This window comes from Cicer arietinum, chromosome 3 (genome assembly GCF_000331145.2).
Source record: "Cicer arietinum cultivar CDC Frontier isolate Library 1 chromosome 3, Cicar.CDCFrontier_v2.0, whole genome shotgun sequence".
Lineage (NCBI taxonomy): Eukaryota > Viridiplantae > Streptophyta > Magnoliopsida > Fabales > Fabaceae > Cicer > Cicer arietinum.
This window is the reverse complement of record NC_021162.2, coordinates 66,889,070-66,959,708: the sequence shown is the minus strand read 5'-3', so window position 1 is coordinate 66,959,708 and position 70,639 is coordinate 66,889,070. Positions and strand designations below refer to the sequence as shown.

The following is a 70,639-nucleotide window of genomic DNA, read 5'->3' as shown; positions in this document are numbered from 1 at the left end:
CTTTTTGTTTATATTTTGTTAGAGTGGAGTAATTATCAGATGTTTGTACAAGTAAATTAATTGTCTTATAAATGTTTAAGTCATTAGGTAAACTATCGTCCACAATTTTTTTTATATGATGCTCGGGCTGAACTGAACATGGCCCAAATTTGCATTTAATTATATTTGGTTGAGACATTGTTGTTACAGAATTTCACCATGTATATATATTTTTTAATCTAAAACTAGCTGGATTAGCTATTAGAAGACTATTGCAATGAGCCAGTTCTCCACAATGATGCGATTTGAAGTCTTGCTAGTGATATGGAAACAGTTAGTGTTCAATGACTTCTCAAATAAGATTACCTCCAAAGGAAGAGATCTATAGATAAAAAAAGGAAATTTTTATTATCTACCATCATTTTTCTAAGTTTTTCGGTAAATAAATTATATTCCGAAAAACTTTTTCCAAGTTTTCCGATAAGATAGTTACATTACAGAAAAACTTTTTTTAAATTTTTTGAAAAAGAAGTTATTTAAAAAAAAAATTAGTGTGTATTAGAAACCTTCTTCACAAGTTTTCCAGTATAGAAGGGGTTTATCGAAAAAGTTTTTTTAATTTTTTTTGAGTTGATAATATAGTTAAAAAAAATCAAAAATATATTTGACATTTTAAAAAAACTATGGGAGTATAGGTACAAATATAGAGTACACTATTTTGCTTCGTCGTGGCTTGATCAAACTCGAAGACACACTGGTTTCTAGTGACTTGGTATAGAAGGATAAAACAAAAAGCCCATAGAGAAAAATAGGAATGTGGGCAAAAGGTGAAACTTATAAGTCAAGATATATTCACCCGATAGGCTAGTCTTTTGGGTTGAGTTCTCTTAATAAGTTTATGCTCTTAACATTAGTGCTTTCATTGACGGTTGATTTATTAGAAATGCTTACTCACGCGAAGGGTTTTATCGGTGGGGTTCTCTCATTCGGTTGTATGTAGTTAATATCAAAACTATGAATATAGCTGTAATTCTGTAGCAAGCAAATAAGCTTTCCCACCAAATTTCATATAGTATATAATCCACTCTTTGCCAAGGAATCTAATCCAATAACCACACTAGCAGCTCTTTCCTGACCTACCTCCAAAACGACCTGGCTAAATTAACTTACAACCTTATTTCAATTCACAGAAAAATAAGAAGCTATATCTCCCATGTTCTATAGGCTAACATAAACTTTGATTACCGTATCATGCAGTGCTGGCAGATTGCTTCAATTTTTTAGGTGGGGGGTTTCCTCCGGAGACAAGCACATATAAATAAAAGCAGAGCATTGCAGAACTGCAAACAAAAATTTCACGCATACACAATGGAGTCAGACCAAATATAGAACAGGCTTGAAGCCAACAGGCTAAACGAAAGAACAATTAGCAATTTCAAACAGAAATAATTAACAGTTTAAAAGCCACAGATTGAGATACCTTATAATGGCACTGATGCCGGTTGGGAATATTTTCTTTGCCTGCATGCAGAAAAACAAATGAGTATAACAATTAAATATGGTATGACATAAGGACAGTCTTCGAGAAAATAGATTTAGTACCAGGGAGTAGCTCTGAAAGTTCTTCCAGATAAGGATCCCTGACAATGCTGCAAAATAAAGAAACAAGAGATTAAAGAACAATTATCCAAATAAATAAATGCTTCAGCATTTTATGTTTCTTTGTTTTTAACTCCAAGACCAATGGAATCTTAATGTTGATGAAATCTTATACCTGCTTGTCCTAGAATAAATGGTAAACTCGATTTTCCTTGCCTCCAAACCTTCATGCTAAGGGTGCTGAGGAATAGTAATGCACCACCAAAGAGCACACCACTGGTCAGTGTTGCAGGACTCCGTGAAAAAAGGAATCCAATAATGCCTCCGGTTAAAACAAATCCACCTACAACAAAAGACAAAGATCACATGATTGAAGAGGCAGTAAATTGCATAACAGGCCATAAATTTTCTTTTTGTATTAATATAATAAACTACCATTTCCTATGGACTGTCGTTACAATCAAGAGGTCACCCCAAATTCTATACCCTGTTCAACATAATCTTACTCTTAAACTACCAGGCATGTAGAAAGATTGATACTTTGATAGCCATAATCTATATAACATTTGCCTTCAAAACACCATTCTTTAGGTAAATTAATTCACTTTATGTTCAAGATCTTTCACTAAATTTACAACACACATTGAACAGAGTATACTTATTTTCTTTTTCCCTTTCACTTACACTTATTTTTAATATCTTGTGGTAACTTGATAGGAATGGGCTGGGCCCCACAAGTGATGAGGGGGATCTCTTAGTAAATAGAGATGAGGTGGGGCCTAAGCAATGGCAAGTATATGTGAGAAAGAATAAGAAAGGGGATGCAGAAAAATAATGATTGCCTAGCTGGCATAGGGAGTTAATATTCCACTAATAAATAGGAATTAATATTCCACTAATAAAGGGGAGTGTGTGCAGAGATAGCTGGATGGTTTTTTCATTTTTCAGTTACACCTTATAGGTTGGGCAGTAAGAGAATTGTTTTCTCTAACTGAGGAGCATTAGCTCTGGAATCATTTTCTGTTTTCTTATCAATTAATACAATAATTATTTTCATCTAATTCTATCTTATCTCTGCTCTATCAATTGATCCGACCTGCTACGTTCATGCAAACCAGAATGGACGCAAGAATCACCGGAGTGGAGGAGCGTTTGGGACGTGTGGAGGACAGCATTGAGTCTTTACGTGACTTCATTGGTTCTGAAATTCAGAGGGCTTTGACGGCGGTTCAAGACAATATTACAGCGGTTCCCTCGCCGTTAGATGAGTTCCGTTTAGCTGCGAAGAAGGTGGAATTGCCGGCGTTTACCGGTGATGATCCAGTGGCTTGGATCACTCGAGCAGAAACGTATTTCGACGTACAACGCATTTCGGCAGACGTGAGAATTCAATTGACGAAGCTCAGTATGGAAGGTCCTACGATTCATTGGTTCAATTTATGGCACGATTCTACGGAGGATCTGTCTTGGGAGAGTTTGACGGAGGCGTTGATCGTTCGTTTTGGTGGTGGTCGTTTGGAGAACCCCTTTGAAGAATTAAAGGAATTAAAACAATCTGGATCTGTTGAGGATTACATTGCTGAATTCGAATTGTATTCTTCACAGTGTGGCCGTTTACCAGAACAACAGTTTCTTGGTTATTTCATTGGTGGTTTACGTCATGACATTCGTTCTCGTGTGCGTACCTTCAGGCCTCGTAATCGTTACTTAGCGATGCAATTGGCTACAAACCGGGTCAAGGTTCTTGGGCCCGATTTCAAAAACCTAATTGGGCCAATCGCGAAGGGGAAGGGAACAGATTTGCAAACCCTAACCAGACTAGTAACAATGTGGGTAAAATGCGTACCGGGCTGGGTCCTCCTCCCAATTCTACTCCTCCTTCACGTCTTAACTCTAGTGACGTTTCACGCCGTCACTCACGCGGCGTTCGCCATTTACCAAGCGCAGAGGTTAATGAGCGTCGCGCGAAGGGACTCTGTTTTCGTTGCAATGAACGATGGGATCCCCTCCATCAATGCGCAACGAAGCAGTTACGATTGATTATCTTGGGGGACGATGAAGTGGTCAACGATGAAGGAGAGATTGTGGTGCTGGAGGCCAAGTCGGAAGAAGAGATTGCACAAGAGGAGTTAGAATGTAAAGGGATGGGAGTTTTCGGTGTATCCACCACTCCAAACCAGGTTCGAACAATGAAAATAGAGGGCTGTTTGCAAGGTGCGCCTATTTTGGTTCTTATTGACAGTGGAGCCACGCATAATTTCATATCTCCTAAGGTGGTTGAAGCTCTAGGGCTGCCTATGGTACCTTCTACTCCCTTGGGCGTCAAGTTAGGAGATGGTCATCGTGTCCTAACTATGGGTAGGTGTAAGGGAATTCAGATGGATGTGGGAACGGTGCAGATTTGTTTTGATGCTTATGTGTTGGAGTTAGGGGGTGTGGATCTGATTTTGGGAGTTGTTTGGCTGGAAACTTTGGGGAAGGTGACCATGGATTGGAAAGAAATGTCTATGGTGTTCAACCATAAGGGCAGTATGGTGAAACTCCTTGGCCAAGCCTTAGATGAGAAGATGGCTACTTTCCAAAGCATCATCACTTCTTCCCGGCTGATAACAGACTGCGAATGGCCTACCTTGATGGAGGTGGTAGGTTCACAAGTGCCTCGTGTCTCAGATCAACAGACTAAGGAGTTGCAAAAGTTGTTAGATCAGTTTGCTATTGTATTTAAAGAAATCCAGGGTCTTCCTCCTACAAGAAACATTAGCCATTCCATTGAACTTCTGCAGGGTGCTGGTCCGGTAAGTGTGAGGCCTTACAAATATCCTCATTTACACAAGGATGAAATTGAAAAACAGATTCAGATCCTTATGCAGCAGGGGGTGATTCGAAACAGCACTAGTGCTTTCTCTAGCCCCGTTATTTTGGTCAAGAAGAAGGATCAATCTTGGCGCATGTGTGTAGATTACCGTGCACTTAACAAGGTTACAATTCAAGATAAGTATCCTATCCCTGTGGTAGATGAATTGTTAGATGAGTTACATGGCTCGGGTTATTTCTCTAAGATTGATCTTAAATCTGGTTATCATCAAATTCGTATGAAGGAAGAGGATATTCATAAAACTGCATTTCGTACTCATGAGGGTCACTATGAGTTTATGGTGATGCCATTTGGCCTTACCAATGCCCCTGCAACCTTTCAATCAGTGATGAATGATATTTTTAAGCCTTTTTTAAGGAAGTTTGTATTGGTTTTTTTTGATGACATACTAGTGTACAGCGATAGTTGGACTGCTCATTTGCAGCACTTGGAGATGGTTCTAAACATTTTGAAACAACATCAGTTTGTGGCTAACGGAAAGAAGTGTGCTTTTGGTAAACACCAAGTTGAATACTTGGGTCATGTCATTTCCAAAGCAGGGGTTGCTGTGGATCCTGCCAAGGTTAGCAGTGTGTTACAATGGCCAGTCCCTAAGAACGTCAAGGGGGTGAGGGGTTTTTTGGGATTAACAGGTTACTATAGAAAATTTATAGCTAACTATGGGAATATTGCTAAACCCTTGACCGAGTTGACAAAGAAGGATGGTTTTAGATGGAATGTTGCGGCTGCCGAAGCTTTTGAGAAATTAAAAGTAGCTGTTACAACTGCCCCAGTTTTAGCTATGCCTAATTTCAAATTCCCTTTTGAAATTGAATGTGATGCCTCTGGAAAAGGGGTTGGTGCTGTGTTGTTGCAATCTAAACATCCCATTGCGTATTTTAGCAAGGCTTTTGAATCATCTAGGCTATCTAAATCGGCCTATGATAAGGAGTTAATGGCTTTGGTGTTAGCTATTCAACATTGGAGACATTATTTGTTAGGAAGGCGGTTTGTGGTTTATTCTGATCAAAAGAGCCTAAAACACTTGTTACAGCAACGCATTACCACAGTAAATCAACAGGAATGGATGGCTAAGTTGTTGGGTTTTGACTTTGAGGTGGTGTATAAGGTGGGAGTGGAAAATAAGGTGGCTGATGCTTTATCTAGACAACATGAGGATGCTGAAATTCATGCTCTTAAATCCTATCCTATTTGGCAGCAGAGCAGCCAATTGCAACAAGAGGTATCGAAGGATCCCTGGCTTAAAAGCATTGTGGAGGCTATTCAAAAGGATGTTACTGCCAAACCTGGGTTTTCCTTAAAAGGTGGCATCTTATTCTACAAAAATAGGTTAGTTATACCGGCTAACTCACCACTTATTGAAGATCTACTTAAGGATTTTCATTCTTCCCCTAGTGGGGGTCACTCCGGCTACCTACGCACTTATAGGAGAATGGCAGGCACTTTATATTGGCAAGGGATGATGAAAAGGGTGCAAGATTTTGTGAAAGCTTGTGACACTTGTCAACGTCAAAAATATGCCGCGACTACGCCTAGTGGGTTACTACAGCCGCTACCTATTCCAGTTTTGGTGTGGAGTGAGATATCTATGGATTTCATTACTTGTTTGCCCAAAAGTAATGGATTTGAAGCTATTTTGGTGGTGGTGGATCGTCTCTCCAAGTATAGTCATTTCATTCCTCTTAAACATCCATTTACTGCTCGCTCCATTGCTGCTATTTTTGTGAAGGAGGTGGTTAGACTGCATGGAATTCCGGAGTCAATTCTTAGTGATCGTGATCCCTTGTTTGTGAGTATTTTTTGGAAAGAGTTGTTCAAGCTAGTAGGTACGGTGCTTAAAATGTCTTCGGCATACCATCCCCAAACTGATGGCCAAACAGAAGTGATTAATCGCTGTTTAGAGGCCTATCTACGTTGTTTTATTGCAGATCAACCTAAGTCATGGGCACATTGGATTCCTTGGGCAGAACTATGGTACAATACCACATTCCATGTTTCCACAGGGTTTACCCCTTTTGAGGTGGTGTATGGCAGGAGACCTCCAGTATTGGTGCATTTTTTGGAGGGAGAAACCAGAGTAGAAGCTGTAGCCCAGGAGTTAAGAGACAGGGATGAAGCTTTGCGTCAATTGAAAGCTAATTTACTCAAAGCTCAAGAGTACATGAAATACCAAGCTGATAAAAAACGCAAGGCAGTTCAATTTGAGATTGGTGATTGGGTTTTCCTCAAATTACGTCCCCATCGACAGCAATCGGTGGTGCATAGAATTCATCAAAAATTGGCTCCCAGATTTTTTGGTCCTTATCAAGTCATTAAGAAGATAGGGCAGGTTGCTTACAAGCTACAGTTACCAGCAACATCTAAAATACATCCTACTTTTCATGTTTCTCTATTGAAGAAAGCTGTAGGCAATTATACTGCTACAACTCAATTACCTAGCAGTTTGGAGTCTGACACTGGGGATATTATTCCTGCTAAGGTTTTGTCATGGAGGGATAAGTTTGATGGTGGGCAGCATAAGCGAGAATGGTTGATTCAATGGGAAGGCATGGATGTCGGAGATGCTACCTGGGAAGAGGAATTGCTGCTGAAGAGTCAATTCCCTGATTTGCGCCTTGAGGACAAGGCTACTGTTGAAGGTGGGGGTGATGATAGGAATGGGCTGGGCCCCACAAGTGATGAGGGGGATCTCTTAGTAAATAGAGATGAGGTGGGGCCTAAGCAATGGCAAGTATATGTGAGAAAGAATAAGAAAGGGGATGCAGAAAAATAATGATTGCCTAGCTGGCATAGGGAGTTAATATTCCACTAATAAATAGGAATTAATATTCCACTAATAAAGGGGAGTGTGTGCAGAGATAGCTGGATGGTTTTTTCATTTTTCAGTTACACCTTATAGGTTGGGCAGTAAGAGAATTGTTTTCTCTAACTGAGGAGCATTAGCTCTTGAATCATTTTCTGTTTTCTTATCAATTAATACAATAATTATTTTCATCTAATTCTATCTTATCTCTGCTCTATCATAACTAGAATCTCATATTGAAACCCCCCAAGCAATAGGACAGAGAAGTTTATAGAGAATAAAAAATCCCCCGCGAGTATAAACCAGATCCAACTTATCAATAATGTCCAAAAGAGTTTAGTTATTCCTTCTGGATTGACAAGTAGAAGGACTATATGATAAACCATTAAGAAGAAAGATTTAAATAATCTGTTGCTAGACATGATTTATGATAAAATACTATGCATCATTTAATCCATGCAACTAACCCTACCCGGTGGGAGATCCTTTGGTTGATATTGCTGAAAAATAGAGAGACCAAGAATACAACTAACTCAAACTTTTATCAGCAACACCAAAGTGAATAATATTACGACTTTAATAGTGAAGTCATCTAACTTACAAATTATCTTACTGACAACACTTACCAAACGGAATGCCTAAACAAAAATCATGAATTTTTGCAGTCCTTTTCTGCTGATCAACATCTTCCTGGATTGTCTCTCCTGACTCAGTGACATTCTCTTCTATTGTTGAAGACAACTCCTGCTTTGCTTCGACATTCAATTTTGATTCATCCACTGCATAACTTAGTGTATTTTTGTAGTCAGAATCAGCAGTTTCAGCACCATGCCTCTCCAAACTCATAGCAACTGATAACTATATGAGATATGCTTCCTGTTTAGTATCAATATAAAATAATTGCAATGGCAATTTTTCATTTAAAAGAATATATAATATGTATACTGTTCTGCAAGCCTTGTTCATAATGCCTAACCCTGTGCCTTTTAATCTCAGACACGTTGCATATGCAATCATAAAGATTTAGCACGATTTCCACTAAAAGCACAGAAAACATGGCGGGGTGTTAAAATAAACTAATTTGTGCATTTCAAGTTCATTATATCATTGATTCCAACTTGATCATACACACATCCAGCGCTGTGATCACAATTCTCACTAGAATTACATACACATATTAGATACAAGCATAGCTGTGCTTTATGGTACTCGCGGAGAAAAATGCCTATATATATATATAATCAGTTACACACACCAAATTCGAATTATATAAAATGGATCTGTTTTAACGCCTCTTCTATATTCAATTTGACATGATTTGAAATGAAAACATAATCATCCAAATCCACTGACTAAAAACAACAAATTCAGAAAACCAAATGCAAGAAAGAAAGCCAGCAGCATGTTCAACACTGTAGTGAGCAAAACCAAGAACACAACAAAATTTCTACATTGAGAGAACAATTTGTGATTCTAAAACCAGCTTCTCATCATTAATAAACAATTGAGGCAAGAATTAAGATTTTCAACTTCAAAGTAATCTAAGGTTGCATTAGATCTATGTTATTCGAAGGCGTTAACGTAGTTGATAAATATAATTGGATAAAGTAAAACCCTAGTAAGTATGAGAAGCGAGGAGTGAATTGAGATAACCTTGGAGGGGCGAAAGGAAAGGAATGGAAGCGAGCGGCTTCGGAGGTGTTGGCTACGATGAACGGCAGAGAAGCATAGCAGGTGAGCTTGAGATGTCGCCGCCATGCCGGAGATTAATGGTCGGTTTGTGTTTACAGCAGAGAATTGAGATTTTGGTTTTTGAAAGAGTGAAATGAGAATGAAGAAAAACGTTGCAGGTGTAGACTCGTCAAACCTGCCACCACTCAAGAACCAGTTTGGTTGACACTTTGTGTTAAATAACTTTATATATATTTTATTTTGTTTTTCATATAAGAATAATAAAAAAAATGACAAATAATAAACAGCTGATCCGAATATCTTTATCACGTACTAGTACAAGTTACCACCTTTTAAGAAAACATAATAATCCTTTTAAATTTGTGGAGACGGTATATAAATACAAATAAAATAAATATGTATAAAAATTGAGATGCAATCAAGTAGGAAAAAAATTACTAAACAAATGAAAATCCTATAAGAAAACAGAGTTTGACATCAATTGTGATGTCAAAATATTTTTTTTTAATAATATATCAAGAAAAACTGTCTTAAGTAGCTCACAATGGGCCAAATTGTTTTTGCAATTATTTTGAAGTTTATTTTAAACTTTTAATTTTTTAAAAAAGTTGTTCAAATTTCTTAAATTACACACCCTACTCCTAATTAATTGTTTATTTGGGAGAGAAAGAAGAAAATTGTTTTGTTGAATTTTTTTCTTCTTCTTATGAGTAAAAATTGAACTTAACAGTCATATATATCATATCATGTATTAATCATTTGCATTAATACTTGGATGATTTGTGATAATATATTTATTTATATCATTAGTATAGTTTCAATCCAAAGAAAAAAGTGAGAAATAAAAGAAAAATAGATCTTTGTTATTGAGCCTTAATTTTTTAATTTCCATTGAAATGTATCTTTATAACATAAAATTTAGTTAGACGTAACTAAAAGATGATGAACAATTATTTTAACCATATTTTTATTAATTTAGATTAATTGAAGTTATTAATTGATTAAAATAAAATCTTTTTTGTTTGATTAATCATCAAAATGGGAAGAAAAAAATGAAAAGTAATTGATATTGATAATATTATGTTATATTTTTATCATAAAAAATAGTCTTATAATCTTTCATGTCACATTTTATTTATGTAATAAAAATGCAATATTTAAAATGTGTCCTATATCTCCTATTATTAAAGAAGAACCGACCGAAATAAAGCGAAAAAGAAAAATTGTTGAGGTAACTTTCCCTCCACTGTCCAGTGTCCATCCCCATTTTTAATTTAAAATATTAAAAAAAATAAATAAAAATGTCAGGACTACGTCTCGCACAGGTAAGTTGCAGTGACCAAGCACCACTTGGCTTAAAACCCTTTCTTCCCAACTGGTGAATGGTGATTGTCTCTTTTTCACTGTTCAGCTTTGAGCCCTATCAGAAAATGTGTATGAAGCAAAATCGGTGATTTAGTGAGTGCGCTAGGCACAAGTGTGTCTCTTTCTCTTTTCTCTTTTATATAAAATAAATAATGCCATTTTCTAGTCGTCTCCATGTTTTTGCAAGGCCTTTACTCTCCTCCTCTATCCTTTACCCTTCGCGTCAGGTCTCTCTCTTCCTTACACCTTTTCTTTCTTTCTTATATTCATAGCTTTTTTTTGCCAATATTTGTGAAACTGAAATTAAATATTACTCAAACTTAGTAAATGTTTATTCGTATTGGGGTTTTTGGACTGTCATTATTTATGATCCACATGTAACACTGATTAGGGATTTAGGGGAATTGCTGTGCTGACACCTAAGTTTTGCAGTTTCTGGTGATTATATGCATTTGCTTGTCGTGCCACAATAATCATTTACCATTTGTTCTTTTTCTTTTTCTTCTGCCCCTTTCTTTTGTGTTCTTATGTTACCCTATGCTCCTGTATGATTATTTTTTGAATTCATTTTCATATCCTTTTATATTAAATTATGTATTTTTTGCACAGAATGGAATTACACAAATAATGACCAGGATTGGCATGAACACCTGCTCGATTTCTTCTACAGGTATTAGTTCTCATGTCTCCTAATTTATCCGTGTGTGTCTATTGGACATGAACTCTTATCGGTTTTCTTCTGTATGGGAACCATTCTTTTTCCTTTTCTCTGTATCTGTGTGTCTATGTCTTTCTTCCTTGTAGTTTGGAAACATTAGATATTTATGTTATGATAAACAATATGCTGATATTGTTGGAAACATTTTCTAGTTTCAGCTGAGGCTTCAGACTTAGAATGTGATGATATCCATGATGATCTTAAAGCAGCAGAGAAAAATAATGCACTTTGCTTGGCTGTCTCCCAGCTTGCTAGTGAGTTTAGCAAGGAATCGATGTTATCTTTGAAGAAGTTTTTTGGTGTACGCTATGCCAATGTGGTATCTACAGGCTCTTTGAAGCTTGACTTAGCTCTTGGGGTCGGAGGATTACCAAAGGTGATAACAAGAATAGTTTAGTTCTCTTTTAGATCTGTGTTTGGTGTACTGGGATGTGTATCACATGATCACAGTGTACTGGTCGATGACCCTAGTGACATTGTGTAGCACATTTATTATCTTTTCTTTTTTTAATTGTGAGACGTCCTTAAAATGCTTTGGACTATAAAGTGATAAGTCAACAAACACTTGAGGAACCCTCCCTTAAAACCTAGCTGACATGGGGGAAGAACCAAGTCACTTACGTGAGCATATACTAAGTTAGTGACTCGATGTTTTATATTTTAGACTTTGTCAATGTTGGTGTGTTTGTGTTTCTGTCTGCTGAATGTAGGATAAATAAATTAATAAGTATATAAATAAGCTACTACATTGGCACAAATAATGCAATGGCTACTTTAATACATATCTACGAGTTTCCTTAATATGCATCCCATTTGAATGTTTTAGGGTAGGATTGTTGAAATTTATGGACGAGAAGCAGCTGGTAAGACAACACTTGCCCTTCAAATTATTAAAGAAGCTCAAAAGCTTGGAGGTACATATCAAACTTTTGATATTGTAGTATTTAAAACTCACTGCATATATAGATAAAGAATTTCTCAACTCGTACTTAATAATATGAAAATAATTATAAAATTACTAGTGGGATTTCTGAAACCTGATAAGTGATCTGTATTAAGGCTAAGGGATTTTGACTTATAATCAAATGCCAAGCAATAACAATGAACTGTTGGAGCTTACTATGGGAAACTATTATTTTCTCTACGCCTGATAAGTGCTGGTCATTTTACACATGCACACACAATAACTTATGCTTGGTCGAGCATTTAATTCCTCAAGCATGAAATAAGAATTTCTTTTGCATAGTTATGTTTAAGCTCTTTTAAGTGGAGAATGTACAGGGTATGGGTTTTATTCTATATTACCATGTAGAAACTCCTAATGAGTTCTTAATGTTATTTTTGTAAACCGACATATCAGTTATTATTTAATTTATTTTTACTGAAGCCAGCATCATTTCATGGTTTCTCAAAAGTGAAGCATTGAGAAAGAACTAGGCAATAAGAAGCTAAGAAGTAAGAAGATTATTTGAATTTTAAGCTAATCAAATAATTTAGAGGTAGGAAATCACCAAGAAATACTTGTTAAGTATGAAAAATGGAATGGAGGCAGTTATAAGCATCTCCATAATTTGGAAGTAGATTAGTTTCTTGAAAATGATCCCAGCTTGTATTACTTATTGAGATTGCTCAACATAACAATACTCGTGTGTGAATGCGCCCAGACTGCATTAAGCTGCTTATCTTTAATAGTGATTTTTTATACTTTAAATTTAGGCCCGAAAATTTGTGTAAACTACGTGTACGTTGTCGTTGACACATGAAAGTTTCTCAGCACTCTTAACCTATACCCCATTTCTGGTGGAGAAGGTGTTGATTTGTGCATTGTCTCCTGTCAATTTGATTAATTCTGTTCATTCTGTTGGCAGGATATTGTGCATATCTTGATGTAGAAAATGCGTTAGACCTTTCACTTGTGGAATCAATGGGTGTAAATACCAAAAATCTTCTCATCTCAAATCCTGATTGTGCTGAAAATTTGTTGAGCATGGTTGATACATTAACAAAAAGTGGAGCTGTAGATGTAATTGTGGTTGATAGCGTAAGTTACTTGTTCACATTCTCATTAATTTAGCAAAACCCACATTTTTGTGAAATTTCTCTGCTTTGTCGTGAGATCCAAAAGCAGTGTTTGACTTTCATCCAATTATATTTATATTAGCTTTTTATTCTCTCTTGAGATTTTTTAAATTTTGATAATTTTCGCTAAAACTTTAGGGGTTTGGTATGGAAGAAGGAAAAGCGAGAGTAAGCTAATGAATAATCTGAAATTGATATCGATTTGAAGTGATACAATGTACAAAGAACTGACCTCTACTTGTACCAATACTAGATTCTTAATTGTAATTAAATTAGGAAATAAATCATAAAATACTATGAAATATAGAAATCACTCGTGAAATATCATTTAAGATACTCAAATATTTTATGTAATGATGATCTGATGACATATTTCCAAGGTATTTTAACAGTTAATACATTTCACCTTTAGTTTTGTTCTCACATGAATATAAGATGATTTTTTCGTTCCAGGTTGCTGCTCTTGTCCCCAAATGCGAACTTGATCAATTAGGAGTTGCTATGAATCAAGATTTACATTCGCGAATTATGACACAAGCACTACGGAAAATTCATTATTCATTATCCCGCTCCCAAACTCTCATCGTTTTTGTTAATCAGGTCAGAGTCATGTTACTTGAAATTGTGCATCTTATCATTTGAATGTGAATCTGTACAACATAGCAATGAACCATTAGATTTATCATCCAACATTGTCTCTCGTATACAGATTAGATTTAGTCCAAAAGCAGTTGGGGGACGTGGACCTATGGAAGAGGTCACTTGTGGTGGAAATGCTTTGAGATTCTATGCAGCTGTTCGTTTGCGACTTTCAAGAATGAGATTGATCAAAACTGAAGCTAAGGTGCGTTCTTGAATATATTCAAAATGCCATCAGGATTCAGGGCTATTACTAAAGTATTTCTTAAGGGAGACTTTCTCAATCCTGCCACTTTACTTTTGTATCTTATTTCTTTCTAAGCATCTATCTTGTTTTAATTCTTTTCTTTTCTCTTGACATCTGTTGCTTCAGGTTGAGGGTGTTATGGTCTGCGTGCAAGTGGTAAAAAATAAACTAGCACCAGCAGCAATGAAAAAAGCTGAACTCGGTATCAAGTTTGGAAGAGGATTTTGCCAAGAATCAGAGGTCTTTGATTTGGCTTGTGACCATGGACTCATTATGAAAGATGAGGGAAATTACTTTATTGAAGGGGAGACTTTTAGTAGTAGAGAAGCAGCTGAACTATTTTTGGCTAAAAATGAAAGGATTTGTGACAAGTTAATTATGCACATGAAAAGACTTTACCTTTAAAAATTGGACAAACCTCCAAATCTTCTGTTAAACTCAACCGCCATGGATGATCTAGGCCAAACTGCAGAGGTTATGTAATTAAAAAACTTTGCAATCATATTCTAAAGGCATCAGTATTGTCTTTAATTGACATCAACCATTCTGTAGATGAGCAAACTGCATTTAAGTTATAGGAATTATCAGCTGCTATAATGTGTGGATCTAGGTGTGGAGTACTGCAAAGTCACAGCCCCAAAAGTGAAATTTGGCTGCTCTTTGTAAACCATTTGATTGGATCTATTAGGAAATATTTATTGTATTCATTTGCCAGAGAAATGTTCCAATTAAGTTATAGGAATTGTCAGCTGCTATAATGTGTGGATCTAGGTGTGGAGTACTGCAAAGTCACATCCCCAAAAGTGAAATTTGGTTGCTCTTTGTAAACCATTTGATTGGATCTATTAGGAAATATTTATTGTGTTCATTTGCCAGATAAATGTTCCAATTACAGGACTGCAATGTAGATGATGAGATTCTTAGGTTTTACAGGACTGTGTAAATGAGGTAGATTCTTAAGTTTTGCGGTTTCATTGGATGAATCTGTGTATCCCTTTTCTGGTTCCTATACATGTGAACTGTTTTCATATGACAAAACTATGTAAACGGATTTTTAAACACCCTAAAAGCCAAAATTTTAGATGTTGAAAATCAAAGTATGCTTCAAAGTACACAGTTCTAAGTGAATTATATTAATGTAATAAAATAGATTATACTCATTTTATTTTCTATGCTTCATAGTTTTTCTTATAAGCAACACAGTTTATTAAATGGAGTACAAAGAGTACTTCAACTCATACATCAAAGAATAGTATGGACCGGCTTCAATATTATAATGAAACAAACACTATCCACTTCTTATGAAGGGTTGCATTGAGTCCGCCAAATACTCCACAGCACAAACAAAGCAACAATATTGGTGTCAAATAGAAGCCACCTACAGAGAGTAAACATAGTAGTGGAAAATCAGCCACAAAGCATACAAGCAAGAGGATTCACACACCAACAAGGGGAACCAAGACCAAGATAAAGCTTTGACGCCCGAAACAACTTTAGACGCATGGCCAATATCTCCATTAAAAAGAATGTTATCACTTGATCCTTCTTGTTCTCTCTTCCCACTTATTTGCTCTTCCTCCCCATCATTCTTTGTTGTTAGCTCTTTCAACCTATCTTCGTTTCAAAACTCTTAACTAATTAATGTGTTCTTGTTTTATGTGTTTTAAGTACTTTTCTCTTATGTAAATTTCTAACTTTTAAATAGTTGAAAATTAATAATGATATGCATTCTCGTCAAAAATAAATTCATTCTTCTGTTTCAAATTTAGTTTATAGACATAAAATGGTGGCATAATGCAACAAAGTCTAAAAGGCCAACTAGCAAGTGTGTTTTATGCTTTGTGTTTGTACAAAGAAAGATTGATTTATTTGTACAAGAACATGTGTATATAATAATGGCGCACCTTATTATATATTTTTAATCTCTATAAATTTTTAATATTTTAATTATAGTATCTCTAGAGTAAAAATGGAATTTTTAAATTTTATAACATTATCCATAAAATGAATTCTAAAAATTTGTTTTTTCAAAAAGAAAAAATTTAACTACAATCGTCTCATAATAAATCTTATTTTAATAAAAAAAAATTATTTTAAAGTAAATATTATTTTTTAGTTTTTAATATAATATTAACTATTATTTATTCCAATTGTACGCTCCAACTATTAATTAATACTATATTTGTTATTTCTAAATATTGTCTTTTACTTTGTATTTATGTACACTCTAACTATTCATTATCTCTTTTCATTTATATTTTTAGATGATATAGATTACAAAATTAATTGTGTGATAAAATAAATCATATTTTAAAATATAAATCATTAATATTTTATGTTTTAATTAAATATCAATTTTTTTGTTTTTTATTTTAATTTTATTTTAATTTTATTAAAATTTAATTTTTTTAAATTATATTTTATAAGAGTAATTTAATAGATTACTATTTTTTATTTATCTTATCTTGATGGTTTTTAATCCAACTTAAATTCAAAATAAAGATTTTAATTAGAGAGATGTGATAGGATGAGTTTCAATATTAATTTCTTTATATCATATTGTTCCATCAAATACAAAATTGAATATAACATAATACACATATTTTATTATGTCTTTTATCTTGCGTTTTAAACGGACTCTAAAGATAGAGATGATTAGGTGCTATATAAATAGAGGTTTGATGTTGATTTTTTCTGCTTCTTTTTTTTTATAAAAACATAGACGAAAAATTAAAATGACTAAATAAAAAAGAGAAAGAAGTTGGATCTCTTTAGACAAAGACTAGGATGATAACAAAATTTAGTAAAGTAGTCTCAAATTTAAAATGAATTTTATCTGAAATAAAATAGTATGTATAATTGTTTATAACTAGTATCTGAGTGAAGAAAGAAGACTCCCTCAATTATATCAAAGCTATTAATGCCCCTTTTTTAAACAATTATTATATGGGCTTAATTACTAATTGTGGCAACCTTCTATCTTTATTTTCTTTATATGTGAAGAAAGATGTTGATGTCTCCGCTTTTTATTTTATTTTTAGATGACACTATTTGGGTTGGGGGAGTGTTAGCTTGTATTTGTAATTTTATTGCATCTGATTTAGCTGATTAATTAATTTTCAGTTTTAAGGGATACAAAAACTATATATATATATATATATAATTTATTGATGATAGGAATGGATGTCTTTTATTTGTCATTAGGTGTTGAATAATCAAAAGATGTGTAGAAGCTTAATATTCAAGAAAATAATATTAGTAATGGTAACACCATGAGAAGAAAAAACTTCATTTTCTTTGAAAATATAATGCGCTTCTGTACTACATAACCTTTATACATGGCGTCAAAAATTATCACACATAAAAAGATTCACAACATTAACGTAATGAGAGTGTATACTTTGTTGGTATTGATTATATGTACTACGTGCATTAACTTTTATGTTAGTTTTGATTATGAAAATGAAAAAGGCATGGTTTGTGCAAGATGCCAAATGAAAAGACGGAGGAAATAGACACACAAAAGTAAGCAAGCAAGCTACAGTTCTGTTGTTCTCAATAGACTTGAATTGTGATATAAAAAAATATTCTAAAAAAAAAATTTCTGATAAAATTATATTAACATCGCAAAATAAAAAACTATAGGATAAATGAAATAAATATAAAAGATTTTTATGCGATAAATGAAATATAATTCTTCAACTTAATTATGCTATTTATAACACACATTTACATATAATATGAGAAAATGACATTCTAACTCTGGAGGTATGTAGAGTGTCATGATGAGATTAACTATTCAATGATTCACTTTTACATCATATTTCAATTTAAAATCTTAACGCTACATATATATGAATTACTTCTCTTATATATCTAATATTTTGTTTATTTATAATGTTTAACCACTCACATTTAAACTCAATATTATTCCTTTTGAATGTAAATCTCTCACATTATATATTATATATTTGTACCATGTTATTACTAATGAGATACACTTTACCTTCTAATTATACCGTCAGAAAGATATTCGTTAGAAAGAGTCAACACCAATAATTCTCGTATAATGAATCATAAATTGTTCCCTTAAATATATTTAGGGGTCAAAATTATAAATCTCTTTAATTCGAACACTATTCTTAATTAAATTGTGATTGTCAATTTAAATTTGAAATTAAGATGAAAAAAGTGTTGAAAATGGTCGTTTATTTTGATAAGACCTAGAATTGCGATTGAAACTTCAAAAGATTTCAAATTTAATTAAATTATTGAAATATATTTTATTTTGATTTTGTAAAAAAATGTAGTAATTATAATTCAAAATTATATTTGAGATATTTATTACATTTAGAATTTTAAAAAAATTAATAAAAAATTGAAATCAACTTTGTGTGAAAATTATATTGATTTTCTTTTACAAAATTAAAATCAATTATAATAGATTTTAGATTTTATTTGTAAATGCTTGAAATTGTTATGGTATGATAACTAGTGCCACACTCTTCAATATTAATCCCATCGATACAATATATTTGTAAATCCTATAGTCATTTCACTTATAGTCATTTTACTTATCTCATGTTCACATTAAAATCAATCAAATAGTAAATACTTTTTGCTAAATTCAAATTTTCTTCTTAAATAGATAATATTTTTTTACATAATTCATGAGATAATATTTTTTTACATAATTCATGATTTTTTTCTCTCTTACTATATTAGTTGATATAAATTTGATAGTTTTTTCTTAACATTTTTTAAATTTGGATACTTTTTGTTTTCTTTTAGTTTGACCCCTTGTTAAATAAAATAATCTAGTGCCACACATTTATAGCAGATCTGATGCAATCACTAGATACTACTAGATTGAAAAGAAGTAGTTACGACTTTATTAAATTAAATTGAAAAGAAGTTGTTGTTTTCAGTACTCTTAATTCATTTTTAATTGAAATACTATAACAACACAGCCAGTATCTATAAGTATTTATCTGAACCGTCTTGATTCGATTAGAAAAAAATCACTTTAATTGTATAAATGTAGATTTTATTCGAAATTAAAATTTGAAAACAAAGATGGATTTAAGACGTTGATATTTACTGCACTTGTATCCAAATTTATCCAGTTAATAATATTGTTATAGAAAATATTATTTTAATATTTTTAAATTTTATTACATAATAATAATAATAATAATAATTTTATTATATTAATTATAATAAATATAACTGTTAAATTTATTATTTTGTATACATAAATATGTGAGGGTGGAAACTCAAACCTTATCGAAGACGGAGACGAAGAATTAAATTTCACATCCGATAAAAAATAATAATGGATGCGAATTTTCATTGACTAGTCGGTGGTAGAGGTGGGGAGTATTGTCATATTTTTAAATTTAATACCATATTTTGTTATTTTTTAATTTATATTTATATATTTTACTATATATCTAAGTGAATATTATTTTTTAATTAAATATTATAAATAAATAAAATATTTTTCGTATTTTATTTAGCTGGTTTTTAACTCGAATTATATTAAACATAAAAATTTAACTAAATAGACATAAAATATAAGATTTATATGAATTAATTTATCGAATTTTATTGGTTCGTGAATTGAGATTAACTATAATAACTTGTACGTAATGTTATTGGAACACAAAACTTGATAAAAAATAAGACACATCTATAATATTTTTTGAAAAACAAATTACGACCTTAGTATATTTTATACGGTATTATATTTATATCTCATTTTATATTAATTTTTATATTCTAATAACATTATTCATAATTTATATCTTATCATGTTTTTGAAATATTCGGATAAAAAATTAATCTTAGATTTTTATAATAGAAAGTTTTACAAAACTATTTATGAAAATATATCGAAAGAAAAAATTACATTATATTATATTATTTAATTTCTTTGAAGCAAATATATTATTTAATTAAAAAGAATAAAATTAGAATAATAACTATATTTTTCCAATCAAGCCATCTTAAATTAGCTGTCTGTATTTTTTTAATGGAAATATATACTATTTATATTGTTTGAAATATTTAATGTATTTATTTTTAATATAACATTTTTTTGGAATATTTTAATATAATATTTGTCAAATGAAATGATATAAAATATCATATTACTTTGTTTTTGATAAAACGTATCATTTTACTTTTAAATAAGTTTTTAATTCTTATAAAATTCAACATTTTTACTTTTATTATGTATAAAAAATTATATTTTTTAGTTTTTATAAAATTATTCTGCAAACAATTTTAGCCCCTATTAAAATATCAAGGTATGTTTTTGAATGATATTTTGTGAACGTGTTTACAATATTTTAAAATTTATTTAGTGATCTTTTAAAAAAAGTGATCCTAAAATTTATTTTTGAAGTCTATATTTTCGTTAATTTTATCTTGAGTTATTAGAATTTAAAAAATTTATGTATAATTCATCTCAAGTAAAACAATTATAGATGTTTATGTACAATTTCTTTATAATATTCTAAACATTCTTGTAAAAGTTATTAAAAAATTAAAGAATTAAAAAAGAATTAAATATATTTTGCTACAACATAAGCTAAAACTATTTCAAAGATAGTTTTATAAGAACGAAATATATATTTTATTTATAAAAATTAATTTTTAATAATTTTTTTATGAAAACTAAAACTTATTTAACTTTTTTTTTATTGAGAAATTATCTTTTACTTTATTCCTAGTTTTTTTTTTCCCTTTTATATAACATAGTCTTTTCAACTATGACTTAGATTAGGAAATATGAAAGTAGTCGACATATTTTAAAATTTAGTCCTAGATTTTAAAATTAGAATTTTAAAAAGAAATGTGGAAATAAAGTTACCAAAGATATTGGTTAAATAAATAAGAAGGAACAGTAAATTATATTATAATATCATACTTAATTAATAATCTTAATGAAAATAAATAAAAATATAGAATAAGCATTAAATATGTCCATTCAAAGAATCTTAAAATATTGTTAAAAAATTAATAAAAAATAAATGCACAATTTAAATACTTTCTTAATGAAGAAAATTTTGCAGACAACTAAAAACAAAGAAATAACATAAAGAAAAATCTATATTTTATTTGACGATGAAGATTTTGTTTCCATAGAAAAAAAATACTAAGAAAGGACTGATTATAAAGAAACAAAACAAATAAAAATGTATATAATATTATATATAGTATACATGATATAATAAATTAAATAAAAAATATTTTATAAAAAGTTAAATTAAATAAAAATTGTATAAAAAACAAATTAAATAAAAGTTATAGTAAAGAATCATTTTAGTTTTAATAGTATTTTTGGGTTGGAGCTTTTGGAGAGGAAATGAGGAAAATGCTCCTACTTATTTTTCTTTTTTATAATTTAAAAAATCTATTAAAAAAAATTAAGTGGGGTTGAAATGTTTTATAATTATGTTTCATGTTATTATTTTAATTTTTTTAAAATTTTAAATATATATTAAAATATAAATGTAATGTTTTAAAATTATAAATCAAAACATTAATGTTGGAGAAAGTATTATTCTAATGTCTAATGTATTGAAATTATATAAATATCTATGATGAAAATCTTTTGTTAGTAATTTAAAAAACTAAACTTAAAAGGATATAAAAAAGATTACACTTACTTAAAAAAACATATTTAAAAACTAAATTACTAATAGAAAATTTATTGAAAATTCAACTATGATTGAATTTATATAAATATAATTTTTTTATATTGTCAATTATTTATAATTATTGAATTATTTAAAATATTTAATTTTAATTATATAAAAAACTACTTAAATAATTATGATTTGACAATGACATAAAACTTTTAAAAGTAAAATTAATTCATAGTTAAGACTTAAAAGTTTTTTACATGATATAAATGATTATGATTTAGTGATGACGGAAAACTTTTAACTCTTGACACTGTATTGACAATATACATCCAAAAATATTTTATAATTTTTGTTTTATAATTATAATTGAATATATATATAATTGTGTAAAAAAGTCTTATACTATATAAAAAAAAAAACTGTTTACTTTTTTATGTCATGCATTAAAGTGAAGTGAAGTAAAGTAAGATAATTTAACGAAGTATATTTAGTATTGTTTATTAATATTTTTTTTTTATTGTTTATTAATAAAAAATTTCGGATAATGTATTCATATATATTTTTGTTTTATATGTTCTTTTTATTTAAAGTTCTCCGTTCTACATATTATTTTTTTATAATAAATAATTAATTATTAATTTAATAAATAAAAAATTAAAAAAATTAAATTATATTAATAAAATTAAATAAAATATATTTAATAAAAAAATAGAAACTATTTCTAACAACAATCATAGTTTTTCAATTTTACTTTAATAATTCCCTCTTATTTTATAACAACTCTGTCAATAATTTTGAATAAAAAAGAAAATAAAAAAGAAAGTCATCATGTATAATAAACTGCATTATAAATATTTCTGAAAAAAAAGAAAAAGAAAAAGGATAAAATGATTGATTAGGAAAAAGAGTAATGTGAATGAAACGAAAAAAAAAAAAAAAGCAAAAGACAAAAGAAAAAGAAAAGTAAAAGAACATGTGGTATAAATAGAGAGACAAGTACAAAGGTAAAGGATATATATCTTTCTATCTATCTTGTGGAACCAACCTCGGAACGCTTCTTCTGTCTTCTTTGCTCACCAAATCATCATCATCATCTTCTTCTTCCATAATAAGACACAATAATATTTACCCCTCTTTCTGAAAACTCTGTCTGTTTATCCATTTTCCCAAAGTTTGCTAATTTTTTCTTCAATTCTCTCTTCGATAAAAGTTTTCCAATTACCTCTTTTGGCTCTGGAAATGGCTAATTGGAGAAAACAACAAGGGGTCACTCATCATCATCATCAACTGGGTCACTGGCGATCCTCATCATCTTGTTATAACGGAAAACCACCTTTCGGTTAGTTTCCTAATTTTCTCTTTCTTTGCTTTGTTTTTTTTTTATTTTTTAATTCTTCACTTTTGCATGGATTACTCTTTAAGTTCTATGTCAAATTCCTTTTAATTTGTTTTGACTTTTGAGAAACATATCAAGATCAAGGTTTTTGAAAGTGATGTTCTGTTGCAATTCTTGATATTGTGATTAATTGCTGTCACAATTCACATACTGCTTGATGATGGCACGATTGTCTTGTGGAGACATAAAAAAAACTTTGATATGATGTTGCAATTTAAAACCTTTGATTATGATCACTCACGCTGCTTTTGAATGTGTTCAATTGGGGTTCTCTTATTTTTATATATTTTTTTATTGGCTCGTTTTGATTGAGTAATTTTGCTTTTGTTTTTGTGTCTTGGTAGTTGGGTTGTATTACTCATTTTGTGCTAATCATAGGTTTCTAGAACTAGCTTTAGTGTAGGTTTGGATGAGGCAAACTCACGGTGGCCCCGTGATTTTGTAAAGGCTCCAAAGTACAGTGTTTGGCAAAATCGCGGTGGCTCCATGTGATTGTGACATTCTTACTTTCAATCAAAACATGCACTTAGTTAGATGTTTTTTGGAATTTTATTTTATTTTTGCTTAAGATGGGTTTTGGTTTGATGGTCTCATTAAGAAAACCCTACCACTTTTGTGAGAAGAGGCTTAGAGCTTGAAGCTACTTTAGTTGTTTGAGTTTGTGTGTGTGTGGCTCAAGGTTGTAAATTATGATGGAGGGCCAAGGTTCCATTTCTTTGTCAACAAAAGTAACCAACATGTTCAATAATTGAAGGGAGTGTCACTAAGGATATGAAATGCTGTCATTTCTATGGTTGGTAGGTTGTTAGGTTGTAATTTCTTGTTGTTGGTGATTTGCAAGTTCATCAGGTTGGTCGGTCCCTACGTCGTTCAATTATTGAAATGGACAGGAGTGATAGATAACTAAGTTTCTGTCTGTATTGGATAATGTGCAGATAATGTTCTTTAATAATTTCAGTTTGTGTTGCTGTGTTTTGAATTCACGTTGATTATGGTTGTGCTTTTTCTAATTGAATATCTAGAAATTGAATCTTTTGGCAGGCCCATTGTAAACCAAACCCTAACCTCATTAAATTGCTGAAGCTTACATGGATATGCATAATTTCCTTTCATTAGTCTATCTTTTGTACATGCAACTATTTTGATTTTGGTTGTATTTGATCCAAAAATGTCTAAATTTTGGAAATTTTCAAGTAGGTATCTATTGTTTAAACTCAGATCGTCCAATGATGTGTGACACCAATGAGTTGAAATAGAGTAATGCAAAGTTTATAAATTTCCTGTTTTAGTTTAACGACATTCTTCTTTATACTAACTTTTATGTCGTGTTTTAAACTAAAACTGTCTATGTATCTATTCATGAAACCTTTTGGAGGCATATTTAAAATATCGTTACGTCATTCAATAATTGAATAGGAAAGCTTAATGGTTGATCTTTGATACCTTCTGCTACGTAAAAATTCGGTTTGTTTTAAGTTTTGAACTAAAGTTGTCTAGATTTGGCCATTCAATAAAGAAGTATTATTCTTCTCCACGAGTTTTGCATGTGTTTTCGCCCTTTTGCCATGTTAGGTCAGTAGTACTATTTGCTTGGTATTATTATGAGAAAGTATGATCTACACATACTGGAATGAGGGTAAAGTCGAAAACGCTTCTAAAGGATTGATAATTGAAATGTTTAATCATCAACTGATTGTGTTATTCCTTTTGTTTCACAGATTATAGGCATCCAACAGTGCCTTTGTGGGAAAAGAAGTTTTGTGCTACAATTGGTTCAGTTCCATGGGGAAAGCTATTAGAAGGCAAGAGGTATATGTATCTGCATGACAATGTGATAAAGTGGGATGACTCTGCTGTCAAGGAGGCATTTGACAATGCAAAAAACAGGTTTTGGGCTGAGATTAACGGCTTTCCCTTCGACATACCATTGCCTGATCCCAACATGTACCTCGACGATGTAGATTGGGACGCAAGTGTTGACCCCGAGCTTTTTCTTGACTTGGAAAGAGAGGCACAGGTCTCCAGCTCGGAAGAAAAAGGCGAAGAGGTTGTGATTCTCGGTAGTTCTCTCATCTTGAACCAGTCTTATTCGGGTCCCGGATGGGGACCTACTGGATGGGGGGACGAAGAAGAAAAAGAAGAAGTCACAAAGCCTTATGAACCAAATTATGCGGCCGATGGATGGGAATCGAACCAACATGAAAATAATGAAACAAACTCTTGGGAAAAGTATTTTGCTCCTCCTGTTGAACCAGCAAAAGAATACGGATGGCAAAATAGTCGGAACGATTATCGGGGATGGAATGAGTGGGAGCAATATGGCGGTGGCTTGCACAACAAGTTTCAAGAAAGAAATGGTGGGAATGGAAATTGGGGAACATGGGATGGATATAACGGAAGGCGAGAAAACATGTCATGGTCTAAGACACCTGAATATCATAATGGTAACGAGTATCGGATGAATAGAGGAAGAAGAAGAAATAATAATAGAGGAGGAGGAGGAAGAAGGGGAAATTTTGCTTATGTGGACAAAGTAGCTACTCCTAGTGCAAGGTAAATGAAGACCAAATGCCTTGGACTGCAAGAAAGGATTCCTATGAAGCTGCTAAAGGGTCTCAGTTTTGTGAAAGTAGCTGAGGATATAAGTTTTGTTATATAGGTGGTAATATAATGTGATATTACATCATAAGAATTATGGCTTTTTCAATTTTGTTATATTCATCACATGGCTTTATTGTCTATTGGTGCTTATATAGATGAAATATGCCTGCAGTAATGAGAGGTTTGGGTATATTATATAGATGGAATATGAGAAGAGCAATTGCATTTTAAATGAAGCTAAATTGTTTCATTCTTGTGTCCTTGATGATCTTTGTTCCTTGATGCATTCAATTGAAGTGAAATTGTTTCATTTGAAAGTTGTCTATATTAAATTGTTCAAACAACCCAATAGATTAGGGGAGATAAAATTCATTATCTTAAAGCCCTTAAATTAGTTTGCTCTCAAATAAATGTATATATATTGAGGGTGTGCACCTGCAAAGACAAAACCAAATCAAACTAAACCAAACCGGAATTCGAACCAAATTGTGCAATTTGAGTTGAGCTTGAATGGGTCTAAATCCGAATCGACCCAATCAAACCCAAACAGTTACAATTTGAATAACAGGTATAAAATATCAGACCTGCGTGTCCAATTACCCAAATTGATCATCTCTTTATTACATATTTTTTTTAATGAAATATAATGTTGTGTAATATATTGGGTGAGTTTTATCTATATAATCTTTTGATAATGGTAAGTTTTGAAATTTTGATCTAATGTTATAGATATAATTATTTTATATTGTAATCCAATCAATCTAACCTAAACTAACCCGTAATACTTCGGTTTGGATTTTATCCAAAAAACATGTAAATCCGAACCAAATCAAACCATATACTTTTGATTGGTTTAGACATCAGATTCAATCAAACCGACTTGCGGACAATTAATATTTTATTTATTATGAAAAGTTTGTTAAATTCAAGGGTGGACTAGGCATGTAAGTAGGCGCGAGAAAGAACAAAAAGAGAATCATTTAACCCTTGTTTCTGAAAATAACTACTATTAGCAAAAAAGTGCGTAACTCTACTAGCAAAAAAGCACTTCTTAGTTATGAAAAAGTGTGATAATTTCAATTTCAACTTAAACTTTGAACTTTGAAGAAACACAAACCACGCCAGCAGCTATCGCCGTCGAACCGTATCACTCTCAACTAATCGTAAGCCTTCATGAAAACTCTTTCATTTACTTTTGGCAGCACTCATTATGATATAATTAATTAGGGATTCATAACTTTGATTTTAGTAGATTAGGACACTCAAATTAATTAGGCACTGAAAACACAATAAATGTTACTTAATATGTACTTTACAATAATCCCATTCCATTATTGAATGCTTTAATTTTTGTAGTTCCCTTATGATTATTCGCTTCAACAAGAAGGCCAATGAAGATGATCACATCGATCGAATCAGTAACTTACCAAGTAACGTGATTGATGGCATTCTACAACACTTGAGCATCCGAGACCTAATTAGGACTAGTATTTTGTCAAAGAAATGGAGGTATATGTGGATGTTAGTCCAACAACTTGTCTTTGATGGATCTTTTTGTGATAGGTTCGAGTATCTCCAACACCGTGGCTTTGAAATGTCTTAAATTTTCACCAATCTTCTTATGCTCCACAATGGGCCGGTACATAAGTTTACTCTTTTAATTTGATCAGGGTTCCAATTTCAAGGTCACAATGGAATACCTCAATATGTGGATTCTGTTTTTGTCAAGGAGGGAGATTAAATATCTTGAGCTTGTCAACTTACAAGCAGTTCCTGAACAAATGCTGTATCGTGTATTCTTTTGTAAGGAATTGACTTGCTTTAAATTTGGTGGATTTAACTTGTCAATTCTGCCTCATTTCTGTGGCTTTCAAAGATTGCTTAGTCTTCACTTAGAAGATGTTAGATTCGAGTCAAGTGCATTTCAGAGTTTTATTTCTGCTTGTCCGTTACTTGAAGAGCTCAACATTTCATTATGCGATTGTTTTGAATATTTTGATTTTTCTGCTCCTACTCTCGAAGTCTTATCCCTACAATGTAATCAAGATATGAAGTCAATTTGTCTCAAGAAAGTAAACAATTTGATTGATCTTATACTCAAGATTAATCAGGACGAAGGTATCTGGTTTGATAAAAAGTTTGCCAAAAATTCAGAGGTTTTCTATGGGATCATGGTTTGATGACAAAAAGGTTAGAAAACCACATCACTAATCTTAGTGTTTTATTATTGTTCGGTTGGATAATAGGATTCTGGTACATATGTTCGTTTGGTAGATATGATATGAAACAGAGAAGAGCATAATATTCTGTTGACATGTGGGTTTGTTCAGATGTATATTTTATTGTTTTTAACGCCCCTTCTATCTAGTCTAGCCTCGTGGTTTGATATATTAAAGATTGTATCTTACTCTTTTATTGTATATTTGAAAGAGAAGCAATTTTAAATTTCGTTTGATGCTCCAATCCAATATTTACAATTGAAAGTTGTGTTTTTTCTTCTTGTAAGTGTCGTACAAATATATCTCATAGCTTTGTTGTTTGTATTCATTGGAAGATATTATTCCTCCCGCGCTGCTAATAAGTTCATTCAGCTCCTTAAAGTATCTGGAATGGAATGACATATATTTGAATAAAAGAAGCTAAGTTTGAGTCTGCTGTGAAGGTTTTGAATATATTGATTTTGTTGCTCCTAGTCTCAAAGTATTAGAGCTAATGATTGATCAAGATGTGAAGTCAATTTGTCTCAAGAAAGCAAATAATCTGTTTGATCTTAATCTTATACTCAATATTAAGAGGTTTTCTTCTAAATCAATATTCAATAACTTTAAGGTTAGAAAACAACAGCATTAATCGTAGTATATTTACTATTGTTTTGTTGGATAAGATTTTGGCATGTATTAGTTTGGTAGATTTGATCTCATCCATGTACCAGATGTTATACGAAACTAGATGCATCTATCCATTGTGAATATATTGCAATATTTTAGCTTTCTACGCCATAGTTCTTCATTGTGTCTTGAAAACAACTATATATACTCACTACTACATTTCTAAAAAAAGCATTCTATAGTTTTGGAATTATACTTCTTGACGGAAAGAACTGTGTACTTTTTTGTGCGGTACTATATTTTTCAGACAACACAAATTTGTTGTTTGTTTTTGAGTATATTTCCGATTTGAATTTGACGGTGACAAAAGTTTATCCCTTGTGTCTTTCCTTTATTATACTTTCCTTAATATTTCAACCAATAAAAAAGTAGACAATTATATTTAGGCGTGGGCATTACTCACTAAACCTTATACAAGAATTGAGTAAATATCCATTAATGTGTTGACTAATTGGAGAATATTTCAAATATAGAAAGGACCACAATAGGGGGAAAATTTCTAGCAACTAAAACAAAATTTGTTGATTTTAGTTGGGTCAGAAATATTTTTGAAGAATGTCAGCAACACACTTTCTTAAATCGCATTGACATTGAAGACACTGACATAAATTCTAAAAACTCTTTCACTTCCCTTTGGATGCAAGGGCACTAAAGTAATGAAGTCAGTTCCAATGCCGGCAAAAACTGGCAAAACAGCATTTTCCCTTTGAGTAAATATCCATTAATGTGTTGACTAATTGGAGAATATTTCAAATATAGAAAGGACCACAATAGGGGGGGAAATTTCTAGCAACTAAAACAAAATTTGTTGATTTTAGTTGGGTGAGAAATATTTTTGAAGAATGTCAGCAACACACTTTCTTAAATCGCATTGACGTTGAAGACACTGACATAAATTCTACAAACTCTTTCACTTCCCTTTGGATGCAAGGGCACTAAAGTAATGAAGTCAGTTCCAATGCCGGCAAAAACTGGCAAAACAGCATTTTCATGTATAAATCATTTCTCCTTCCAACCAAGGGAGATAATCTCAACCTGTATAATACGCCTCTCTCATTGTATGTGAACAAAAATAGAATAGGGCACTAATTTCCATTTCGATCGCAGCCAATCTGCCCGAAAGAAATAGGAAAAGAATGATGAACAGATAGAGAAGTCTGCTCTGTATGATTCCTATACTAAGCCTACATTCTATACCTGTAATTTACATAAGCGCTCGGGTAATATCGGGAAAAATCCCCATATGAAGTGCTTCTGTCAATGCTTTCTTGAATTTTTTTCTCTCCAGAATTTAAGTATCAAACCCATGTTCAAAATAATTTCTGATTATGGCAAGGAGTCAGTCAAAAACTAAGACGTAATGAAGTCAGCATCATCGTCGTCATGGTTGGGTGGAGATAATGGTGGGATTGCAGAGGGAATTGAATCATCTATAACCTCCAAGATTCTTCTTGCAATTGCTTGGGATACTCCACCAGCATCAATTTTTCTTGAAGATAACATTTCTGATCTAGAATTCCTAGTTGAATTGCTACTCTCAACAGATTTTAAAAAATTGTCTTTTGATATAGTTGTCTGAGCAGCTTTTGCAATCAAAGAGCTAAAAACACCAGATTCCCTCAAACTTTGAATAATGACCTGCAAAGGCAATTTTTTGGAGGAAAAGTTAGGAGGTTCTCTAATAACTATGTCAGGTTACAGCATAAATTGCTTGGAGAGAAACCAGAAAGCAAATTTGAGGCAAATGAACTAACCATGGGAGCATAAATGCGAGTTAAAATGCCCTTCCTCATAAGTTTCATGTTTAGTGTTTTGTCAGTCCACACAATGTGTTCGCGATACCTAAATGAAATAAAATAAAAATAAAAACCAACTTGAAGACAAATTGAATTTGATTTTTGCCAGGCAGTAAATAAAAAAAAGACAAGAAGGCTGTTATTAATGTTTGACAACAAAATCTTGTTTCATTTTAAAATATTGTCTTCATCTATGTATCTAATATTATTTTCTATTTATATTGTAAGATATTTATCCAATGAGTAACAACTAGTTCCAACACAAAATTTATTTGGGGAGCCAAATCCACCAAATAATTTCACATAAGAAAGAAAGTAAATAATTTCATACAGAAGTAGACTGTGACTGTATGGACCAATGACACTGCCAATTACTGACATATATGAAAAAAAAGTTTAACTGCTTATTTCAATCTCCTCCCAGGAAAAAATCATCATTAGTGTTAGTAAAAAGTTTGAAAATTATTTTCATACTCCTGAACTTACCATTGAAGCATTTCTTCCTCAGTTGCAGTTGAAGCAATTATGAATGCCTACATCAGATACAGAACAAAGTTGTCAGGCTATAAATATAAATACATGGGTGCAATGTAAAAAATCCCCTGCCCCCCACCCCACCCAACAAACAAACCCAAAATGTACATCACCGCCCAATATGCTAGAAAGTAAAAAACAAAAACTCATTGAAAAACACCACTTTAGGTTAGCTATCAAGACAAAAAGAGGCAATGGTGTTTAACAATTGAACTAGTAAACCAGGAAACAACTAATCATAATTCCAATTACTTACAGCTCTGTCAAAGTCCAACATGAAACATCTTTTTACATCTTCTTTTGTAGGTTTGCAGCCACACCGATCACGTCTTGAAGTCAAATCAGAAAATTTGGTGTAAGTGTAATGCAGAACAGCAGCTTCTTCCAGCTTGATCTCACTGTTAAAGGTATACAGATTAGTGCAAAATATGGACAGAAAAACACATTCTACAATATTAATAATATGGATTTATACATTTTACTTAAAATGAGTTGGAACTAAATTAAACCAGAAAGTTACTATGACTTAAAATGTCCACACCACAACTAAAAAGAAAAGACAAGCCTGCTCAAGAAAGAATAAACTGCCAAATAATTGGAAAAACCATTCAATATAAGATCAAGTGTCATCAATTAGCAGAAAACATGTCAAAAACCATATGTTCACTTGCATGATATGAAACCAACAAACCCATAAATTTCTGATGGTTAGCCTAGGTTAACTAAGCAAGCATATTCATAAACTCAAAAATACATATAGAATATTCTTAAATTTAGAAGGAATAATATTCTTTTCATATTTTATTATGAGGTCACTGGACCTATATATATACATGAGCCAGGGAAAACAGATCCCTGTCATTATGGGATTGATCCTAAATACATAAACCTAATAATAGCAAGATACAACTGTTACAGAAGTACAATAAATATAAAACTGTTACAGAAATACAATAAATATAAAACTGCCTAAAATACTAAGGGGAATCACAGTTTTGACACTCCCCCTCAAGCTGGTGAATAGGTGTTTTCCATTCCCAGCTTGGATATAATTCCTTCAAAGTTAATGCAGTTCAGCCCCTTGGTGAGTATGTCTGCAAGTTGATTCTGAGTGGATACATATGGTGTGCAAATCATGCCACTGTCTAGTTTTTCCTTGATAAAGTGTCTGTCAACCTCTATATGTTTAGTTCTATCATGTTGCACCGGGTTGTGGGCTATACTAATTGCAGATTTATTGTCACAATATAACCTCATAGGTTCATTCCACCTTATCTTCAAGTCTTCCAATATAATCTTTAGCCATAGAAGTTCACATATTCCGTGGGCCATTGCTCGAAATTCTGCTTCAGCACTCGATCTAGCTACTACACTTTGTTTTTTGCTCTTCCAAGTTACTAGATTTCCACCAAGGAAGGGTTTACAGGCACGGAGGGTTGCGCTGCAATGAAGGCTGCAACAATGCTTAAAGGTAGCGCAGCAATGAAGGCTGCAACTTAGGGTTTACAGGCACGGAGGGTTGCGCTGCAATGAAGGCTGCAACAATGCTTAAAGGTAGCGCAGCAATGAAGGCTGCAACTTAGGGTTTACAGGCACGGAGGGTTGCGCTGCAATGAAGGCTGCAACAATGCTTAAAGGTAGCGCAGCAATGAAGGCTGCAACTTAGGGTTTACAGGCACGGAGGGTTGCGCTGCAATGAAGGCTGCAACAATGCTTAAAGGTGGCGCAGCAATGAAGGCTGCAACTTAGGGTTTACAGGCACGGAGGGTTGCGCTGCAATGAAGGCTGCAACAATGCTTAAAGGTAGCGCAGCAATGAAGGCTGCAACTTAGGGTTTACAGGCACGGAGGGTTGCGCTGCAATGAAGGCTGCAACAATGCTTAAAGGTAGCGCAGCAATGAAGGCTGCAACTTAGGGTTTACAGGCACGGAGGGTTGCGCTGCAATGAAGGCTGCAACAATGCTTAAAGGTAGCGCAGCAATGAAGGCTGCAACTTAGGGTTTACAGGCACGGAGGGTTGCGCTGCAATGAAGGCTGCAACAATGCTTAAAGGTGGCGCAGCAATGAAGGCTGCAACTTAGGGTTTACAGGCACGGAGGGTTGCGCTGCAATGAAGGCTGCAACAATGCTTAAAGGTAGCGCAGCAATGAAGGCTGCAACTTAGGGTTTACAGGCACGGAGGGTTGCGCTGCAATGAAGGCTGCAACAATGCTTAAAGGTAGCGCAGCAATGAAGGCTGCAACTTAGGGTTTACAGGCACGGAGGGTTGCGCTGCAATGAAGGCTGCAACAATGCTTAAAGGTAGCGCAGCAATGAAGGCTGCAACTTAGGGTTTACAGGCACGGAGGGTTGCGCTGCAATGAAGGCTGCAACAATGCTTAAAGGTGGCGCAGCAATGAAGGCTGCAACTTAGGGTTTACAGGCACGGAGGGTTGCGCTGCAATGAAGGCTGCAACAATGCTTAAAGGTAGCGCAGCAATGAAGGCTGCAACTTAGGGTTTACAGGCACGGAGGGTTGCGCTGCAATGAAGGCTGCAACAATGCTTAAAGGTAGCGCAGCAATGAAGGCTGCAACTTAGGGTTTACAGGCACGGAGGGTTGCGCTGCAATGAAGGCTGCAACAATGCTTAAAGGTAGCGCAGCAATGAAGGCTGCAACTTAGGGTTTACAGGCACGGAGGGTTGCGCTGCAATGAAGGCTGCAACAATGCTTAAAGGTGGCGCAGCAATGAAGGCTGCAACTTAGGGTTTACAGGCACGGAGGGTTGCGCTGCAATGAAGGCTGCAACAATGCTTAAAGGTAGCGCAGCAATGAAGGCTGCAACTTAGGGTTTACAGGCACGGAGGGTTGCGCTGCAATGAAGGCTGCAACAATGCTTAAAGGTAGCGCAGCAATGAAGGCTGCAACTTAGGGTTTACAGGCACGGAGGGTTGCGCTGCAATGAAGGCTGCAACAATGCTTAAAGGTAGCGCAGCAATGAAGGCTGCAACTTAGGGTTTACAGGCACGGAGGGTTGCGCTGCAATGAAGGCTGCAACAATGCTTAAAGGTGGCGCAGCAATGAAGGCTGCAACTTAGGGTTTACAGGCACGGAGGGTTGCGCTGCAATGAAGGCTGCAACAATGCTTAAAGGTAGCGCAGCAATGAAGGCTGCAACTTAGGGTTTACAGGCACGGAGGGTTGCGCTGCAATGAAGGCTGCAACAATGCTTAAAGGTAGCGCAGCAATGAAGGCTGCAACTTAGGGTTTACAGGCACGGAGGGTTGCGCTGCAATGAAGGCTGCAACAATGCTTAAAGGTAGCGCAGCAATGAAGGCTGCAACTTAGGGTTTACAGGCACGGAGGGTTGCGCTGCAATGAAGGCTGCAACAATGCTTAAAGGTGGCGCAGCAATGAAGGCTGCAACTTAGGGTTTACAGGCACGGAGGGTTGCGCTGCAATGAAGGCTGCAACAATGCTTAAAGGTAGCGCAGCAATGAAGGCTGCAACTTAGGGTTTACAGGCACGGAGGGTTGCGCTGCAATGAAGGCTGCAACAATGCTTAAAGGTAGCGCAGCAATGAAGGCTGCAACTTAGGGTTTACAGGCACGGAGGGTTGCGCTGCAATGAAGGCTGCAACAATGCTTAAAGGTAGCGCAGCAATGAAGGCTGCAACTTAGGGTTTACAGGCACGGAGGGTTGCGCTGCAATGAAGGCTGCAACAATGCTTAAAGGTGGCGCAGCAATGAAGGCTGCAACTTAGGGTTTACAGGCACGGAGGGTTGCGCTGCAATGAAGGCTGCAACAATGCTTAAAGGTAGCGCAGCAATGAAGGCTGCAACTTAGGGTTTACAGGCACGGAGGGTTGCGCTGCAATGAAGGCTGCAACAATGCTTAAAGGTAGCGCAGCAATGAAGGCTGCAACTTAGGGTTTACAGGCACGGAGGGTTGCGCTGCAATGAAGGCTGCAACAATGCTTAAAGGTAGCGCAGCAATGAAGGCTGCAACTTAGGGTTTACAGGCACGGAGGGTTGCGCTGCAATGAAGGCTGCAACAATGCTTAAAGGTGGCGCAGCAATGAAGGCTGCAACTTAGGGTTTACAGGCACGGAGGGTTGCGCTGCAATGAAGGCTGCAACAATGCTTAAAGGTAGCGCAGCAATGAAGGCTGCAACTTAGGGTTTACAGGCACGGAGGGTTGCGCTGCAATGAAGGCTGCAACAATGCTTAAAGGTAGCGCAGCAATGAAGGCTGCAACTTAGGGTTTACAGGCACGGAGGGTTGCGCTGCAATGAAGGCTGCAACAATGCTTAAAGGTAGCGCAGCAATGAAGGCTGCAACTTAGGGTTTACAGGCACGGAGGGTTGCGCTGCAATGAAGGCTGCAACAATGCTTAAAGGTGGCGCAGCAATGAAGGCTGCAACTTAGGGTTTACAGGCACGGAGGGTTGCGCTGCAATGAAGGCTGCAACAATGCTTAAAGGTAGCGCAGCAATGAAGGCTGCAACTTAGGGTTTACAGGCACGGAGGGTTGCGCTGCAATGAAGGCTGCAACAATGCTTAAAGGTAGCGCAGCAATGAAGGCTGCAACTTAGGGTTTACAGGCACGGAGGGTTGCGCTGCAATGAAGGCTGCAACAATGCTTAAAGGTAGCGCAGCAATGAAGGCTGCAACTTAGGGTTTACAGGCACGGAGGGTTGCGCTGCAATGAAGGCTGCAACAATGCTTAAAGGTGGCGCAGCAATGAAGGCTGCAACTTAGGGTTTACAGGCACGGAGGGTTGCGCTGCAATGAAGGCTGCAACAATGCTTAAAGGTAGCGCAGCAATGAAGGCTGCAACTTAGGGTTTACAGGCACGGAGGGTTGCGCTGCAATGAAGGCTGCAACAATGCTTAAAGGTAGCGCAGCAATGAAGGCTGCAACTTAGGGTTTACAGGCACGGAGGGTTGCGCTGCAATGAAGGCTGCAACAATGCTTAAAGGTAGCGCAGCAATGAAGGCTGCAACTTAGGGTTTACAGGCACGGAGGGTTGCGCTGCAATGAAGGCTGCAACAATGCTTAAAGGTGGCGCAGCAATGAAGGCTGCAACTTAGGGTTTACAGGCACGGAGGGTTGCGCTGCAATGAAGGCTGCAACAATGCTTAAAGGTAGCGCAGCAATGAAGGCTGCAACTTAGGGTTTACAGGCACGGAGGGTTGCGCTGCAATGAAGGCTGCAACAATGCTTAAAGGTAGCGCAGCAATGAAGGCTGCAACTTAGGGTTTACAGGCACGGAGGGTTGCGCTGCAATGAAGGCTGCAACAATGCTTAAAGGTAGCGCAGCAATGAAGGCTGCAACTTAGGGTTTACAGGCACGGAGGGTTGCGCTGCAATGAAGGCTGCAACAATGCTTAAAGGTGGCGCAGCAATGAAGGCTGCAACTTAGGGTTTACAGGCACGGAGGGTTGCGCTGCAATGAAGGCTGCAACAATGCTTAAAGGTAGCGCAGCAATGAAGGCTGCAACTTAGGGTTTACAGGCACGGAGGGTTGCGCTGCAATGAAGGCTGCAACAATGCTTAAAGGTAGCGCAGCAATGAAGGCTGCAACTTAGGGTTTACAGGCACGGAGGGTTGCGCTGCAATGAAGGCTGCAACAATGCTTAAAGGTAGCGCAGCAATGAAGGCTGCAACTTAGGGTTTACAGGCACGGAGGGTTGCGCTGCAATGAAGGCTGCAACAATGCTTAAAGGTGGCGCAGCAATGAAGGCTGCAACTTAGGGTTTACAGGCACGGAGGGTTGCGCTGCAATGAAGGCTGCAACAATGCTTAAAGGTAGCGCAGCAATGAAGGCTGCAACTTAGGGTTTACAGGCACGGAGGGTTGCGCTGCAATGAAGGCTGCAACAATGCTTAAAGGTAGCGCAGCAATGAAGGCTGCAACTTAGGGTTTACAGGCACGGAGGGTTGCGCTGCAATGAAGGCTGCAACAATGCTTAAAGGTAGCGCAGCAATGAAGGCTGCAACTTAGGGTTTACAGGCACGGAGGGTTGCGCTGCAATGAAGGCTGCAACAATGCTTAAAGGTGGCGCAGCAATGAAGGCTGCAACTTAGGGTTTACAGGCACGGAGGGTTGCGCTGCAATGAAGGCTGCAACAATGCTTAAAGGTAGCGCAGCAATGAAGGCTGCAACTTAGGGTTTACAGGCACGGAGGGTTGCGCTGCAATGAAGGCTGCAACAATGCTTAAAGGTAGCGCAGCAATGAAGGCTGCAACTTAGGGTTTACAGGCACGGAGGGTTGCGCTGCAATGAAGGCTGCAACAATGCTTAAAGGTAGCGCAGCAATGAAGGCTGCAACTTAGGGTTTACAGGCACGGAGGGTTGCGCTGCAATGAAGGCTGCAACAATGCTTAAAGGTGGCGCAGCAATGAAGGCTGCAACTTAGGGTTTACAGGCACGGAGGGTTGCGCTGCAATGAAGGCTGCAACAATGCTTAAAGGTAGCGCAGCAATGAAGGCTGCAACTTAGGGTTTACAGGCACGGAGGGTTGCGCTGCAATGAAGGCTGCAATAATGCTTAAAGGTGGCGCAGCAATGAAGGCTGCAACTTAGGGTTTACAGGCACGGTCAGAGGCTCCCAAGGATCAGGAGCTCTGATACCATCTTAAATTTAGAAGGAATAATATTCTTTTCATATTTTATTATGAGGTCACTGGACCTATATATATACATGAGCCAGGGAAAACAGATCCCTGTCATTATGGGATTGATCCTAAATACATAAACCTAATAATAGCAAGATACAACTGTTACAGAAGTACAATAAATATAAAACTGTTACAGAAATACAATAAATATAAAACTGCCTAAAATACTAAGGGGAATCACAGTTTTGACAAATATAGATTCAGTAATATCCCCCTTAACTATAAAGTATAAATTAATATTGTTGTAAATATGCACACATGCATAATTAACAGATGCATGCTCATGAATTCACAATGTGCAGATTCAACATACTTAGGTGTCTTCATATAGTTGTGCCATCTATGTGCACCATTAGGACGGAGATGATCCTGAATCCTAGCAGCTGATTTCCCATTTCCATATGTGAGAAAATAGTTTGGATTACCACGAGTTGCTTCTTTGTAATTTCCAAAATATATATCCTTTGGAAGGTGGTCATAGTTCTTCTTGAACATTGAAACCTATGACAGCATTGTAAGTTAAATATGTTATGGGACATACTTGGTTTCCAAAAGGAAAAAAATAGGAACAACACAACCAATAATGGCTTTCACCAATGACTATAGCTTTATCCAACCAAAAACCAAGAAAGTCACATGAAAATGTAGTTGAAGTGGATTGGTTTATGTTTTATATATTTTTTATTAGTATATATTCCAATGACTTATTTGTCTTTGAAAGGCTGAATCACACTAACAAGCTAACATCCACTTCGTCTCTCTTCAGATTTCCATAGACATTATAAGAAGGTTCTTGTAATGAAGCAGAAGTACTAAACAACACATAAAAAAATACTTTGTTTCTGAACTACATACATTGCTTATTAAAAGGTTCATTGTAGAAATATACAGAACTCGAGTGTGAATGCCTATGCAGGTATGCTATCATATGTCAATATAAAATGTGTGCAAAAATTTTGATTATCTCATTTCTTGAAGAGATAGCCTTTAAACAAATTCAGTAACCCGTGTTCATCTTTCAGTATATATTTTTATTTTTCCGAACAAAATATATGACACAACAAAGTCAACAGCCAACAATCAATAGGCCTCACAAAGAAAATAAGTCACAAACAGACACTAAATGTATAATTAGTTTCAAACAGCCTTAGTTAAATTAGCTGTTTGAAAACTAAAATAGCTATTTAAGTAAATACCTCACTGAAAGGCTCGGTGATATCATCTCGCTCAACACTGCTTTCCTGAAGCAAATAACATTCCAGCATTATCAATGAATATCAAAGAGGCAACAAAAGCACAGTAATATCAACTAGCTATATTGAATGGTAGTGACTTCTGGATCTAAATAAAACTCCCGAACTCACATAATTTGGAAAAATAACCATGTCAACATTTCCAGGCACATCAGATAACAACTGTCTCATGGAGTATTCCTGAGTTCCTGCTGGATGTATCAGTTCATCAGTGTCCAGGTGGATGATCCAATCCATGCCAGAATCCTGAGTAAAAGAACATTGTAAAGACCAATATTATTTAAGATCTTGGCCAGATAAATCAATCTAAAAAGATGTAAGCTAGTATATTATTATAGTAATCAATAAAAGAAATCACAATCCATACCCTTGCCATGACAATTGCCATTTCCATGTTCAAAGATTGCTTCACAAACAACTCATAGTTACATGGTTTGTAGAAGAAGTTTGCCAACCAAGTTTCGTTCCATATACGGCTGGTTCATAAGAAAATGCAAAGTGCAAATAAGGGGTTAATCAACCTATAGATACTTTGCAGCATTAAGCGGAGGTAACAAAAAATTTAGCACATAATAAATAAATCTTGTATCTCCATATGAGTGAATATTTAAATTATAAAAAAACTACCAAGTTCTATATCTTAAGCTGTAAAACAAAATCCCAAGAATGGATTTTATACATCAAACTAACCTAATGAGGTGTTTAGTACATCACTTAACATGCACAGATTATATCCCAATTTATTATTTATCATTAAATATAAAAGAGAGCAGTTCACAATACTTGGCTCCCACCATTGTGAGGCCTTTTTCCCAAATAAAACCCCTGACAACCAATTACAAAGCAGAAAATTTACCACTTCTCTAAGGTCCAAGGCTCACTTTCATAAGATTAATATGTAAATCATTGAAGGTAGGAATAGCAAAGATAAACGAATATTTAGGAAAAGGAAAGAAAAATAATGAATGGGTAAGAAGATTCATAATAGTCTCATGTGAAAGATTGTTAGACCAACCAACTTCGATCTAATGTCAAATAATCAATTGACCAATTTAGTTTTAGCTATGGATCTAATTCTAATAAAATAAAAAGGTTCAACAACTCAAAGCTGGTTTTCATAACAAAAAAAAAAAACTAAAAAGGAATGAAAATTTCACAAGTACACAAATTCTTATTTACATGAACTAAGATAGGAAATCTTATGAGACTAGAGTTTGATCACATATTTATTTGAATGTGATCATGTCCAGATAGGCCCTTAGTTAACACTGCATTTAGATTTAGGTAAAACAAGTTAGAATCTGAACAGTAAAAAATGTAAGAATCATTGCTCTCCATGTGTGACACTAACACAGTTAACCATTAGACAATTCAAACACAACCTCTGCCAAAGATCTGTATTAACAAACAAGAAACAATCTGAATAGTAAACCAAACCAGATCCAGTATACGTGTCAAACTCAACATTGTTTATTCAAATTTACAGAAAATTTTCAAAACCGTGTTTTAGAAGTTTGTTTTCAAGCATCATAATTGAAGGCACGGCTACCAATGTAAAAACAGTCACTTGCTCAAAACAAAGGGAAAAAACTTTTGAATTGAAAAAAAAAAAAAAAAAAAGAAAAAGCAATACCTTTTAGCTTGTTGCTCCTCTAATTCTCGTGTTCTATGTATAACTTTCACCCCCTGAACAAAAAAGTAATTTTAATCAAGGATCAAAACATGGGCAATGGCAATACTAATAACTAATCATATAAGTAACTAAAACAGAATTGTTAGATAAAGCATTTCGCATAGAAATGGAGTGTACTGACCGGAATGCTTTCTAAAACTATAGATACATTAGGCGATGCAGCCTTCCCTTCAACGAAAAGATAAAAACTTGAAACTCCCATAACTTTATGATAAAAGATCCATGGTAGTGTCTGCTCCAAACCAGCGGAAGTACTGGTGGTAATAGATATCTAGCACATAATAAATAAATAAATAAAAATATAAAATTGAAACATGATTAATGAAAAGAGAATCACAAGGAGACATGGAAATTGACAATTCGACAGTTGATGGATAAGATAAGAAGGATGGAAATCAGGAATAGAATAAAGCAAGGGTTTAAGAATATTAAAATCGAGGGTAGATCGAAGGGTATAGAATTAGGAATTAACGAAAGGCGAAACGAAAAAGATAGATAGATAGATGTGGTGTTACCGGAAGAGTAATCGAGTTTCCAATCACGGAAGTAAGGGAAGGAAGGGGAATAGGAGTGAGGCATAAGATTGGTACAATCGGAAGGGGGACGGTGTGGTTGTTGTTGGAGATTGTTGGGGCCAGACATACCGGGGAAGGGATTTTGATCGGGAGACCAGCGGGTGAGAGGGTCGGTGAGGCCGCCACGCCATTGGAGGAGGAAAGCGAAGGCGGCGAGGGTGAGAGGAAGGACGGTTAGAAGAAGGAGGAGACGGGAAGAAGTGGTTCTGTGAGAAGAAGAGTGTGCACCCGCCATGGTGAGTGCAGCATGTAAGAAGAATATTTTTTATAATTGAAATTGAAATTGAAATTGAAATTGAAATTAAAAGTTGTTGTTGTTTGTGAATTGTGATGGAAGAGAAAGAAAAGACTGAAACTGAAAACGAGTTGAGAGAATTTTCACAACTGCTCCTCGCTCTATCAATGAAATCCAGCCGTTTTGTCGTTGGTATTTCAATTCATACTACTATTCAACTCAACAAATCGTTTTTTTTTACAACATACATTTAAATTACACTTTCATTTACATTATAAACTATTTTTACACTCTCATTAAACCACAACTTATGTATTCACTTATAATTTCAAAATAATTATTAATTTTTTAAAATATAAATGATTAAATTATCATAAAATTAAATAAATTATTGATTTATAAAATTTTAAATTATTATATAAAATTAAGTTAAAGAACCATATAATAATAGTAATAATAATAATAATAGACATTAAATCATACAATTTTTTTTCATCCTTTTATTTTAAGTAATTTAAATAAACATTTTTAGACATAAATAGGGTAGTCAAAAAAACTAATAGGACAAAATTTAATTCAAAGTCAAGTTGTCATTTAGAACCTAGTTATGGTTAAAAAAAAAGTCATTATTTACTTTCATTGATTTATAGAAGTTCAATTTTCTCACATTTACATACTAAAAAAATAAAAATAAAAAACAGTTTTTGTGTTGTCTAAATGAGTAATTTTAAGCAAAAAAAAGTTTTGTTGAGAAATATCATTTAATCATATATGATTTAACAAACTTTGATGGATAAAGGCAGAACCAATTTTTCAGGAGATGTATATTTTATTTCTTTTCAGTATTGTGCATTTGAATGTTTTCTCCTAATGAACTTGACCATAATTTTATCCCTAATAATGTTTTTTTACAAAAATATCCTTATTAATGTTTTTAAAAGGAAAAGTCCTTATTAATGCTGATATACCTTCATTGACTAAATAAAAAAACATAAAAAAGTTGATAAAAAAATTTAATTTATTAAATTATCTTTTTTATCATAATACTTCTAATTATTATTATCTCTATTCTTTTGTAACTATGATTTTAAAATTATTTACACAAAAATATTATTAAACTGTTATTTGTGATGCAATAATTTATCTTTTTTAATAATATATTTAACTATTTATTATAATTTTATTCAACTTATTTTTCTTGATGCAATGGATAACTATAAATATTTTGACTAAATAATAATTAATACTATTTTGAATTTTGAAAATAAAAATTCAAAAGGAACAAAATATTTCTGAAAAATGACACTTAAAAAAGAAAAATATACTTATCAAAAAGTCGAATATATATATATATATATATATATATATATAATTAAAATTCGAATAAAGTCCAATAAAAGAGTTTGGGTTATTTAATGTTTTAAGACGGCATTTTAATTAATGTTGGTATTCATTTGTTTTAGTTTATAGTATGTGTGTTTCGAGCCTGTGATTATTATCCACGTGGTGTGAGTCTGGTTCTTTCTTCTTGCTTTCTGGTGTGTTTTTGTTTTTTGTGAAACAATGTTTGATAAATTGTTCACAGATATGCGATCACTGATGTGTATAAGAACTTTTTTATGGTTGGTTTTAATGGGATTTAAATATTGTGACATGTAGGTTTCATCTTTTGTGAATTAGATATGTTTAGTTTAGAAGGTGAAGTATTATTGGTATATGGCTATTGTAACATCAAACTGAAAATTTGAAATTCCATCTTTCTCTTTTATTTTTGGTCATTGGCTCTCTTTCAATTTAATTATTAGTGATCTAGAGTTTAAATCCAAATTTTTACAACTCATACATTTTTATATTCTTTAAGAATTATTTATTGTTTTTATATATTTTAAAGATTAAATAAAAGAGAGAATTACAATTCATAAACTAAATTAACGTACTACTTTATATCGACACTCATCATGACATGTACTTATGATGAGAGTCTAAAGGAATATTTTTATACATATTTTAATTAAGTTTAACTTTTTTATTAAAAAAAAAAAAAACAGAACAACTGTATAAGGATTGATGCAATAAAATTTAATAAATAAATAAGATCATGTAATATGTTCAAAGCAACATTAATTAAAATATTTTTTTCATAATTAATGTCAGTGTATTTAAAATACTTTTACACATAATGTATTATGTTCGATTTTCAACGTACATTAATAATCATAAACAAATAATTTTTATTTATTTTTTTTGGATGAAGTTGACTAAATATTATTATAAAAATTGAACATATATATGTTAATATAATCGACTTTCTTATGCGGTTACAATTATTCTTCACTGCTATAAATTGTAAAGAAATAAAATAAAAAGAAACTAGTATGTGGTAAGTGTTTAGTGTGGGACAATAAAATAGTAAATAATATTTTAGAAAATAAAATTGACTACACTAAAAAAACAACTATTGACTTTATTACTTTTTAGATGTATAAATGTTAGTCAAAATTCAATAATACCTCCGTCAACCGTATTCATGAATTTTTTTCTTAAGTTATTGATATTATTAATGTTGTCCTAATGTGTTAATATATTTCATAAATACGATTTGCCATTAAATACATTTATAGATAGTTAATAATGCTCAAGTAATTTTTTTAATAAATACTGCAAGAAAACTCAATTGATTGTTCTTTGTTTTAAATTATCACACGATTAGTGTTTTTAAAAAAATAAAACTAATTTTGAGTTTTTCAATTTTCAATTTCTCTTATAAATTTTAATTATGAGTTGAGTTCTAACTTTTATTTTATTTGAATTAAATTACTTTCTTTCTTTTGGTTTTATTATGAATTGAGCAAATATAAAAAATATCAAATAAAATAATTAAAAATAAAAATTAAATATAAAATTATATTAAAAAGTTAATTATTTTAAAACAATTTAAATATCAAAGTTATATTTATTTAATTTTAGTAATATTAATAATAGTGGTTAAAAATTGTAGTTGCGAAGTTAATTATCATAAAATTGACAAGTTATCGAAAGTGATTGCATATATAAAAAGATGTAATCAAGAGTTTAAGATGTTAGTTAGAAGGTGATCAACACTGGATAGAGTGGTGAAGACTATGAGGATATATGTCGTGAAAGATGGTGGGTAGGAGGTGGTGGCAATGGTCGGAAAAATGAGAAGCTGATAGTGGTGGTGGTTGGAGGTAGTAGCAGTAGTCAGAAGTAGTGATTGATTATGATGGTAAGTGATATTTATGTTTACTTGAGATGACACGTTAATTTAAAAAAAAATCTATTTTATTTTATTTTTTGAATTTTAGAGAAAAATTCTTTCAAAATTAAGTATAAAACCAAAAACATCCTCCTTTTATTCAAATAAATTTTAATTTTAAAATTGACTTTAAAATAAAATAAAAAAATCACAACCACTACAGAAAGTCTCTAAATAATTTATTTTATTTTAAGCCTTCTAACAAATAACTTACAACAAAAAAGTCGATAAAATCATAAAGTATTTTGTTCATTAAAATTATTTCAATATGATGATATATTTTTTTCCTCTCAAACACGTGACACACTCTCATGGCCTACCCTCGATACAGTGTATATAGAGGTTTTATTTTTGTCCCAATTCATATTTGATAATATTTTTTATTTATTTTAGAATACAATATACTTTTCGTTGTTATCTCTTTGCACCTCTTCATTTAACAATATATACAATAAAATATAAGAACATTGCTTTATTTAACGGAACAAATGTTAATACTACGAGGGGTTAATTTGTCAAAAAAATATTATATCTAAAAATATATATATATATATATATATATATATATATTTTGTTATATTGAAACAAAAAGAAAATGAATTTAATATTCAATGTCTATTATTATATATATATATCAACTATAATATATTTGATGAATAAGAAAACATAATACATCTGTTATATATTTTTATATTATTTAATATTGACTAACGTAATACTCAATATGTGTATAAATTACTATATAAAAGTTTGCAAAAAAAAAGATAATATATTTTAATTATTATTATTATTATTATTATTATTATTATTATTATTATTATTATTATTATTTATTTGAATTGAAATTGAAAAAATGAAAAGTGGAAATGGGCAGAAATTAGAAGGAATATGAGAGTGCCACTTTAAAATTTCCTTAATTAGAATTACCTTGTTTTATAATAATAATAATACTAATAATAATAATAATAATAATAAAATTATTTTTACAATGAATTAACTATTCTAGTCTTTTTGAAAATGTAATATTTAGATATTCATTTTATATAATAATTTCACAAGTGAAATAAAATTGTTTATACGAAGGTTGCTATATCAAAAATAAGAAACAATTAAAACTGAGTTATAAAATGATAATTTGACATGATGACTCACAAAACCTACACCAATTTTATGCCTAAAATGATATGTTGCTGGGTTTTCCAACCAAAAAATATAAAAGCAACAAAATACATTTTTCTGAAAGAACAAAAAATTAAATGAAGATTAGTGGGGTGAAATGTATTAATCTGCATTCAGACCCAATAGTTTGGATGGGACTGATTGGTCGATTGAGGTACCCGAGTTATGCGAATTGGTGTGATAGGTTTTTATCTTTTTTGCCATCCATTGATATAGAACACTTGTAATGTCACTCAATGATATTCACAAAAAAAGATTTATCTATGTTGTGATATTAAAAAGTTCTATGAAATTCAAGATCCTTGCAACATTTAGTGGTGATTTAAAATCGTCACAAAAGATATATAAATCAATTTAAAATCATCATTACTTTTTTGGAGACTTTAACTGCATATTGAAAAAACTAGACCACCAACTCATCAATTGTAATGTGAATGAAGTTTATGACCGATATAATTGGGACAAATACTAGACACAAATTCATTGCACTAACAAATATACTTGACATTATTCTTAATAATTAGACATTTGAATTTAGATAGAAAGATACATTTTTAGTAAAATATCATGAGGAAAACCACTACAAATAATAGATAATAAAATTATTCTTAATAATTAAATATTTGAATTTAGATAGAAAAATACATTTTTATTAAAATATCATGAGGAAAGCCACTACAGATAATAGATAATAAAGACTATACTAAACAAGAACAATTACAAATAAACAAATAATTTAGTCTGTTGTAGGACATGACATTGAGAGCCACATAGAAGAATATGTAATTTGATGTGATTCTCAGCTAGTATTATTGTAGTTCATGGCCCATAAGGATGCTTTGTGAGGGTGATCACAGCGACAACTATAGCAGCGTGAAAAAAAAGGATCCGAAATTAAATAATTCCATTGTTTAGAGACACTTTTGAACCTGAACAAAGATTTTATAGGAAGATACAATAGAATTTTCCTTATAACAATTTCTGGCAAATTACCATTATTCGGCATCATTAACTTGTTATTATCCTCATTCGCCATTTGAGAAACCTCTTTTAATTTTGAGTGTCAATTTCTTCTTTTCTTTACCAAATTGTGACTATACTATCATTCAATCTCATTTATAAGCAAAACAAAACCTCATATTTGTTTGCTCAATCTATGTTTGACTATCATATACATTTTTCAAACTCTACATTTACTATTTTTTGGTACAATGCATTTACTATGAAGTAAGCATAGTCCCGTAATTTATGATATAATAAATCGAACGTTAAAGTCTATTTATGAGCATTACTTTTACATTAATTTTTTCTTAGAATTTTCTTTCTTAACAAAAAAAAAATGCTAAAAACACAAAGTCAAAATAAACGTTGGCGAGGTTCACGAGGTGACTTACCTTACAATAAATATATTTTTCATCTTTACAAAATTAAATTTTTTTATGTTTAGTCTCTACTTAACATTAATAGATATTTTAGTCCCTTTTATCATTTTTCTAAAATTAGTCTTTGTAGTCTAGATGTTGCTGAGTGGAAAAATGAAAAGTTGACTCAAATATGCCACATGAACATTTTAAATGACATGGCACCTACGTGGCAACTGACCCACTTCCGTTAAAATGAAAAGACGTTGGATTCTCATTTAAGATTTATTAGAATCATGGGTTTGGTCATGGGTTAAAATCCACTCATTTTTTTATTTAATTAAATTTTAAAATAATTTATTTACTAACTAACTAATTTAATACATTATTAAAGCGGAGTGAATTGCCACATATATATCACTTCATTTAAAAATTCATGTGACATGTCTTAGTTATACTTCCATTAAAAGTTCATACCATGTGTCTTAGTCATAGTACTATATTACAAGGGACTAAAACACCTATTAAAACTTAATAGAGGACTAAGCATAAAAAAAATTTAATTTTACAAAAATAAAAAACATAATTAATTTACAAAATAATTAAAAGATGAAAGAACATATGAATTTGTTAATTTTCAAAAAAATGCACCACTTTCAAAATTATATTTTCACTTTTAATTTTTTAATTTCTTAACAAGTGCTCCAAAAACTCCCAAAACTTCCAAAAACTTCAAAGATACTTGTTATATAATTTCACATAGCATGTGTGAGATCATAAGTCTAGGCTTTAAACTGTTGAACAAAAGCTTGATAAAGCTATTGGAACAACCTCGTAGAATGACATTTTCCCTCAAGCACAGTTATGGAATTTAATTGTTGTCACTTTATATCATTCACTTATCCTCCTTAAATTGGAGCCTCTATAAATTTTCAGGCATATTTACATGTTCCGGTTTGAGAAGGCAACATTGTATACAGACAATGGAGGCTTGGAGTAAGAAGTGGAACCTCAATTTCAGATCATAAATTTCCCATTGATACATTCAAATTAATTCGCATATACCATAAAATGATCAATCTGCAAGTGCAAAGAGTAAGAGGCTTAGAAACCATCTATCAACAACACTGATATAGGAAGCAAACTATTGTAGGCAGAGTAAGGAAAACGTGTTGCAAAAATAAACAGAAATTTAAAATAACCGTAAAAATTGTTACAATATATTAGCTTCTCTCACACTGAAACTGTAACATAAAAGTATAAGAGAGAGAAAAAAAAGAATCATATACAATATATTAGCTTCTAACTTGTGTGACTTATAATGAAAAACAAAAGTTATATATATAGTCTTGAACTCCCTCTTCCTTTATAATTTCAAATAATGTGAGACTATTTTAAATTCTTCAATTTCAACTAAACTCATCAAAGGAATACCATTGCAAATTCATCAATCGGAGGACAAAGTTTACCAACTTAGAAAATCTCCACTCTTCTCTAGCACTTCATGCTCGTTAAAATATACAAATAAACATAAAAGGATACTTATAATAAAGGCATTCTATATATACGAGACCTACATGAATAACAATAGTGTTGAACTTCAGTAATCACTATACAGACATACGAAAAAATAAAGCAACAAAAAGAGAGAAATATTGATAGTTCCATGCTACCAATTATAGAATAATCAAATGCATCAGAAATATATCAAGTCATTCAATGCTCAACTTTAACATCAAAACAAGTCATTCAATTCTCAACTTTAAATGCAATAAAGCCAAGATTTGTGTTGATGAAAAACTACAAAACACAAACTATGGGAACAAAAATAGTTCCTTCATTTATTGTTTGACTGGTTACATTTTTTTTTTAAAGAAATGGACCAAATAAGTAACACTTACAATAGCGAAACCAGACCGGCTCTCTCCGAAAGTTTCGACCTCATCAGGGAAATTCTGATCCTACTCCTCCAAAACATGCTCACGCAAATTCTTCCCCAAACAGAAAATGCTAAGTTGGACAAAAAGCAAATTCCTAAAATTATGTGAAGACCACAGAATGAAAACAAAAATCATACACCTACCTAATAAAAATCAAGAAACTGAAACAACCTTTAAAGCATCAAAATTTGCTTTGGAGATCTTATTCTTTGCAATGCAGTTGTTCAAAATATCTCCATAAACTCATCTGGATTCTTATTAACATCAATTAAACTAAACCCAACAATTAAATTCAAATAAAAAAATATAAAAAAAGAGCATATCATGCTGTTTAAAGAAAAACATAGAAGCACATAAAAAGGTAAAAGACTCACTTTACAAACTTCATAGGAACCTGGAAGCTGCACTTTTCTATCAATTTTACCATGTTGTCAAGCTTCACAAAAAGACCATTGCTGGAAAATTAATGTAATACATTATCAATTTGGGACATGGATGAAAAGTAAAATGGAAAAAAGATGCATTATTATAGGGAAAGGATTGGAGAGAGATACACGAGTTGGAGAAGAGGCATTTGAAAGGCGACGTTGGAAGGCAGAGATGAAAATCTTGCTTCTACCAATTATAGAAGCTACACTTTGTGATGAAAATTCATTTATGTGTTGTATATTCTGAAAATTTATTGAATTACACACTCAGTTCAAAATGCAGAAGGACACAGTATTGTTATAATGTTATATAACCTTGAGACTACCTATCATTTTTCATCAAAGCGATTATATGGAGCTATTGTACAGATGTATATAGAATGCAAAATGTTCTTCTAACATCAAATAATCATTTGATAATCTAAAAAAGATTATTATTATTAATTAAAATTTGAAATTGTTATTTAATAAATTGAAACAAAATCAATTAGGGTTTATAATTTTAAAAAACCAAATGCATAACTGAATCCAAAACACTTTAATGACAATCAAGCATACTGTAAACGTAATTTGATTATCAGAGTTGAAATTTAAACAAGCCGTGCAATTAAGGTTTGAACAACCAAAAGTGAAAATACCAACCTACATGATGGTGACGACGACGTTCTGGACACGGAAGCGACCCAGTTGAAAGAAGCGGTCCAGAGAGAGGGTTTAGGGTTACGTTTCTTCACCGGAAAACGAACGGAATAAAAACGACAGCGCAAAAAAAGATTGAAATCTGTCAGACAACCGTGCGACCATCCCAGATCACAAGTGAAGCTGAGAACGATCCTCTACAGTCAACTGCAATGGTCAGCCAAAGCTCCCATCACAGAACCGTTAATCACGCTCTGATCGTACGGTCATGATTCATCGACCAGATTTAGGTTCCTGTCTCCTTAGAATATAAGGACACAGTAGTACGATCCTATAGAACAGATCCTGTTCAAGTAAGGTCGTGACTTCTACTCCTTTCCATGGTTATATAAATACTTGAGTTTTGTCATGTGTTAACGATGTGGGACTAGTACTGTGACGTGGGCTGGGCCTGGGCCTAACATTAATTTTCTTTGTAAGTGTTGATATTTTCAACTACTTCCATAATTGTCAAGCAACAAACATATATAGCAGATAACATTTGGAAAGGATCATAGCAGAACAGAGAAGAAAGTGTTATGAATTTTGATTCTTCCTATCTAAATGACACAGAACTTCAGAGAGGAGAACTTACTGCGCCATAGCTCCTCAGTGCAATCGAGCAATATCTCTCTCCCGGCTGCGCTTCTTCGCGGTGGTGCTTGGATGAGCTACTCGTCATCCTCCGATCTCGGTCCCAATTCGGTCACCATGTTTTCCCCGACTTCTACGATGTGAGGCACCAGCGAGGATCTTTCGCACATGCTTTTGTTAAGCATGGAGAAAGGTTTGGAGATGATAGTGAAAAAGTTCGGAAGTGGAACCCTTGACGGAGGTTGCAGAGCTTTCTGGCCGGAGCTCCGAGGGTCGGTAGTTCATCTTTGGATCATCACATTACCTTATTGTTAGGTTTTTTATTTAGTTAACTAATTATGTTGGTTGTTTATCTAATTTTATCTAATTGATTATATAATTTTTTATATAATTAATTATTTTAATTCATATTTTTTTTATTAATAATTTAAATAAAAAATCATAATATTTATGGCATAAACATTTTTCATAAGATATTTTTGTAACACAATAAAGTTGGTCGGTCAGACAAATTATTTTTATTGAAATAATAAGTTATTATGTAAACAAGTCGATAAAGGTTTATAGAAATATCATACTTTGTTTTCTCTATTAAATTTTCTTACATGTATTTATGCAAGTTGATATGTTATATAATAAAGGTATAGAATGAAACCATAATCAAGATAGGTCATTGCTTATGAATCATGATAATTTTGTTCCTTGATTATTCATGTTAAATATTAGTTAACTTATTTCACATTTATTCATTATAGGCGTGAAACATAACTCATTGAAGAAATTGTTGCAGAAGTATGAAAAAGGTTACAACCTAAATTGCCACATTATGATGATGAAATGATTGGAACTGATTCAAGGATAAACAACGTGTGTTCACTTTTAAGGACATAGTTAGAGGAAATTATCCTAGTGAATCCCTTAAACTTTTTAGTCAAAAAGCTTTTAGAAGAGGAAAAACTGAAGAAGCTTTTGTAGATTTATCAAAACGGGTGGTTCAATGTGCTGAAGGTATTCCCTTATGGGAAGACACTTTGAAAATGTTGCAGCAGGATCTACAAAATGATATTTGCAAGACACTGAGAATAAGCTATGATGGATTGCGTGATATGGAAAATACGATATTTTTAGATATTGCATGTTTTTTCAAGGAGAGCCCCAAGGATCATGTAACACAAATATTGAAAAATTGTGGTCTTAATCCATTGATTGGTATTGGCATTCTTGTTGAAAAATCATTAATAACTTATGATGGGTGACATTTGGGGAGGCATGATTTACTTCATGAAATGGGTAGAAATATTGTTCTCCATGAATCTCTTAATGATGATGGCAAGCGGAGTAGGTTGTGGTCTCTCAAGGATATTGATCAAGTATTGAGAAATAATAAGGTAACTTTTTTAATGAATTTATATTGAATTTATACTCTCGTTATTTCTTATGTTTTCATTTTCATATTTTTAAAGGGAACTAAATCCATTCAAGCTCTAGTTCTAAATCTGTGTGAACCATTTGAAGCAAACCTTGAAGTTTTTGCAAAGATGAGTAATTTTGGATTGCTTGTGATATTAACTAAATTGCAACTTCCACTTGGTCTCAAATGTCTTCCCAGTGGGTCAAAAGTTCTTGTATGGAAGGAATATCCTCTCGAGTCATTGCCAGTTGGAGACCAATTGGATGAACTTGTTGACCTTGATATGTGTCATAGCAAAATAAAGCACATTTGGAGAGATCACATGCACATCTTTGTGTGTATATATACATATATGTATAGATAGAACTTGAGTTTTAAACCCTTCACGCTATAAATCTGTAATAAACTCTAATACCATATTAAAATTTGGGTTTAAGATCTAACTCAATCCTAAAAGCTCACCCAAGAGGTAAGAATTACTGGAGCCTTATATAAGGACTACTTTAGTCATATCTCTAGTAAATGAGAGATGTCAACACATGCAAACGTACATAATGTATTTATTTATGCATTTTCAGTTTCCGGAACATTTGAAGGCCATCAATTTGAGAAATTCCAAATATCTACATCAAACTCCAGATTTAACTGGAATTCCAAATCTTGAAAATTTTTGGATGAGATATCCATAAATGAACTACCTCCAACTATTGGTTATGTGACAGGTCTTAATAACTTGCTTTTACGGGATTGTAAATTTTTTGTCTCCCTTCCAAACACATGAGGCTTTGGAGTGTCTTAATGCGAGTAACACTCCTATAAGAGAAATTCCTTCCTCCATTGTTGATTTGAACAATCTTATATTACTTTTATTTCATGGATGCAAAGGACTAGCATGGAACTCAGAGAGCTCACACCTCTCTAAGTTCCTACTACTAATGTTTTATGTCAACTATGTCAAAAGTTGTTGGAGAATGGTTTCGTTTCTGTTGTAGGAAATTACAAGTGTCCTCACATATTGAGTTATTTCAATAACCATCATTCTTTAATGAGTTTATAGCATTTTATCAAGTAGCAGTTTATAAGATTATGGTGTTTAATTTTTTTTCTTTCATTTTTACTTTAATTATTTTAATTCAAAAATATTTAATATTAATTTAAAATATATTTTTATGATATTTTATATTTATCAATTAATTCAACGCTAATCATTATCAAACATTTCAAATTTAATTTATTGATTTATCCATTATCAACTAACTTATATGTTATCCGCTATAAGTTTATCACTATCAACCAAATTATCCGCAATTTTTTACTATTTAAAGTCTTAATATCCAAAAACGTCGCACATCCAAAAAAAAGTATAAAAAAAATACTATTATATTATATTAACAAAAATGCACATTAGTGTATGTCAAGCTCATGCGTGTTAACTTGCTCTCAGCCCTAAGGGTTGGGTAACACTGGTTAGTCAAATGAGGTGATTGCACCAAGTGGTTTGGAGACAATTTTAAACTTTGAACAAATATTTTATAAGCGTTGAAATTTTCAACTAAATTACCTCTCACCCCAAATCAACGTGAAAATAAAATATTATCTTTTTAACCATTTATAAAATCTTCAAATTTTTTACCTTCTCATTTTTTTACCTCCAATTTTGAAAGTTTAAAAAAAGTATATAAACCTTCGAAACTCTCCAAACATTTGAAATAAAAAGTAAGTGCAATTTCGAGAATTTCAAAGTTCTAAAACATAAAATTTCTAGATTTTGAAAGTTTCGAACAATTCGAAACTTTTGAAATAGAACATTTCCAGATTTTGAAAGTTTAGAATAATTCAAAACTTTCGAAATATTAATTTTCCAAAACTTTCGAAACTTTCGAAATGCAAATTTTTAGAATTTTTGAAACTTTCGAAATTAAAAATTCTAGAATTTTCGAAAGTTTTGAATAATTCAATACTTTCGAGATAGGAAAAATGAGTTATAATAGGAAACTTTTGAAATAGGAAAAATGAGTTATAATGAAAAACTTTTGAAATAAGAAACTTTCGAAATAGAAAACTTTAGAACGTTATGGTGAATTTTTTAAAGTTTCGAAAGAGAGGTGAAAAAATGAGTGGTAAAAAAAATTGAAGGTTATTAAAATGGCAAAACTGTATTTTTATGTTGATTAGGGGTGAAAGGTTTAGGTGTTGGGGTGCAAGGTAGTGAAGTAGAAATGTCAATCACAAAAAAAGGGGTTTGGATTGTGATTTCACCTTTTTAAATTTTTTTGTTAAAACTTAAAGAATTTAACTCAAGATTAATCTTGGTTAAAAAAAAAAACAGAGAACGTTATTGGTTAGTGAAAAACACACAATTTAATATATCTATTAAATTTGATAATCAATAGATAAGAAATAAATAGAGATAATGGAAGATATATCACACACATATATATCCTGATTCACCAAATCTGGGTTAGTCCAGTCCTCACAACCGTGAAATTTTTCACTAAGTATTCAAAATGGAGAACATTCTTGGTTTTTACACCACCAATCCAGATCAACCTTGATCTGTTACAATCTTCACCGTTTAACCTAGAAAGAATTTTTAAGTATTCAAAATGGAGAACATTCTTGGTTTTTACACCACCAGTCCAGATCAACCTTGATCTGTTACAATCTTCACCGTTTAACCTAGAAAGAATTTTTACAATCACCTTTCAGCATTGAAATGATTTTTACAAACACACCCAATCTAACATAAAGATAGATTTGAGTTACAAATGATGTGTATGATAAAAGTGTTTGAGATCTTGAAACTTCTCAACATTTGTTTGAGATAAATGAAAGACAAACTCAGTAAATAATGATCCAAAGATATAGTGAAAAGAGCTGGAGTTTGCTTGGAGAGTTTTTTTGACTTGTTACTTGAACAAGTGTTGGAAGATTTGTAAATTGAACTATTGCCTTCATCTTCCAATTGATCTTCAATTTATTGATGTTAAAAGGCTTTGAATATTCAGTTTAAAGTGAATATATCCATTGGACACACTTCTCAAGTGTCAAATATTTTTTAAAGCAATTAAATATGTGTTTATTTGTTGTCCAAAACGTTCTTGACAAAACGGATAACGTTCTTGCTTTTGGGTCTCATGGAAAACGTGAATGAGTGAGTGAATGAGTTGTCACATGTCAGTTGGCACTGTTTTGAGTTAGGTTTATGCAGAACTTTCTACAGAATATTGTAAGTACAATGTACTTGCTCACAACTCATTAATTTGGAGATCAATCTTGAGGTTGTTTTTCAACTTTGGGAATTCAGCTGGAGTTCTGGGCATCACCATTGATTTGAACAGTCTTGATACTCTTTAATATAGGGTTTATACTATGGAAAATTATTTGTTTTAATTTTGTCTTTAAAAGAGAATTAAAACCAGAATGTTCTTTTATAAAACAATAACATTCTTCGTTTTCTTTTTTGTGAGTGTTGGATTTTGACAATTGTTGTGTGTCAGTCATTTGTCTCATAAACACGATGTGCTTTATGCAAAAAGGTGCATCAATAATGTCCTTGCTTTCATGGTTGTCCTTGCTCATAGCTCATTAATTTGAAGATTGATCTTGATGTTTTGTTTTGCCTTTGTTGATCCTATTTGATCGAATCTATCTAAAACAATCTTGTGTAGATTATTAAATTCCTCTATGACGAATACTGATGTTTTATAGTGTAGATAGATTTTGTAGCCCATATCGATTTTAAATTACAACATATTTTGCTCTTTGTAAACCAGAACGTTTTTGGATTAATGCTGTAAAAACAGTTAACGTTCTTCGTTTTTGTTTTGAGTGATTGCTGGATTTTGACAATTCTGACAGCTGTTGCGTGCCAAGTTTTTCTGTTCTGTACGTGTGTCAGAGATGCAACGACTTTATCATTTATGTTTAGTTTGTACTTGCTTACCTTTTAGCCATCAACTTTGAGGATTAGTCTTGTTTTTTATTCTTGATGTATTGCTTTGCTTTTTGTTGATCTTATGGAAACAATTTGTCCAAAATGATATTGAGTATACAATTATGTTCCTTCCTAATGAATACTATCAATTTCTAATGTAGATTGATGTATTTTTGTAGCCCAAATCAATCTTGATTTAAAGAAGACTTTGTTCTTTGTAATCCAGAATGTTCTTGGATTAAAGCTGTCAAAATCAAAACATTCTTCGTTTTTCAGAATGTTGTCAAGAATGATCTTCGTTTTTTAGAATGTTGTCAAGAATGTTCTTCGTTTTTTCTGTTTAATAACCAGAGCATTCTTCGTTTTTCAGATTTGATCTTGCTTATTTCAAATGATCTTGCTTATTTCAAATGATCTTGCTTCTGATTTATAGCATAATATGATCATTGATTGTTGTATGAATGTATTGATCATCTTCTTCACGAAGATGCTATCTTGAAGATGTAATAATAATTCTCATGAATGATTGATATATGATACATTCCTTTTGAGATTATTTCATTATTGATTGGATACTTATGCACTTTGATGAAGTGAATGGTTTCTTGTTTGTTCACTTATGCAATTCATGTTCCTTAACAAAATTCAAGTGCAATCATTAGTAGACCACCATTCATAAAACTTAATCATTTATTCCATAAATTTTGTTGTCATTAAAACATACATCAAAAAGGTTTTTGCCTCAATAGGTAGAATCCCCTTTTTACCATTCAAATTCTTAATGTCCAAAAACGTTGCATACCAAAAAAAGTATAAAAACAAAAATGGATCAGTAAGACAACAAAAACTTATCAATTTGTTCAAAAGTTTTAACTTCATCAAGGAAATTATGATCCAACTCCTTCAAAAGATGTTAGCGCAAATTCTTCTTCAAACAAAAATATTAAGTTGGACGGATGCAACTCTTTAAATTTATATGAATACCAGAGAATGAGAACAAAAAGTCATCCACTTATCTAATAAAAATAAAGAAATATAATCAACCTTTAAAAAACATAGGTTTTTACTTTGCGGATATGATTTTTTACAATACAATTGTTTATAATATCTCCAATAAATTCATTTGGATTCTTTCCATCATCAATCAAACAAAGGATCATGTTCACCCGTGTCTTTAGGGTACTTGTTAAGGAGTTAAAAAGACAAATAAAAGACAAATAAAAGACAAATATTGTATGAAAAAAAATCAAAATTTAAAATTTTAAGAAGTTGAATGCACATTTTCAAGATTAAATTTTCACTTGTAGTGTCTTAACAAGCACTTCAAGGACACTTGTTAGCATTTCCCTTAAACAAAATCCAACAATATGTCAATAATTAAATTCAAATTAAAAAAAAAAAAGTAAACATATTATGTCCTTCAATGAAAAAACATAAAAACATATAAAATGGTGAAAGACTCACTTTACAATTTCCATAGGAACTTTGATGTTGTATGTTATCAAGCTCATTAAGTAAAAAATGAAAAAGATGGCGTTGAAAGTAGAGAATGGTCACTAAGCTACACTAGTTAAATTCTATTGAAAGAATCATGTTGAAGAAATGTTGTGATCATTCGTTTTCGCACTCATTATATAAACACTTTTGTTTCATGCTATGTTAACAATGTGGGACTAAAACTATCTAATACTCTTTCGTTTGGATATATAAAGAAATCACACTTATGACACTTGAGGACATTTCAGCTTTGTAACAAAACTAGAATATAAGTTGCAAGTTGCATGGTGTAATTTGAAAAAAAATCTTTTAATTTGAAATTTTTTAAAAAAAAATTGAAGGTGATATTTATGATGTATCAATTTAACTTGAAAAAAATTTAATATTTGTAAGTTGACTTTATAAAAAAAGAACAAATGAAATGGAAAAATTTGTAATAAAATAAAAATGATTTTTACTCTAAAAATTATAGTTAAAAGAAGATGGTGATTGTTTATATGCATTTTTTTTAACATTCAATCATTATACAGTACTATATATATATATATATATATATATATATATATATATATATATATATATATATATATTTGTAACAATTGGTTTTTATATGATAATAAATTTTATTTTTGTTTTACTTTTTCTTTCATGATAGTTAGGCCGCTGACATCAAACTATGGCTACGTGGTCAAGGTTACGAGGACCATCTCACTCAAAACCCTGAAAAGGTGAGTGTGGCTGAAACATCCAAATGGAAACAAATTGATGCTCAGTTGTGTAGTGTCATTAAGTCTACACTTAATCTAGATGTTAAACTGATTTTCCATCCGCATCTCACGTGTGAATCGATTTGGAGTCAAGCAAAGGCACTCTATACTAACGACACACAACGTCTTGATGGAGTTTGTCACCGCTTGTTGAATATCATTACTCCGAAGACACTCGATGGCTCTATTTCTTCATATCTTGGCACCGTTCATAGTGCACTTCACGACTTTAATGAGTTTCTCCCTCCTGCTGCAAGTAATCCAGTTGAACAGAAGAAGGAGTTGGATCAACGCATCACCTTCTTCATGCTTCTTGCACTCTATGGTCTACCCCGGGAGTACTCTGCAACTCGTGATCAAATTTTGAGGTATGCTACTGTTCCGGATATGTGAATATTGTAATCGGTTTGAACACACTATTGATCATTGTTGGAAGTTGCATGGTAAGCCTTCGCCTTCGATAAATGCAACTCAGCTTGATCCTTCTGCCACTATTTAGACTACACCATCTCCACAAGGCTCCCCGACATATTATGAAGATTTTCTTCATGCTTCTTGCCCTCTATGGTCTACCCCAAGAGTACTCTGCAACTCGTGATCAAATTTTGAGGTATGTTACTGTTCTGGATATGTCTACTACCTCAACGATCCTCTTTCGAGTACCAGTAAAACATCCAGTTGAGCATTCTATCACTTCAATTCCGGGTGACACTGTTGCCCTTGCATCTCAGGGACATAATCATAATTGTTCTCGTGGAGGACCATCCAACTCTAAGCCTCGTCCCAAATGTGAGCATTGTAATCGGCTTGGACACACTATTGATCGCTGTTGGAAGTTGCATGGTAAGCCTTCGCCTTCGATAAATGCAACTCAGCTTGATTCTTCTGCCACTATTCAGACTACACCAGCTCCACAAGGCACCCCGACATATTGTGAAGATTTTCTTCATGCTTCTTGCACTCTATGGTCTACCCCAGGAGTACTCTGCAACTCGTGATCAAATTTTGAGGTATGTTACTGTTCCGGATATGTCTACTACCTCAGCGATACTCCTTCGAGTACCAGCAAAACATTCAGTTAAGCATTATATCACTTCAGTTCCGGGTGACATTGCTGCCCTTGCATCTCAGGGACATAATTATAATCGTTCTCGTGGAGAACCATCCAACTCTAAGCCTCGTCCTAAATGTGAGCATTGTAATCGGCTTGGACATACTATTGATCGTTGTTGGAAGTTGCATGGTAAGCCTTCGCCTTCGATAAATGCAACTCAACTTGATCCTTCTGCCACTATTTAGACTACACCATCTCCACAAGGCTCCCCGACATATTATGAAGATTTTCTCCGATGGGTTCAGAGTCATCCGAACTGTAGTTTTCCTACTTCAGTTGCACACACTAGTAACTCATGTGTTTACCTCTCTCACTCATCTTGTCTCAGCCCTTGAGTTCTTGATTCTGGTGCGTTTGATCATGTTACTGGTAATAAAAGTCTCTTTTCTTCACCTTCTACATTTGGTTTTATACCTACTATAACTTCTGCCAATGGTACACAAATCTGGTCTCAAGGAGTTGGCACTGTCCACATTCTCCATTCCATCTCAGTTGCATCTGTTCTCTATGTACTTGGATGCCCCTTTAATTTACTTTCAGTTAGTCGATTGACTCAGTCTCATGATTGTATTATTACTTTCACTAATAATAATGTTACCTTGTAGGACCGAAGTTCAGGATGGATGATTGTCTTCGGATGTGAGTTACAAGGTCTTTATTACCTTTCTACATCTTCCAAAACGTGCTCTGCCACAGAGTCCCCTCAAACTATCCATGCTCAGCTAGGACACCCAAGTCTTACCAAACTACAAAAATTGGTGTCTTGTTTGTCTAAGTTGTCTACTTTACATTGTGAGTTGTGTCAGTTAGGGAAACACACTCGTAGTAATTTTCTTGATCGAGTCAATAAAAGAGTATCCTCTCCATTTGCTTTAGTTCACTCTGATGTTTGGGGTCCCTCTCGTATTGTGTCTACTTTAGAGTCTAAGTATTTTATTACTTTTATTGATGATTATTCTCGTTGTACGTGGTTATTTTTAATGAAAAATAGAGTTGAACTGTTTTCCATTTTTGAGCAATTTTATCAAGAAATGAAAACTCAATTTGGAGTTTCCATTCGTTCCTTAAGAAGTGATAATGCTCGGGAATATTTGTCCCATCAATTTCAAACTTTTATGACTTCCAACGGTATTCTACACCAAATATCATGTCCTCATACACCTCAGCAAAACGGGGTAACCGAATGCAAAAATCGGCATCTCATTGAAACTACACGAACCTTACTTCTCCATGGCAATGTTCCATTTCGTTTTTGGGGAGATGTAGTCTTAACGGCGTGCTACCTTATCAATCGCATGCCATCTTCTGTCCTTGATGGCAATATCCCCCATTCGGTCCTGTTTCCCCAAACCTCTCTTCACCCACTACCACCTCGTGTCTTTGGGTCCACGTGTTTTATCCGCAATTTATCTCCTGGTTTGGACAAATTGTCAGCTCGATCACTCAAGTGTGTCATTCTCGGTTATCATCGGTCCCAAAAGGGCTATCGTTGTTATTCTCCCACACTACACCGCTACGTTACATCAGTCGATGTTTCCTTTTTTGAGTATGTACAATATTTTAAACCTACTCATATAGCTACTGAGCCCTATCAGGACATTAATCCCGAACCTCCTCAAGTAGTTATCCCTCTCCCACCCACTTATATCGAACCTGTCGAGTATGTCCCTCAACCTCCACGACCACTACAGACATATCAGCGTCGTCGCTTATCCTATGTTGTGTCTGTTCCTGTTCTCATTACAGACTCTCCTTCGATGCCACCTCTGGATCCAGCCCTGCCACCTGAGCCTGACCTTCCCATTGCTCTTCTTAAGGATATTCGCACCACCCGTAATCCATCTCCTCATTATATTGATTTGTGTTATCATCGTCTTTCTCCTTTACATTACACTTGCTTGTCCTCCTTGTCTTCTGTTTCTATTCCTGAAACTACAAGTGAAGCATTATCCCACCCTGAGTGGAGGCAAGCAATGCTTGATAAAATGTGTATCCTACAAAGCAGTGGTACTTGGGAATTGGTTCCTTTACCTCATGGGAAGTCGTTAGTCCGGTGTCGTTGGCTTTATACGGTGAATGTTGGTCCTGATGGTAAGATTGATCGATTTAAGGCTCGTTTGGTAGCCAAGGGATATGCTCAGATTTTTGGGTTGGATTACAGTGACACATTCTCACCTGTTGCCAAAATGGCATATGTCAGACTGTTTTTCTCCATTGCAGTAATTCGACATTGGCATCTCCATCAACTTGACAAAATGCCTTTTTGCACGGTGATCTTGAAGAGGAAGTTTATATGGAGCAACCACCAGGGTTTATTGCTCAGGCAGAGTCTTCCAACATGGTTTGTCGGCTACACAGGTCCCTTTATGGTCTTAAACAGTCTCCTAGAGCTTGGTTTGGCAGATTCGGCTCGATAGTACAAGAGTTTAGTATGATCCATACTGAAGCCGATCACTCTGTATTTTATCATCACTCAGCCCAAAGGTGCATCTATCTTATTGTTTATGTGGATGACATTGTTATAACTGGTAGTGATCAGCAAGAAATACTCCAGTTAAAACAACATCTTTCAAATAAATTTCAGACTAAAGACCTTGGTAAACTCCGTTATTTTTTTGGGTATTGAAGTAGCCTAATCCAATGATGGCCTTGTAATTTCACAAAGAAAATATGTTATGGATATTCTTGAAGAAACAGACCTATTAAATGTCAAGTCAGTTGATACTCCTATGAATCCAAATGTCAAACTCCGACTCAATCAGGGGGAGCCTCTATCACAGTCACTCGTCGTGACATTTCCTTTGCTGTCAGTGTGGTAAGTCAGTTCTTAAATTCTCCTAGCCAAGAACACATGGATGCTGTAATCTGAATTCTTAAATACATCAAAAGTGCACCTGGTAAAGGTCTCATTTATGAAGATAGAGGACATACTCAAATAATTGGCTACTCAGATGTCGATTGGACAGGCTCACCCATAGATAGACGATCAACTTCCAGTTATAGTTTACTTGTCGGAGGAAATTTAATATATTGAAAGAGTAAGAAACAAAATGTTGTTGCAAGATCCATCATTGAGGCAGAATACAGGGCCATGGCACTAGTAACATGTGAACTCATCTGGTTGAAACAGTTACTGAAAGAACTTCAATTTGAAGAAACCAGCACAATAACACTAATATGTGATAATTAAGATGCATTGCACATTGCCTCGAATCCTGTTTTTCATGAGAGGACCAAACATATTGAGATTGAGTGTCATTTTGTTAGAGAAAAGATGGAATCGGGTGACATCATCATTAGCTTTGTCAATTCCAATGATCAGTTAGCAGATGTTTTTACAAAGTCAATGCGAGGTCCCAGAATTAGTTATATATGTAACAAGCTAAGTGCATTTGATTTATATGCTCCAGCTTGAGGGGGAGTATTAAAATATTATATTAGAATGTAAATAATTATATTAGATGAGTTGTAAGTATTTCAGCCCGTTAGCATTACTGTAAATTAGGATTGTTTAATACTCTTTGTCTATATAAAGAAATTTTGTTGTGCAGTTGAAACACACAGGTTATTCAATATGTCTCTCAATACTCTTTATATTCAACAGTTAATATTAGTATTATATACACGTGTATAGTAGAAAATAAGCAAATCAAAGTCCAAAATAAGATGGAAAAGAATACTTGCTGAAATGGCTAATGTTTGGATAAAAATGAATACTTTTGCAAGCAATTTCTAAATCCAACCAAAAAATCATTGCAATATCCAACATATGCCTTATTACAGTACCTTTTGAAACCTCATTTGAGATTTAGTCCTTATTACAGAGATATTCATATATACCAAACATCAAAAGACATGTTAACATCCTTATAAGGACCCTGCAAATTGGGAGGCTTCCAAGTCAAGCCCTTGTCTCATGACACAATTCATAAACCACTCACTACTGAAAGTCCTTATACCTTTCTTTGAAGTCACCATTGCTTCTTCTATATCTTCTTCGCATGTCACAAAGAATGTTGTTGATGTTTCATTTACTTTTTCGAGTCCACTAATAACCTAATACAAGAATCAACGGAATTTGTCAAAAGCAGGGTTCAATTCCTCAAAGGGAAAATGCACATACTATAGGACATGCACCTGCAAGTCACTTTAGGAGAAAATGACTGCACCCAAAATCAAAAGAAGGTTACACTGATTAACCATTGCACGTTTATTTCTTGAAACTAACTCCAGGTGTGACATTTTTATAAAAAAGACATTTTTATAAAAAAACTTAACATGAAAAAGAAGGAAGAAAAAAAGGAATATATAAGAATACAAGCAGACCTTCTGTTGATAGATTGCATTGACAGCTGCAAGTGGGATCTCAGCATATTCTGTATCTGCAGGGATGATTTGATAAGTAATTGCAGCTATAACCTATAAAATGATGAGAGTGAGTTAAAAGCTGAGATGTTATTATACACATTCTATTATATTTCTTTAATTTCCACTACTATGTATTGATGTCGAGCTCAAATTAGATGATACTACAGAAATATTATTCTTTTATTTCTATGCCATATGGTCTTAGGATGAAAAAGGAGAGTATCTGGAGAGATCAATCAGGACTATTATTGAGATTTGAGACAATGACAACCCACTTGTACAACCAACAGTACATCCAATGATGACTAATGTAAATACGTGCTAAAAATGTAAGGCTTTCTGTTTAAGAAATAGAGACGGGCTCTGCTTAATTTGGAGATGTACTTGGCTGATTTTTAGTATAGTGCAGCAGGGGTTATTTATGGCAGCACAGTAGAATACCAAAATATGGAGTTATAAAAATAAAACACAGATAAAAAATGAGCCTTCTAATTTGTCACATAAATATAGTCATCAAGCAAGTACCTTTCCTGAATCTCCAGCTGAACTAGATTTCAGAAGTAGTGTTCGATATTTCCTGCAGAAATAAACAATCAATAAATGAAAGCTTCTTACACCACCTTTTAAGTAGCTAAAAAACACTGATACAGAATAAAACCTACAGTTAAACAAAGCACAACATGTTCACAAAAAGAATACTGTAAATAAATAATAATCTATTAAAATCACCATAGTTAGTGAATTATCTGCCATGGATTATTAGCATGCAGAAGCAGAGATGATGAGAACAATCTAATACCCGTTAGTCACACATCTCTCAAGAAACTTCGATTGCTTTCCAGTATTTGCAGCATAACTCATTCCAGGTAGCTCTGCCATATACATCTGTAATACTTCCTACAAATCCAACAAATTACATTTGAAGCATTAGTTTTTTTTAAAATTTCTAAATTTATATAATTCTAAAATGAATAACCCATTAATGGAATTTTACATAATCTCTCATTTAATTCCTCTTAATTTCAACAATACTAAATAACATGGGAGAGAGACCCATGTCACACTCACACTCACACTCACACATAGGGTGTTACCTGAAGGTAGGATTTGCTAATAACATCAACATCTTTAGGACTAAGCAGCACAAACTCATGTTCTACAAAATATATTAACCAAAGAGCAAGCATTATAATCACGCAACTGAATAGGATTTCTTTTACCTCTTTCTTCAGAGCTGAAATTCTTAGAATTATTTTTATGGTTCGCAGAAGGGTCTTGTGCCACTGCTTAAAGAGAGTCAAAAAAACATAGTCAAAATTGTTAATCGCAAATTCGTAAATCGAATCAAATGAACATAAATAGAAGCATTGCTTATTGGGGGAAAATAACAGATAATTTGATCTTTCCACTTCGAGGAAAAGAGATTAAGAGGTCGTTGGAAGTGGAATTGCACGTGAAAGTATTGGCAAAACAGATAAGGTATACTTGTTTTTTGAAACAAACTCTTCTTAAATGGGCAATTCAGTTTAAAGGTTAAAGTGGGTAACTTTAACCATAAATAAATAAATTATTAGTTAATATTAGTATTATATACATTTGTATAGTAGAAAATAAGCAAATCAAATTCCAAAATAAGATGGAAAATAATACTTGCTGAAATGGCTAATGTTTGGATAAAAATGAATACTTTTGCAAGCAATTTCGAAATCCAACCAAAAAATCATTGCAATATCCAACATATGCCTTATTATAGGACCTTTTGAAACCTCATTTGAGATTTAGTCCGGTAAGTCATCCTCCAAGCGAAGGAGCAGGGTCGTTGCAGTTGCAGCAGTTCTTAGATTTGTGACTGTCAAATCCTGTTCATTGTGCAAGAGATTACAACAACTATACAATAAAACCAAATAGTCCTAATAGTGTATTTTACTTACTTTTTTTTTTCTAATTCCAGAAAAAAATTACCACTAAGTTTTCCATATCCGCTTGAAGATCCACCTTTTACCAAAGCCTTTAGGTTGACTTTGATTTGTGTCTGTTCTATGGGAAGATTTCAAATCAATGAGTAGTTCCCCAGAAAATTCAAGCTGTTCATTTTCAACAATTGCGGGTGTAGAGGAATTCTGATGAGGTAGTGAGGGGAGAGACTTCCCAGAGTTAGCATTGTCGTCTAACAATTCATTCCTTAGAAGTTAGATGGCAAACCATCAGAGTTGAACCACCGGGAAAGCATAATGCTCTGCGAATATCAGCTTTTACAGGTAACCTGCGGGCTCTACCTTTGGTATCCACCTGTGCTATTGATGAAAAACCCTACATTTGTGGGGAGAAAATGTTGTAACGCCAGAACTAAAGAAGCATCTTTCAACTAAACTCATCAAAGGAATACCATTCGCAAATTCATCGATCGGAGGACAAAGTTTACCAACTTAGAAAAACTCCACTCTTCTCTAGCACTTCATGCTCATTAAAATATACAAATAAACATAAAAGGATACTTATAACAAAGGCATTCTATATTCTATATATACGAGAGCTACATGAATAGACATAAGAAAAAATAAAGCAACAAAAAGAGAGAGAAATATTGATAGTTCCATGCTACCAATTATAGAATAATCAAATGCATCAGAAATATATCAAGTCATTCAATGCTCAACTTTAACATCAAAACAAGTCATTCAATTCTCAACTTTAAATGCAATAAAGCCAAGATTTGTGTTGATGAAAAACTACAAAACACAAACTATGGGAACAAAAATAGTTCCTTCATTTATTGTTTGACTGGTTACATTTTTTTTTTAAAGAAATGGACCAAATAAGTAACACTTACAATAGCGAAACCAGACCGGCTCTCTCCGAAAGTTTCGACCTCATCAGGGAAATTCTGATCCTACTCCTCCAAAACATGCTCACGCAAATTCTTCCCCAAACAGAAAATGCTAAGTTGGACAAAAAGCAAATTCCTAAAATTATGTGAAGACCACAGAATGAAAACAAAAATCATACACCTACCTAATAAAAATCAAGAAACTGAAACAACCTTTAAAGCATCAAAATTTGCTTTGGAGATCTTATTCGTTGCAATGCAATTGTTCAAAATATCTTAGGGTTTATAATTTGGGGATTTTGTCTATCTTAGGGTTTTACAAAACCAAATCCAAAACCCTTTAATCAGAATCAAGAACGTAAATTAATTATCAGAGTTGAAAATACCAACCTATATGATGGTCGTGTGTTTTGACGACGACGTTCTGGACACGGAGGCGACCCAGCTGAAAGAAGCGGTCCTTCACCGGAAATCGAATGGAATCAAAACGAACGACAACGAAAAAAAGGGTTGAAATCTGTCAGACAACCGTGCGACCATCTCAGATCACAAGGGAAGCTGAGAACGATCCTCTACAGCCAACTGCAATGGTCAGCCAAAGCTCCCATCACAGAACCGTTAATCACGCTCTGATCGACGGTCATGATTCATCCACCAGATTTAGGTTCCTGTCTCCTTAGAATATAAGGACACAGTAGTACGATCCTATAGAACAGATCCTGTTCAAGTAAGGTCGTGACTGTTGCTCCTCGCGATTATAATATAAATACTTCAGTTTTCTTATGTGCTATCGATGTGGGACTAACATTGTCACGTGGGCCTAAAAAATTTCAACATTTGTAAGTTGGTTTTATAAAAAAAGAACAAATCAAATGAATTTTTTTTTAATAAAATAAAAATAATTTTTACTCTAAAAAATATAGTTAAAAAAAGATGGTGATTGTTTATATACATTTTATTTTTTTATTTATTTTAATATTCAATTATTACATAAACTATAATTTTTATTTTTGTTTTACTTTTTGACCTATTATTTTTTTTTTCTTCTTTTTTTGACCAATTGAATGTACAATTATTTCATACATCTTATATTTTGTGTCTCACTACCACTTAAGCTTTGAATGTCTAATACTTAATTAAAGGTGTTATGGCATGTGTTTCTTTCAAAGTTAGTCTGATGGTATCTTTCTTTTTTTAGAGAGTGTTTATAATGAATAAATTTAAAGTGTTATTTTTTATGATAAAAATACAAAATAATGTTGGAAACAAAAAATATTTTTTACTCTGATTTATTCTTCGTTCAACCTATAAGTAGTCTAGTGAGTGTCTTTGTTTTCATGAACAATTTATATAGATGAATACTTTCTTTTGTTGTACCAAAATAAAATAAATTCTTTTGTATTGAAGAAATAGAATATGTATCCGAGTACTAATAAGGAAAAAATATACACTAACTGTATATTATATTTTGACAATATTCAATGTATAACTTAACATTTTTATTTATATAAAAAAAAAAAAAAAAACATCTTTTAATGTTTTTTTTTTTTTTTGTCAAAATTTAAATTAGTTTGTTTATTTCAATATTTTTTATTTATTTAAATTTAAATTTTTTTGGATTGTTTGTGTGTAAGTTTTAGTATCATTTTTTAAGATATAATAATTATATTTTTATATATATTGTGGTAATTTATATTTGCTATATTTTAATTATTAAAATTTTGTGATGTATTTATATGCAATTACTTAAAAATAAAAGTAACTTATAATTAAATCAAGCTTTTAATAGGCTTTTTTATCATAGAGATATAGACAAATAAGTAGTAAAATAAGAAAGAACGAACGAACGAACTATAGATGTGTCACATCATATTATTGAATTATATGACAAAATCAATATTGTATGACGTATAAGGATGTGACTGTCAACATAATAATTTGGGGATTTGTTTTAATATACTGTATTGATTAGTTTGTCCAAAATCGAAAAACCTTGGATGCTCAATAATTTACTTATTTTTTGGTTCCAAAACAAGAGAAACTGGATAAACATTTTGAAAAACTCTTATATTATTTATTTATTTTGATGAAAAAAACCCTTATATTTTTTTTAATGTTCAATCCCCTTATATTATTATGCTTTAGTCCATCAACACGTAAACATGAATGCTAGCATTAATATACTTGTTTTAATTAAATCCAACTTATTTAAATTTTTCGATTGACAAATCATTTGTCTTTGTCTCACTAGCTGTCCATTAATTCAGTAATATATTAAGTTGATAAAGTTTTATAAAACTAAAACAAAAAAATTATTCGGACTATTTCTATGTCATGACATTAATCATAAGAATGAAAATCATCATCTAGACCCCTACTAAACAAGAACAATTGCAAACATACTATCAATTTTGTTTGTTGTAGGTGGTATCATTTAGAGAGATGTGTGATTTGATGTGACTCTCAACTAGTGTCATTGTAGCGCATGGCCCATAAAGATGTCTTGTGAGGGTGATCGCACCAACAACTACGTCAACGAACAAAATAAGGATCAGAAATTAAATAATTTCATATTTTGGAGACATTTTTGAACTAAACAAGTATTTTATAGGAAGGTTAAGTGAAATTCTCCTTATGATAATTTCTGACAAGTCATCGTTGTTGCTTGTCAATATCTTCATCTGCTGTTTGAGAAGTCTCTTTCATTTTCAAGTATTAGATTCTCCTTTGTTTTAAGAGATTTTGACTACACTCACTTCCGTCTTTCATCTCAATTATAAATAAAATAAATCTCAAATTTGTTAGTCCTAACTTATTCTCACTCAAATTATTGTCAAATGTTATTAGAGAAAAGTCTAAATTCAAGTCTCCACACAAGTATAAGGTATACTTGTTTTTTGGAACAAACTCTTCTTAAATGGGCAATTCAATTTATAGGTTAAAGTGGGTAACTTCAACCATAAATAAATAAATAAATTAATAGTTAATATTAGTATTATATACACGTGTATAGTAGAAAATATGCAAATCAAATTCCAAAATAAGATGGAAAATAATACTTGCTGAAATGGCTAATGTTTGGATAAAAATGAATACTTTTGCAAGCAATTTCTAAATCCAACCAAAAAATCATTGCAATATCCAACATATGCCTTATTATAGGACCTTTTGAAACCTCATTTGAGATTTAGTCCGGTAAGTCATCCTCCAAGTGAAGGACAAGTTTTCTAACAAGATTTTATTCTACTAAAAAACTAGTAATTTACATAAATGAAAAGTAAACATCCTTAAATACAGAAATATTCTTATATACCAAACATCAAAAGACATGTTAACATCCTTATAAGGACTCTGCAAATTGGGAGGCTTCCAAGTCAAGCTCTTGTCTCATGACACATTTCATAAACCACTCACTACTGAAAGTCCTTATACCTTTCTTTGAAGCCATCATTGCTTCTTCTATATCTTCTTCGCATGTCACAAAGATTGTTGTTGATGTTTCATTTACTTTTTCGAGTCCACTAATAACCTAATACAAGAATTAACGGAATTTGTCAAAAACGGCGTTCAGTTCCTCAAAGGGAAAAGGAAACCAAATTGTGTATAGATGTGTTCCAGTGAAGTGAACAAGATGTATCATTAAATGCACATACTATAGGACATGCACATGCAAGTCACTTCTGGAGAAAATGACTGCACCCAAGAGGAATCATAAATGATTCATCATATGAATATTTCTCTAATTCTAACAGCTTAGAGCACAAACTAAAACAAAGTAGATGCTTAGCATAAAGGAAATTGAAATTGAATGAGTAATGCAAAAATATTAAATTGATATGTAAGTGGACTACGTTTTTTAAGCAATAGTACTTACATTACCACCAGCAGACCTAACAATGGCAGACAGAGTTTCTGCAGGAGTTTGAACATTAGCTGCAATACATATATTATACCCCTTAAACAAAGCACGGGGACAAGCTT

The 70,639-nt window shown here is 32.9% G+C and overlaps 7 protein-coding genes, 2 long non-coding RNA genes and 2 other non-coding genes across 23 annotated transcripts in view; 4 read left to right on the top strand and 7 right to left on the bottom strand.

The window, feature by feature from the left end:
* Nucleotides 1-9,160, bottom strand: part of LOC101491952 (protein FATTY ACID EXPORT 1, chloroplastic) — an 11,779-nt gene extending 2,619 nt beyond the window's left edge. For all 3 annotated transcript variants that reach the window (XM_004493394.4, XM_027332478.2, XM_027332477.2), the window contains exons 1-6: nt 8,910-9,160; nt 7,883-8,114; nt 1,754-1,921; nt 1,582-1,628; nt 1,460-1,500; nt 1,225-1,319 (exon numbers count right to left, since the gene is read on the bottom strand). In XM_004493394.4, the coding sequence (XP_004493451.1) occupies nt 1,229-1,319; nt 1,460-1,500; nt 1,582-1,628; nt 1,754-1,921; nt 7,883-8,114; nt 8,910-9,014 (684 nt within the window). In that variant the 5' untranslated portion in view covers nt 9,015-9,160 and the 3' untranslated portion in view covers nt 1,225-1,228. The remainder of the gene's footprint in view (nt 1-1,224; nt 1,320-1,459; nt 1,501-1,581; nt 1,629-1,753; nt 1,922-7,882; nt 8,115-8,909) is intronic.
* A 1,109-nt stretch (nt 9,161-10,269) lies between these two features.
* On the top strand, nt 10,270-14,864 carry LOC101491427 (DNA repair protein recA homolog 2, mitochondrial). Its single transcript, XM_004493390.4, has 8 exons — nt 10,270-10,540; nt 10,923-10,983; nt 11,184-11,407; nt 11,858-11,945; nt 12,900-13,072; nt 13,564-13,710; nt 13,820-13,954; nt 14,123-14,864. Exons 1-8 carry the CDS (start codon nt 10,466-10,468, stop codon nt 14,399-14,401), a joined length of 1,182 nt encoding a protein of 393 aa, XP_004493447.1. The 5' UTR covers nt 10,270-10,465; the 3' UTR covers nt 14,402-14,864.
* A 7,796-nt stretch (nt 14,865-22,660) lies between these two features.
* LOC101491112 (uncharacterized) lies at nt 22,661-25,898 on the top strand. Its single transcript, XM_004493389.4, has 2 exons — nt 22,661-22,990; nt 24,766-25,898. Exons 1-2 carry the CDS (start codon nt 22,891-22,893, stop codon nt 25,602-25,604), a joined length of 939 nt encoding a protein of 312 aa, XP_004493446.1. The 5' UTR covers nt 22,661-22,890; the 3' UTR covers nt 25,605-25,898.
* Nucleotides 25,899-27,339: 1,441 nt separating this feature from the next.
* LOC101490369 (F-box/FBD/LRR-repeat protein At1g13570-like) lies at nt 27,340-27,828 on the top strand. The gene has a single exon (XM_012713826.3). It carries the CDS (start codon nt 27,340-27,342, stop codon nt 27,826-27,828), a length of 489 nt encoding a protein of 162 aa, XP_012569280.1.
* Nucleotides 27,829-29,495: 1,667 nt separating this feature from the next.
* Nucleotides 29,496-41,429, bottom strand: LOC101490783 (glycosyltransferase-like At2g41451). The gene is made up of 11 exons (XM_004493388.4): nt 40,955-41,429; nt 40,592-40,724; nt 40,411-40,463; nt 39,145-39,253; nt 38,889-39,023; nt 38,721-38,765; nt 37,838-38,025; nt 31,123-31,264; nt 30,819-30,865; nt 30,291-30,378; nt 29,496-30,174 (listed from the first exon to the last, which is right to left on the bottom strand). Exons 1-11 carry the CDS (start codon nt 41,278-41,280, stop codon nt 29,887-29,889), a joined length of 1,554 nt encoding a protein of 517 aa, XP_004493445.1. The 5' UTR covers nt 41,281-41,429; the 3' UTR covers nt 29,496-29,886.
* Nucleotides 41,430-47,518: 6,089 nt separating this feature from the next.
* LOC140919506 (uncharacterized) lies at nt 47,519-51,074 on the bottom strand. Of its 5 annotated transcripts, none has more exons than XR_012162121.1 (5): nt 50,739-51,074; nt 50,108-50,561; nt 49,592-49,708; nt 48,999-49,492; nt 47,519-48,177 (listed from the first exon to the last, which is right to left on the bottom strand). It is a non-coding gene; the product is annotated as an uncharacterized lncRNA (long non-coding RNA). The 5 variants fall into 5 exon arrangements; XR_012162123.1 differs by lacking the exon at nt 50,739-51,074 and having other exon boundaries at nt 48,999-49,284; nt 49,412-49,492; nt 50,108-50,684; XR_012162122.1 differs by lacking the exon at nt 50,108-50,561.
* On the bottom strand, nt 50,244-50,467 carry LOC113785978 (small nucleolar RNA U3). Its single transcript, XR_003472160.1, has one exon. It is a non-coding gene; the product is annotated as a small nucleolar RNA U3 (small nucleolar RNA).
* Nucleotides 50,869-53,150, top strand: LOC105851811 (uncharacterized). Its single transcript, XR_001143545.3, has 3 exons — nt 50,869-51,009; nt 51,493-52,125; nt 52,201-53,150. It is a non-coding gene; the product is annotated as an uncharacterized lncRNA (long non-coding RNA).
* A 9,993-nt stretch (nt 53,151-63,143) lies between these two features.
* On the bottom strand, nt 63,144-66,011 carry LOC101489596 (uncharacterized). 6 transcript variants are annotated; one of them, XM_027332538.2, is made up of 7 exons: nt 65,763-66,011; nt 65,588-65,690; nt 64,926-65,117; nt 64,631-64,728; nt 64,357-64,408; nt 63,790-63,882; nt 63,144-63,519 (listed from the first exon to the last, which is right to left on the bottom strand). In XM_027332538.2, exons 2-7 carry the CDS (start codon nt 65,624-65,626, stop codon nt 63,331-63,333), a joined length of 663 nt encoding a protein of 220 aa, XP_027188339.1. In that variant the 5' UTR covers nt 65,627-65,690; nt 65,763-66,011; the 3' UTR covers nt 63,144-63,330. The 6 variants fall into 6 exon arrangements, with proteins under 6 accessions (XP_027188339.1, XP_012569321.1, XP_027188341.1 ...); XM_012713867.3 differs by having other exon boundaries at nt 64,926-65,114; XM_027332540.2 differs by having other exon boundaries at nt 65,794-66,011.
* Nucleotides 66,012-67,172: 1,161 nt separating this feature from the next.
* LOC113785985 (small nucleolar RNA U3) lies at nt 67,173-67,395 on the bottom strand. Its single transcript, XR_003472168.1, has one exon. It is a non-coding gene; the product is annotated as a small nucleolar RNA U3 (small nucleolar RNA).
* A 2,276-nt stretch (nt 67,396-69,671) lies between these two features.
* The window catches only part of LOC101489274 (uncharacterized), a 7,939-nt gene continuing 6,971 nt past the window's right edge, over nt 69,672-70,639 (bottom strand). For both annotated transcript variants that reach the window (XM_073365999.1, XM_073366000.1), the window contains exons 14-15: nt 70,533-70,639; nt 69,672-70,187 (exon numbers count right to left, since the gene is read on the bottom strand). The exon at nt 70,533-70,639 is cut by the window's right edge and continues 81 nt beyond it. In XM_073365999.1, the coding sequence (XP_073222100.1) occupies nt 69,999-70,187; nt 70,533-70,639 (296 nt within the window). In that variant the 3' untranslated portion in view covers nt 69,672-69,998. The remainder of the gene's footprint in view (nt 70,188-70,532) is intronic.

What these genes read in the sequence shown, in the direction of transcription:
- LOC101489596 (XM_027332538.2), bottom strand. Translation starts at nt 65,626, where the DNA reads ATGACTTACCGGACTAAATCTCAAATGAGGTTTCAAAAG. An exon ending in GAGAGATGTGTGACTAACGG is followed by an intron (nt 64,409 to 64,630) that starts GTATTAGATTGT and finishes TTATTTCTGCAG; the next exon opens with GAAATATCGAACACTACTTC. An exon ending in CAGCTGGAGATTCAGGAAAG is followed by an intron (nt 63,883 to 64,356) that starts GTACTTGCTTGA and finishes ATCATTTTATAG; the next exon opens with GTTATAGCTGCAATTACTTA.
- LOC101490783 (XM_004493388.4), bottom strand. Translation starts at nt 41,280, where the DNA reads ATGGCGGGTGCACACTCTTCTTCTCACAGAACCACTTCTTCCCGTCTC. An exon ending in TCTATCTATCTATCTTTTTC is followed by an intron (nt 40,725 to 40,954) that starts GTTTCGCCTTTC and finishes TATTACCACCAG; the next exon opens with TACTTCCGCTGGTTTGGAGC. An exon ending in TCACCGAGCCTTTCAGTGAG is followed by an intron (nt 38,026 to 38,720) that starts GTATTTACTTAA and finishes ATGCTGTCATAG; the next exon opens with GTTTCAATGTTCAAGAAGAA.
- LOC101491112 (XM_004493389.4), top strand. Translation starts at nt 22,891, where the DNA reads ATGGCTAATTGGAGAAAACAACAAGGGGTCACTCATCATCATCATCAA. An exon ending in TAACGGAAAACCACCTTTCG is followed by an intron (nt 22,991 to 24,765) that starts GTTAGTTTCCTA and finishes TTTGTTTCACAG; the next exon opens with ATTATAGGCATCCAACAGTG.
- LOC101491427 (XM_004493390.4), top strand. Translation starts at nt 10,466, where the DNA reads ATGCCATTTTCTAGTCGTCTCCATGTTTTTGCAAGGCCTTTACTCTCC. An exon ending in CTGCTCGATTTCTTCTACAG is followed by an intron (nt 10,984 to 11,183) that starts GTATTAGTTCTC and finishes AACATTTTCTAG; the next exon opens with TTTCAGCTGAGGCTTCAGAC. An exon ending in AGAAGCTCAAAAGCTTGGAG is followed by an intron (nt 11,946 to 12,899) that starts GTACATATCAAA and finishes TTCTGTTGGCAG; the next exon opens with GATATTGTGCATATCTTGAT.
- LOC101490369 (XM_012713826.3), top strand. Translation starts at nt 27,340, where the DNA reads ATGGAATACCTCAATATGTGGATTCTGTTTTTGTCAAGGAGGGAGATT.